Below are 62,889 nucleotides of genomic sequence, written 5' to 3'. Positions count from 1 at the left end.
TGTATTTGAAGGACATGCATCCCAAAGGATGTTAACAAGTGGTATAAAAAAATAGTTTTCCATGGACAAATAAATTTTGGACATGTTGGGTTCATAGTTAAATAGCTACCGTATTGTAGAAGCTTCTGAAAATCATTTACATGCTCAAGTGCATTGTGGATTTCCAAGAATGTGCAATATTTTCCAACTGTATTAAACTATAGAATTCTTTTGAAAAGGAGAATCCCTCCAGGCTGCTGTTCTTCAGAACCTACTTCGGGAAATAATTGTACTAAACCACGTGATCCGCCTGATCATCACGTGACTCTGAAGGAATTGAAAAACATCACCAGTGACAATTCCTTCCAAGAAGTACTCACTTTTGCTTTTCTGGCCTTATCAGTTACTAATAAATGTCTTACACATTCTGAACAATGAAACACAGTCTTCATGCTTTTATTCACGAGGATCCATAAGGATACCAAATTCCCCTTCACTCTCTAGCATAACTGGATATTTTTTTGTATCGTTTTTTGCCATAGACTCTTGGGAAGCAGTTTGCTTTAGAGATTGAGAATGTCAGCTCTGGAATCTGATAACCAATATGGATTTAGAACCCAGCTGTGGGACTTTGGGTAAATCTCTTGGAGAATATTTTGAGCCTCAGTTTTCTCATCAGTAAAATGGGCATAAAATGGTGATAGTCGAATTTGAATGTTTTATGTTGTTAGTTTTATACACATTTATACTTTAGTTTAACTGTCTAGTAAATTACACTGTACTAACACCCTCTTGTAGGCTCAGCTCTTTACAAGTAATACTTTTATTTCCTTTATAAAGTCTGTACAGGTTTTATTAAAGAGAAGATGAGAACCCTGAACTGAGAGGGGCCTCATCAGCCTACAGCGAAGAAAGATCCTGTTGCCAAGAGGAAGTGAGATGAATCTCTCTTTAATAAATGATTAGTTGGCCGGGCGCGGTGGCTCACACCTGTAATCCTAGCACTCTGGGAGGCCGAGGCGGGTGGATCGTTTGAGCTCAGGAGTTCGAGACCAGCCTGAGCAAGAGCGAGACCCTGTCTCTACTAAAAATAGAAAGAAATTAATTGGACAGCTAAAAATATATAGAAAAAATTAGCCGGGCATGGTGGCGCATGCCTGTAGTCCCAGCTCCTCGGGAGGCTGAGGCAGAAGGATCGCTTTAGCCCAGGAGTTTGAGGTTGCTGTGAGCTAGGCTGACGCCACGGCACTCACTCTAGCCCAGGCAAAAGAGTGAGACTCTGTCTCAAAAAATAAATAAATAAATAAATAAATGATTAGCATTCTAGGGGTGGGGCTAGAGATACAGAACTGTTTGGAGAAATGTCAAGAGTAGGTAAAGTGAGAGGACACACACCAAGTCACATGTATGGAAGACCACCGAAGGTTAGGCTAGAGTAATGTTTACCATGTGTCTGGGTACAGTGGCTTAGGCAAGTTGACACATAAAATTAACCACACACTATTCTTTCTTCTTCTTTCACCAAAAGCCTCCTCACACCTTCTACCAGTTGACATATTAAAAACAGAATGAGGTTGATTCTTGGAAACTTGAAACTCATCCTAGTGATGTGTATTAATTTTTATGCTCTCATTACTGGGCTCTCACATTAGCATGGCCTAATTTCCACTACCAGGAATAAGGTGTGTGCTGTGCTAATGGGAAATGATATATTTAGTGTTTTGTATGATCATTCTTTAGTGTCTGTGTCCCTTTTATTGGATGAGAGCCCACATGGAGTGGCTGGATAAAAGTGTCCTTTCTGCTTACCGCTGCATTAGGAATAAAAGAGAGAGAAAATATGTGTGTGCTCAGGAAAAAAAAAAAATCCATTATTTTACAGATATTTATGGCATCCTATTGAATATAATAACTTTCAAGTACCTTCTAGTTAGCAAGCTTTGCAGGGGCTAAAGTAATTCCATATCAGCTGAAACCAGTGACGTCTCCCGTGTTGGGTTCAATTCTAGTTATGCTTTAAATGACGCGCGCTTCTCCATAAAGTGTAACAACTAAGTGTTAATTTTGCTGTGCAATGTAATTAGCACAATAACAAAATATAATTAAGAGCAAGGGGGAGGTGATGAGGGAAAAAAAAGAATATAAGTGTATTCATTACCATTGAATTATACACTTAAAAATGGTAAAGATGGTAGATTAGATATGTATATTTTAACTCGATAAAAGAACAAGGGCAATTCTTTGCAGAGCTTATATCAATATATTATGCTTAGCAGATAGATAACGTTTTTTGAACTAGAGTAATTTTAGTCAATTCGATGTTTAAGTACCACAATCGATTTCCTTTTTACAGTGTTAAAGAAGCCATCTTCAATTTACAGGACAGCAGAAGGGTGTGAAACCAATCTTTTGAAGAATCATGACATTTCTCTCCGTTGACATATGAGAACAGATAACATTTTACAGTCAATCTACTTGTCTCTACCCAAGATTAAGAGAATAACAGATAATACAGACCGAAAAGTAGGGACCAAGTCTCCTGTGTCTCTGAACAAGGGACTCAGGATGTTCTGGTTCACCTGACGAAGGCAGGCTGGCCGAGGTCACGAAGGTGGACTAGGAGTAGCACGATCTACTCCCGTTGAGCAACTGCTACAAAGTCTCCCTGTGCTCTGTTGTTCCTTTAGCAACAACAAGGACAAGTGAGCCTGGAAATGGGTCACTTTGTTCTGTCTCCCGTAACCCTTTCAGTGGTTTATGGACTTAAGTGGAACAGCTTGTACTTGTGACAAAGGGAAGAATTAAAAGTTGTATAGTTAAAAGAAAAATAAATACAATTAGCCTTAAACATAGGAAGAGAATATGCACACTAGGGCCGTGCGATCAGAACCATACCGACCCGCTGTATTTCACCTGGACAGGCAAAAATCCAAAGGTGCAATAGTTCGTTCTGTGGGTGAGACTTTGGGATAACAGTCAACTATTGTTCTTTGCTGTTGGGACTGCAAAGTGGTATGACATGCATGGCAGGGACACTGGAAATATTTTTTAAAAAACAGTGAAATGCATTTATCTTTTGTGCCTATTATTTTTTTTTTGTCCCTTCCTCTACCACTGATCCATTTTTTTTGCCCCTCTCTGTACTGTTCCGGACCATGAGAACCTAATAACCCTGCTGGAATGCCTCACCCACGTTACCCTGTAGCTGTCTTAAACCGCCGCAGTAAATCAGTGGTTTGTTAACAGACTGATTGGGTCAGTGGTGCCACAGACATGCTGGGATTCCAGCCCATCTCTCCTATCTCCCTTAAATTTCCAAAGTTCTCACATGCTGAGGGAAAAAGTTTCTGAGAGTTTTGAAATACAGGTCTTAAGTAAAAAGTGTAGAGAGATGGCATTGAGAGGATTAGTGGATTCGCGGGATGAGTGGATCCCAAACCTGAGTGATCATCAGAATTATCTGAGGTGCTTTTGAAAACGCAAATTCCTGGTTTCCATCACAGACTCATTGCGTCAGAATCTCAGGTGGAAGAGATGAGAATCTGTTGTTTTAAGATCCACTGAGTTAGGTAAGCACTCACCTAGAGCAGAGTTTCTCGCGTTGCCACATCTGTTCCAGATCATGAGATGTGAATGTTCAAATAATGACGACTGGAATAAAAACAACACAAAAATAATACTACAGCAATAGCAAACACTGTTGGGGTGTTCACTATGGGGCAGGAACTGCTACAAACATCTCACCCGTGTTAACCCTTTGAATCTTCCTAACGACCTGATAAAGTCGGCACCTTTATTATCTCAACTTTTCAGATGCAGAAACTGAGGTATAAGATGATTAAGTAACTGGTCTAAGATGACACAGTTGCTAGAGACAGCCTCTGAACAAAGGCCATACGGCTGTGGGGTCTGTGTACTACAATTAGGGTTCTGTGATCAAATATTTTTGGGAAATTCTGCTCTCTCTCCTGGATTTATGATCTAATAGTATATCGGTGCAGAGCTTTGAGAAGTCTCTTTCTAAATAACTTTTGTGTACCTGCATGGTAGAACATTTCTAAGTAACTATCAAGTAATAAAATCAATAACCCTGAAGGGTGTTCAGAAAACAGTAGTGAGGATGTCCACTAGAGGGAGCTACTATAACAAATTATGGGCTCTCCTTTTAAACATACTGTGTTTACACAAACTTCATAGTTTATTGATAATGTACCTGTGTTGTGAAGTCAAGATTGATAAGTATTATGGTATACTTTCATGCAAACTATAAATATGACAGCTGTGTGTTTTAAAAGATACACATTCATACAATTCAGAGAGAACAAATATTTACTAAACTTTGAAAATTATACTAGGGTTTCATTCTGGCTTGGCCAAATGAATTTCATAGAAATTGTAAGAGCTATTAATAAATAATCAATAGGGGAATATAGTTAAATAAAGTTTTTTAAACACATTAAATCGCAAAATAAAAACAAGGCATTTAAAATAGCTGGCAATATTGTCCGAGGTAACAGGTAAAAAATGAAATAAAGACAAATGGAACTTTAGAAGGACAGGTGACCCTTGACAACATGGGTTTAAATTGCAAGGGTCCATTTATACATGGATTTTCTTCAACCAAACATGGATCTAAAATACAGTATTTGCTGGACTTGAAACCCAAGTGTTCGGAGGGCAGACTTAACCTACCCCTCGTGTGTACAGAGGGAGGACTGCAGGTTTCCCAAATCTTGCTTCACCTGGAGGAAGGGAGACAAGAGAAAAGCAGCAGCTTGGAGTCAGATACAATCTGGCAATTTGGGACTCAGTATGCCAGAGGAGTAGGGGAAAGGATCTAGGCTGGTAGTAGGGGGGTCGGGATTTGGGGACCCCTTTTCTTTCTGCTTGACCCCAGGCAAGTTATTCAGCCTCTGTTGCCTCACCTCTAACAGGAGGGGGTTAGAGCTCAAACGTTCGCAGTAAATTAGTGTAATTATCTTTAAGGTAGTTGTTTGCTTAACTTTTTTTTTTTGGTCCTTAATTTGTTTTTTCAGAATATTACAGGGGTACAAATGTTTAGGTTACATATATTGCCTTTGCCCTGCCCAAGTCAGAGCTACTGGCCAGCCAGCCTCTCCCGGAGACAGTGCACACCTCACCCATTAGGTGTGAATATACCCAACCCCTCCTCCCCTCACCTTGCTTAACTTTTAGTATCTTAAGCATCATAGTGAGATGTTCCTTGTTTTGCTCCAGTCAAATCTTTCCTAACACCCAGACTCAGAGTTATAGTTTATCTATGCAAAATTTTCTAATGTGTAATTCTTTTTATTTTGTTTTGTTTTTTGTTTTGGTTTGGTTCTTTTTGGGGGGTTAAGAGAATAATTTCTTAGCACTAGACTGAGCTGAAGAATATTTAAGCTGGCTATATTAATACACCTGGAAGAATGCATGGACTGTAGTTTATGATACAAAGCCAAGTCAACCAGTAGAAGAAATATATATTTTTAAGAGGATTTCATGTTTTCGACTAAAAACTCTCATGTCAGCTGTGAGTGCATTTATAATTGGCAGCCCCAAATCATATCCCCACTTTTTATTTTGTTTGAGAAAATGCTGTTTAGTATTTGGAAGATTCATTTGACCCTATTGAATTATATATAGAAATACAGTGTTCCCATTGCAATCAAAAATGATTTTTTACTATATACTGTAACAATAAAGAACTTCTGGTAGTTTGCTTGTAAAAGCACAACTGTGTTACATTTATTCATTTGTCCCTTTCAAAAATGATGTATCCATTTGTAGACCTTGTTAGTATCCGGATTCAAACAAAATTACAGTACATGTGAAAATACAGCACATTTAAGAAAATGTGAATGCAGAAGAATATTTGATAAAATCAGTGAACTCTAATTTTTAGATATGAAAATGATAATGTGGTTTTTTTGAATAGTCCTTTTTTAAAGACATGCACACTAAAATAATTGTAGATGAAATGAGATGATGTCTGGGATTTGCTTCGAAATAGTCTAGGGCTTGGGCAAGCAAAGTGGGTGGGATAAAGATGAGGTAAGCTTAGCCATGAGTTAGTAATTTTTGAAGCTGAGTCCTGAGTATATGAGAGTAGGGTCATTATCTATTCTTTCTGCTTTTGCATAGGTTGGAATTTTTTCATAATAAAAAGTTAAAAACCAATCACATGCCAAAAAAACTCCCAAGCCCAACCGTCATTATTTAATAACTTTGAACTTAGTGTGGACCCAAGAAGGCATCTTTTACAAGAGAAATTTGCAGTTCCAAGTCTTTTTCTTGATGATTGGGTCTGAATGTGTTAATCAATGCTGCCCTGTCATAGCCCCTGACATAAGGAAAATGCTGAAATGTGATTTTTAAATCATAAAAATGTGCCCATAGTAATAGCTCCATCTTTTGCATAATATTTAAATCAATTCATTGATTTCCAGTGGCTTGATACTCTTATTTCAGTAACAAAATAAACGATACATAGTTCAGTAAAGTTGAATCCATTTGGGTTCATTTGTGCTCAAAGTCTGAAGCCAATTAAGATAGCTTGCGTTGGGGGGGACAGGACATCCGTCTCTTTGTAAGGCTTGGTTTTTTTCTTTCTTTTATTGTATGGTTGCTAACCATGTCCATGAAAAGAGAAATTAAGGGCAAAACACATCTATATCTTGCCTTGTTTTTTTTGTACATTTGCATATGGATAAATATTAATAAAAAACCCAAAACATCCCCGAAAACAAGACTGCTTCACTCCATATTCCCCTTCTCTCTCTTCGTTTTTCTGTTTCTCTTTAACAGCAGAACTCCTCAAAAGAGTCATCTATATGTGCTCCCTCCAGTTCCTTTCCTCATATTCTTTCTTGAATTCACCTTGTTCGGGCTTTGGCGACCACCACCCTGTTCTTGTCAAGATCATTAGTGATGTTCCCTTTGCTAAATCCAAGTGTCAGTTCTCAGAGTTCACGTGACTCGACCGACCGTCAGCATTGACATGGCTGATCACGCCACGCTCGGATACGCTTCTCCACTCCACTCTCAGATCACGGCCGTCTCCTGGTTTTCCTTCTACTTCACCGGTCACTCTTTCTCAGTGTCTTTTGCTGACTTTTCCCCCTCATAGTCTTGATTTTAAAGGCTCGGGTTTCAGTCCTTGAAAGCCTTCTCTTCTCTATCCATGCTCATTATCTTGGTGATATCCTTTGGTCTCAACTCAGCTCTAAATATCATCTGCATTGTAAAATGCAGATGTTCCCAAATTTAAATTCAGCCCAGATCTCTCCCCGTGAATTTCAGACTCTTATATTCAACTATTCCCTTAACAATCTCGGATGTCAAAAATGCATCTCAAAATTAACATGTCCAAAATTGAACAGCTGACCTGATCACCCTGCCATGCAGATCACCCTGCCACGCAGATCACCCTGCCACGCAGAGCACCCTGCCACGCAGAGCACCCTGCCACGCAGATCACCCTGCCATGCAGAGCACCCTGCCATGCAGATGGTGCGTATTGCTGCGCCCAGATTTCTCCTATTTATAAGGACCACAGACATACTGGACAAGGACCCACCCTAACAACCTGATTTTGTCTTGATTACTTCTGTAAAAACACAATCTCCAAATAAGGTCACATTTGAAGGTTTGGGGGTTAAGATGTCAACATAGGAATTTTGGGCGGGGGACACAATTCAACCCATAGCATGTGACTTAACCAGAATTTTAACAGGATGAAATAGGAGAGAATACAATAGAAAACATTAAAGGACATCATCTCTACGTATATGTGTGTGTGCATACCGGGATGCAATGAAAATGTCATAAAGTTTCTAAAGCTGCGAGTTTGGAGTTTGAACAGAGGGAAAGTTCAAAGTAGGATTCAGAGCGGGTTTCCCTCCCACTCGAAATGGGAAAGATGCATCTGAGTGACTCTACCTGTTCCTTCTGCTCTGGAGCCCCCAGCCCTGTGGGCGTTGGGCGGCCCCAGTGATCCTGGCAGTTCACATCTGCATGCAGGTCAGTTTGGGTTGCGTTTGCCTCCCTGACCCACGCTATTTTGTGTTTGTACTGCTTACTTTTCCTTTCCTGTGTGTCGTGCACACTCGCCTTTATTAAATTTTATTCCGCTGTTTCAGGAACCTCATTGTGTTTTTTCTGCCCCCCCTCCCATAACGCTTTTACTCTTACTTAAAATTCCATTTGTGGAACTAATTTATTCTAAGCCTAACTTTATGACATTAAACTGAGTTCCATGATATGAACTATATCTTAGCTTTGTTATGGAGAAAATACTAGTTATAAAAATATAGCTCCGGGGAAGCATGCTGTATTTCAAGTAATTGTGGCATTCGTCAGGGCCAAAAATATAATCACGTCACTCTGCTTGGCAGCTCTCGTGAGTGCTCCAGGTGAAATTTCCAGTGATGGTTCTTTGGTATGGATAGAAGAGGTAGGACTGGTCTTGGCTGTGTATACTTTATGCCTGAATGATGCTTCCCTTCGCTTAGAATTTAATCAGATTTATGACTTGGCATCCATAGTCATTCGGGTGACTGTATTTTTTATGCATTTGGATCAATTGACAGGAAAATATGTCTTTTTATATAACTGGCAGTTTCTCCTAACTGTAGAAAGGAGTGCCCATTGGTGGGTGCTATTTTGCCAGTCAGACCTCTAAAGCCAGGGTCGGGACAAAGTGACGTAAATGACGGTTCAGAGTGGGCTGTTCCAGTCACACAGGATGGGTAAATCTGTTCCTTTCTAGTTAAAAAAAAAAAAAAAAAAAGAATTCTATGCATTGTGATCAGCGTAGTGTGTAAGCTTAGCACCCAGGTTCTCTCTTCTGCAGGTAAACTATTCAGGCTCTTCAAGATGGAAATTATGAAATGTGTCAATTAAATATGGAGATGAAAATCCCTGATAGAGTTGTTATTTTATGTTTCATCTTCTCTCCTGTTAATTGATTTTTAGTTAGGAGTCATAATTTGCCCCCAAGAGGATATTAAGAATTTCTATCTGAAGTCACCATTATACTAAGCTCTTCAGTTGAAACTATTAACAATAGGTATTTTCCCTGAGCTACAGGTTTAAACGTAACTCCTATGTCAGCAGTTCCGAATTTAGGACACAGCTTTGCGTTTTAAACTGTCCTGATATAATAAAAGTGAGAAACAGGCACTGTATTTTAACTTGCACAAGAGATGGTCATAGCCATGAGCTACTTCCAAAATACCTCCTATAAGAATTGCAGATAAAAATGATCACATTTTCTGCAAAGCCTGAGATACGGCAAGGCTGAAGTAGAGAAGGCTGTCTTTGTCCAGCAGGCCCACGTCGCCACCCTACAAGGATGGGAGCCAAGTAGTGGACCAATAAGAAAAAGAATGCAAAGATCAGCCTCTCTGCTCTCACAGCGTTGGCCGTATCCTTCACCCCCAGCCCAGGGAGGGTGACGCTGGGGAAACTGCTGGAGTCGTGGCCATCCAGTGCTGCGAAAGCTCATGCAGGCAATTGGGTAGCTCCACACTATGACTAAGTAATTCTTGTACTTACCTCTTCTTAATTTATTCACATATTCATCTCAACAACTTTCTTGAATTTTCTCCCTTTTCACGTTACCGACTCTTCCCTGAATCTTTCCATTGAATGTTTCCCATTGACCTGAGAGAAGTTTCCTTATTCCTTCTGCTCTCTCTAAATGTCTGTGCTTCTCTATACCTCATCTTGCCCCGTTCCTTCAGCACCCCAGACAGGCTTACCTGTCCACCTAATCTCATCCTCTTGTATATTTCTTGTCCAATCATCCCCTCTGTCTTTAGCACCTTCAGTCTCTGCCTCTTCATTTTCTTCCTTTTGGCTTTCCACAAAGATGTACAAGAATATCTGGTCTTGGGTTGACCAGACCACACGCAAACATTGAAAAGGTCCAGCTTCGATTAGATTCTGTCTCATGTGCAGCTTTCTCTCCGATCAGAAGTTCTCTTCCCACCCTTAGTTCTCATTGGCTGGGCCATTGGCACGGTGCTTGCTAGTGAATCACCGCCTTGTATTGCTAGTTATCTTCTTACATGTAAGAGTCAGGTTATTCGTAGGCTCCTTTAATAAGGGATCTAATAGTTTTTGTTATGCCTCTTGGTGCCTAGCCGATTTGAGACCATGTCTGTAATCTATATCCTTACAGCGAAAAGGAGAATTGATATTCTGGATTATGTGGACATAGCAAAGACAAAAACTAGTTGTACTGAAAATATTAGAATAATTCAAGCAGAAGTATATGTGTGAGGTAGCATCTAAACAGTAATGCCAGGGAACCCCATAAGAACTTTTCCACTAAAGAATCCCAGAGCCCCTTCTTAGACCAGGGCAGGTCTTTCTTCCTCCCTTTTCCACTACTGCAGGCCCCAGGAATTAAATTTACTTTCCTCTCTTCTTAGCAGCTGCTACCACTCACCTAATTTCCTAAAATCAGAGCCTCTCAAAGGTTGAAAGGGACCTAAGCTATTTCCATTTTTCTGAAGCTCCTGGTATATTAAAAAATAAATGAATTCCAAAATAGGATTATAAAAATTGTTTAACAATTTAGCGCTTTTAAGCTATGCATTGTTATTATTCATGGGATAATTATAGGATTTATTAAAAATATTAACGTAGATCCTATAAAGGTTATGTGGTTGGGTAACAGGACACAGGATTAAAACTGAACAGTGACTGCCTTTTTCTTTCCATTGGTCAGTGTAGGTGATGGGCTATGATAACGCGTATGTTCTTTCTTGGAGGCAACTTCCAAAGTCTAAATTTGAGGCCCTTTGTGTGTGAAAGCTCTAGGCCAAATAGTCTCCCTGCACCTGCCCTCTTGCGTCCTCCAGTGCACACAGACACGCATGCAGACACACGGACACACGGGCCAGGTGCTATGCCCTGCTTGGAAGACGAGCTTTCCCCAAGACCTGCTCAAGTGGTAGCAAGTCTGCCAGGTATCACCCCTTTTTACTGTCCCTAAACATAAGCACACAGAACCACTATGCACTGAGAGAAAACAAAAAACAAGCACATTTACGTTATTGACTTTGGGAAGCTTGACAAATGTTTTATATTCCTAGTTCTTTACATATACTTCCTGACTCTCTGGGCTGATGCAGCATCTGGAAATTGTGGGATCATATTCTCTAGCTTTATTATTCTGAAGTAAAAGCTTATTAAAGCCAGTCTGTTGCCTTATTCCATCGTTTGCGAAGACCCCTGCTGCAGCATGGTCTAAATACTGCAAAATAATTAGGACAGTAAATATTAAGCATTAGCTATTGTTGTTATAATTATGTCATAAAATTCTGAGAACTAATGGTAAAGGATCTGAGCATCGGGAAGGGCTAATGGTAAGTGGAAGAGTGAGGGCAGGAACTTGGGCAGTAGAGTAATCTCTGAGCAAGATATTAGTTTCTTAGAGTGAGCCAAGGTCTTCCCTGGCCCTTCAGTACAGAGCACTTTTTGCTTCATAGGAGGCTAAATCTAGGAGATTCCCAAGCCAAATCTGTGCTTGCTTCAATAAGTGAATAAAGCAGATTATATTATTAATAATAAAAATGGGCTTAAGGATACAATATTATATAATCCATATAATCTCAACCATTAAAACAAAGTATAGACTAAAGACTGGAGAAAAGATAGCAAGCAAATGTGCCGAAATATCAAAGAGTTTACCACTGAACATGGAATTGCAGGTGATTCTGTGCTTTTTAAAAATATAATAATTCTCTCTACTTTCCAAATGTTCTGTATTGAGCAAATGTTCTGTTTTGCTAATCAGAGAGAACAAGTAGAAAGCCAAAATAATTCCAACAAAAATTTTGATTTGCTTTATCACACTGGAGTCAAATAATGAAGCCCAAAGAGAGAGTAGGTGAGAAAGAAAGATTTAAAAGTTAAATGTTCATTTTAGAAGGGTTTGCTACCTGGCTTAAAGCAAGAACTGCCAGACCCGTTCTTCATTTTATGAATTTGGCATTTCAGATACAAATTAAGCCAATATTAATCAAACAGCACCGAAGTTGCACAAAGGCAGACCACCTCACTGAGGAAATAAATACAGTAGCAATATTCAACAGACCAGGGCAGCCCTGTCTTCCCTGCTGCCCTAGACAGAGTGAAGCATGAAGAAGTTTTTCCACAAGAGGGCGACAACTGTTCAGGGTTTCATTAAAAGGGACTATAACGGTGCTCTAAGCAAAGCAGCGTTGCAAATAAAACAACTTTTTCCTCACCCAAGCATAAGGAGATGCACACAAGAGGTGGCCAAAAGGGCCAACACCAACACACTCACCCGCGTTCAAGTCAGAAGCAACAACTTTTGGCAGAACATAAAGAGGAACTCGTTTACAGAGTCATTTAACTAAGTGTTCAATAAGCATTATTTGTACAGGTCTAAGTTTTCCATGGCTGCTCACGTCAGATACTTTTTAATCTGGTGCATCGTACTGGACAAGCACTTTGTTCTATAAGGAAACTCTGGAAACCAAAGACGTTCCTTCCAGCACTTTGATTCCACAATGGTTCCCGTATTTCAGAATGAACTTCAAAGTAAGTGGGTTCCCCAGAAGCAAATGGTTCTCTGCAAAAAACACTTTAGGGGAGGAGGAATTATTTTCATTTTCAAATGAAAAGAGATTTGCATTTGCATCTTTGTAAATATTTTTGGTGGTGTGTGTTTTGCTAAAGTTCAAGACCAGTTTTGTCTCTAGTAGGTTATTAGTGTTTTCTCGCATTTGCTCTCATTCCTGAACTCGGGTTTTGGTATTGCAGATATTTCTGGATTTTAGTATTTTCCATCTTCTTGGACCTTTCAGGATCCTGTCTTTCAGTGCACTTAACCCCCAGGGTCGCTCCGGTATGGGTTCTGGGACTGTTCTGCAGAGGTGCAATGCTCTCTCTAAAGATCGCTGAGGGAGGTTCTGGCCTGAGGTTCGAGATCTTTTCCATCCTAGAACAGGAGGGGAGGCTGTCTACAACCCTCTCTTCCCTACTTGTTCGGTGCTGGCCTCCATCGGGAGAGCGCCTAACGCAGGCTCCCACAGTGCTCTTTGCCAAAGGGCATTTGTTGTCCCCTCTCTACTTCAGTCCTTCCCAAACCATCTCCATTCTCAGTTAGCAGAAGTAGCTGTCAAGGTCCAGTCCGCACTCCACAGTGTCTACAGGAAGCCAAGAGAGACAGACACCATTCTCCCTCCGTCCTGACTGTCCTTCTCCAAGACTGAGTTGCTCCAAGCATGGGGACATTCTTCCTTCGTCCTTGTATTTCTACGCAGCAGCCAGCTCCATCCCTTTTACAACATTCACTTAAACCCAGCTGTCCTCCGGGTTCAGCCCAAACAGGCCCCAATCGTCCAGGGAAGTGGAGTTATTAATATTAAAGAAGTCATCTGGACAATTCAAGCAAGCACATTTTGGAGAAATTTTTGGCCTGAAATACACACCTAATTTCCTCCATTCCCTCTCCCCTCCCTCTCTTTTTGCGAGTATAAAAATTGACTTTCTGCAGCTACACTTGAGTATCCCGACATTTGACATTAATATATTTGGGGAAGAACCAATATCATCCCTTCCCGACCGCTGAATGTAAGTACATTTAGCTGAGGTTTCATTTGCATTCCTCCCGTGAGTTACCCTGAATTTCGTGGCTGTTCCTTTAACTTAAAACAGAAATATTCAAACGCCCTTGGCGTTTCTGAGTCAAGGGTTAAACTGAGGGTAGGAAGGTCAAGTGGGTGGCGCAGGTTCCGTGTAACAGTAGGATCAGGCTAAAAACAGCGACCAGAAAACAGACCGGGCTGTGGGTTGTCGAGCCTCAAAGTCCAGGGCGTGCGTTGCCTTCTTCGCCCCTACCCTTTCAGCCCTTTCTGCAACCTCAGAATTTGCCAAATCGCTTTCATTTATTTTTCAATTAAAATGCAAATCATTTGCTTTCCATCCCCCCATATATATAAATAAATATATATATATATATAGTGTGTAGAGATGTGCGGGGATCGCTGTGACCACGTGTTACACGTTCCACTCTTGGGGGGTGCTTGAAAAGGTCCGACTTTATTAAGTCGTGCGCAAGGAGCGTTGCCGGTGCGGGGCATCCCCGGGGGAAAGCAAGTCTCAAGGGCATTTGAACGCAGTGTCTAAGACTGCCCCGACCAGGAACAGGCCTCCCGCATCCGCATCAGCTCGTCCAGGACTTGGTCCCAAAAATGGTTTTAACCTCGCACTTAGAGCCCAGGGCAGAGCCATTTCTCTGGGCGGATGACAGGGGCGACCCCCTCTCTCCGAAGATGCTCCCTCGTTCCCCTCCTCCCAGCTGGAGACAGACCGAGCAGATCTGCACCTGGCAGGAGGCACCGGCCTCGCTCCCGGCGCAGCGCAGGGCGCATCTGGCACACACGCTGCCCGGTGCGGGATCCAGGCACCCAGGGTTCACCCCCAAGGGATTAAGGTACACAGACCCAGGATTTGTACTGTCATAATTAAAAACAATGCTGCTATTTTAATTTGGGAATGTGAATGATACATAAAAGCGAAGGATGGAGACTTCTTTATGCCCAGTTTTGCAACTGTTTACCTGTGGCAGTTAACCTGAGTTGAGCTGAAAGTCTCTCTCCTCTCTCTCATTTGTGTGTGTCTCTCTTTAACACTCCTGCCCCCGTATCGGGTACTAAGTTCACAATAGGAAAATGTTCAACTCTTTTCCCGGGTCCCAATATTTACACCAGATAGAGGCGGGGGTTGCTCTGCAAAACTGGAGTCTTTGGGGATTACTGGCCCCCTTTCCTCTCGATTCCTACCTAGTCCTTGAGAACGCACGTCCTGGAGGGTGTGAGCAGGTCGCTGGAGGGCCGGGCGCAGGGTCTAGAAGGAAAGTTGGGAGCCACGGCGGGGATGGAGTGTCCAGGCGAGAGAAAGTTTCGTTTGTAACGAAGCAAGAGGCGCAGGGGCCCCGGTTTCAGAGCCAGGGCCAGACCACACCCGTCACCATCCTCCCGAAACCTCCCGGCCGAGGCGGAAGGGCGCTGGGGTTTCCACGCCAGCACTGGATCCCCGCAAAAAAAAAAAAAAAAAAAAAATGCAGGCTGTCTCCACATTGGTTCTCTTCTGAGGCGACCGTCCTGGCCGACTCCTTAGCATAATTCAGGTTGACGGAGGACTTCACCTTCCCCCAGGTCAGATTCTAAAATCTATGAAACAATGGATTTAATCCAGTCTTAAAGTCAATGAAGAAGGTGGAGAAGGAAAAGGAGGAACAAATAACATTACTTTTATCTCAGAAGAGAATAAAAGTGCCAAAAGATAAACAACCCTCCTCCTGAATCTCAAACTCAGGCTCAAACTGACGCCCCTTAAAAACTAGTGCTTTGGAAAGGAAGATTATCCAAGTAGATTAAGCCCTCGGGTCTTTTTGTGCTTGGACCCAAATGAGCACTTTGGCACCAACAGACAAACTCCATCCATCGGTGGTGCCGCTCAAGTTTCCTTTTTGAGCCATTTATTGCATTTTTTTCCTGTTTTCTGCGCGTTAAATTTGGACTTAATGATCTCATCCAAATTGCCGTCGTGACCAAATTGTAATACCTCCCCAGGGTACATTACTTTAACATCTCGAATTCTCCCAGTTGTCTCAAGGTATTCCTCCTCTTGAGCACAGTTCGACCCTGCCAGGAACTTAAAGACCGGCCAGAGATGGAAGAGAGAGACAGGCAGAGAGAGAGAAAGAGAGAAAGGAACCCACCGTTCAACTTCTAAACCCTACACCCACTACCACAGCCCAGAAGCCAGGACATGTCCACCTCCGGCAACAACCCTGGCACTGAGAGCAGGGGCCAGAGCCCTGAAGACGGTTTTCAAAAGCTTATGTTCCCCAGAGGGTACCCAGATACTTCTGTGTCTGAAGTCTCTGCCTGAATTTTGGTGACTCTTCCGCCAAGTAAACTCAAAACAAATAAGCAACAATAATCAGAGAGGAGAAAAGTTAAAAAAGAAAAAATCTCACTGCTCTCATAGCTAAGCAATCAGATGACAGATAAATATTCCCATTAAGCTGATTCCGTTCCCAGCCATTGAGTCGACCCATCAATGATAACGATCCCGGCAGGGGTTGGGGGGGTACCAAGGCATGCAAAGAAGAGTGAAGGAGAAAGAACAGAGAAGGAAGGTGGGAGGCGGAGAGAAGGAAGGGATGACCATCCTTCGGCCTACAAGGGGATTAAGGACATCTATAGGCTTAAGGAGCAACAAATTAATTTACACAATTCTGGGAGAGCCCAGATGGCCTTTCATTAATCCCTTCAAAAGGAGCCAGGTCCGGGCTGCACCGCCGCCTGCTCCGTCAGCTCCACTGTACCCGGGACCAGGCTCGGCTCGAGGTGAGGCGCCGAGCTGGTTGGTGGGGGAGGGGCAGGATGACGCGAACGGCCGAGGGGGACAGCAAGGGAAGAACATGAACTGCTTTTCCATAAAAGGGCTGGGTTTTCATTCTTCTTCTCTTTAAAAAGTAATACCCTCTTCGTCTCTGCTTCCCCCTCCCATTTCTCATTTTATTTAACACAATTAATTGTGGCCGCCACTGGCCCCACAGGGGAACCGTGCCGCTCGCCAGGCCCCGCCCCTTCTGGGCCCCGCCCACGGGAGGAAGGAGGTGGGAGGAGGCGGGGACTAGGCGGGCGCGCACTCACGGCTCGCCCGCCTCAGCCAACCAGAGGACGCGGAGCTTCCCGAGTGGGCGTGCCCCAGAAGCGACGCGAGGCTCGAGGCTGCGCGCTATTGGAGGCGGTGGTCACGCCCCCGGCCTGCGCCCCACGCCTTGGCTCCGCCCCTCCCGGCCGCCCTGGAGTGACGTCCCTCAAAGTTCTCATTTTGGCCCCCACGTCCCCCTCCCTCCGGCCCCCGCAGAAGAGGGGCAGGGAGGATGCGAATGTTTTATTACCTGTGAGAGCTGCGTCCGACTGTCAGGCCCGCGAGGAGCGAGGAGAGGAGAGAAAGTGGAGGAGCCGCGGAAGGGTCAGTTCGGCCCGAGGACGGCACTCCGTTGAGCGCTGCCTGCTGAGCTGCGGCGAGGATGGGGGCGAGCGGACCCGAAGGCGGACAGTGAGCGGCAGCGGAGGGCGCGGGGGTAGGCGGGTCGCAGAAGTGGACGCACGAGCGGAGCCGGAACTGAGCCGTCAGACTTTCCACTCTCAGCCTTCGCTTTCCGTGTTTTCCTCCCCTCTTCCTTTCCCATACTGCAACTCCGGCGCCCCGCGGCCGGAGGGGGGCAGGTCGCGCGCCAAGCCCGGGGCCCGCGGGGACCCGCGGCGCTGCCCTGTCCCGGCGCAGAGGCGGACGCGCCCGCGGCGGCAAGAGCGGCGCATCCGGGTGGGGAGAGCCGACCCCGCGTGCTTTGACCCTCCCCGAGGACGGCGAGGCGGCCCCACCCTCCGACAGCCAAGCGGACACTCGGTGACTCTCAACTTCCCTGCAGAAACTCACGGGCCGGCTCGGGGTTGTTTTGCTTATTTCCCGGGGGCGAGGATGAGAAGTGGCGCGCTCTGAGCAGCGAGGAAGAGTAAGCACGAGGGAAGAGCCGGGATCCCACCCAGGACTCGGAGCGGGAGACCAGCTGGACCCCCGCGGACGCTCCTCTGCTCTGCGGGCCGCCGTCTCCCGCGTGCAGGTTTGGACATTCCTGCTGCGCGGCTCTGAGCGCCACTCTCGGCGGCTGCGGTCCCGGCTCAGGTGGCAGGTCGCCTCCTAGTGCGCCGGTGACTCCTCGCTCGCGCCCTCGGCGCTGCCGGCTGCTCCGGGCCCGCCGGGGCTCCAGCCCGCGCCCTCCTGCGCGGCTGCGGGCGCCCGCCCGGCCGTGGGATGCTAGCGGTGGGGGCGATGGAGGGCACCCGGCAGAGCGCGTTCCTGCTCAGCAGCCCGCCCCTGGCCGCCCTGCACAGCATGGCCGAGATGAAGACCCCGCTGTACCCCGCCGCCTACCCCCCTCTACCTGCCGGGCCCCCCTCCTCCTCGTCCTCGTCGTCGTCCTCGTCGTCGCCCTCCCCGCCTCTGGGTGCGCACAACCCGGGCGGCCTGAAGCCCCCGGCCGCGGGGGGTCTCTCGTCCCTGGGCAGCCCCCCGCAACAGCTCTCGGCCGCCACCCCGCACGGCATCAACGACATCCTGAGCCGGCCCTCCATGCCCGTGGCCGCAGGGGCCGCCCTGCCCTCCGCCTCGCCCTCCGGTTCCTCCTCCTCCTCTTCCTCGTCCGCCTCTGCCTCCTCCGCCTCTGCCGCCGCCGCCGCTGCTGCAGCGGCCGCGGCCGCCGCCTCGTCCCCGGCGGGGCTGCTGGCCGGCCTGCCCCGCTTCAGCAGCCTGAGCCCGCCGCCGCCGCCGCCCGGGCTCTACTTCAGCCCCAGCGCCGCGGCCGTGGCCGCCGTGGGCCGGTACCCCAAGCCGCTGGCCGAGCTGCCCGGCCGGACGCCCATCTTCTGGCCCGGAGTGATGCAGAGCCCGCCCTGGAGGGACGCGCGCCTGGCCTGCGCCCCCCGTGAGTACGCTCACCCGCGAGCCGGGCGCCTGCCCGTTGCGCCTGCTCTTCCCGCTCTCGGGTCGCGGCCCCCGGTGTGCGTGCCTGGCGGGGGGGCCCACCCTCTAGCCCGCCCCAGTGGTCTGGCAGCGCGGGCGGGAATCGCTCGATTTAGGTCGGGCCGGGCCGTCCATCGAGGGATTCTAGCGTTCCGGAGCTCGCGTGGCTGCATCCAAGCACCTCCCTCTCCCTAAGTCTTGGGCACGCCTCGGCTGAGCCGGTGTGCGTGTGTCCGTGCGGACCACACTGCCATGGGGACCTACGTCTCCTCTGAGGCCCGGCTGCACCCGAACCGTCCCCGCCGGACCGCAGGCCCGGCCTGGGTTAGAGAAATGAGGAGGGGAGGAAAGGCCACTGCACCCCCGCTTTTCCGGCGGCTGCCTGCCGTCCAGGGCTCCACGGTGCCGGCCCGACCCGCTGCCTGTCTTCCGCGAGCCCTCCGCCGCCGGGAGCGAAGTGCGTGTATTTGCATGCAGGTCTCCGCCCGAGGCGTCCCCACCTCACCTCTTGGTCCTTGTCGCCCACTGAAGACAGGCCTGCGGCCCCTAGAGGAGGGCGAGCGCCCAGGCGCTTCGGGCTGCGCTGCACCGCCCGAGCCCGCGCTTTCCCACCCGCCTGGAACCGGGGGCCGGGACACATTGGGTCCAGGAACATTTAGCGGCTTCTTGGAGTCCGACATCCTAACACGAGAAGGAGCCTGGGGGTGGAGGACGGGATGGGTGCGAAGCGAAGTGCAGGGACGCGGACCGGTAAAACGCAGCATCCTGAAAAGGCCTTGCTGGAGGCACACTGGTAGCCCCAAGATCGCTCTGGTCTGGGTAGCGGGCCACCGCGCCGCGGGGGCTCCCAGCCTTCCAGGTGGGGTTCAGGGCCCAGCCCGGGGTCTTTTTCTCGCCCAGTTCTTTGCTTTTGACTAAGTCCCCGAAGTTTTTCCAAGTCTCCGAATCTCCTTTCTTGCGGCTAAGCCGCAGTAACTGCGGGAAGTTGCGGGAGCCTAGAGGAGGCTCCCTTGGGAAGCGTAGGGCGGCGGGGCCGGTGGGGTGTCCGGGAGACGCTATTGTATCGGTTCTGGTGGCTGCGTAGGGGCGGCCAACAAAGGCTGCGCCCCCTTCCCCTCCCCCCTCGGCCGCGGCGGAGTTAGACTTGGGGCGATTTAGCTCCCTTGTGTGCAAAAACAAGGAGCCCTTTGTTGCGGGGACACAGGTTAGAGAAGGGGGCTGCGGAGGTGGGGGACCTAGCTATCCTCCTGCAACGGCGCTGGGGCCGAGGGAGCACCGCCTGGATTAGGACGCGAGAGTGGCCTTTTCCCGCACTCCTTGGTTGAATGGGGCCTCGCCATTCAGCCCCGGTCAACTTCCGCAGTCGCCTCCCCAGCTGTTCACCGTTGGTGCCGAGCAGAAGGTGTTGACTCCTGCTCCGAACACACCGGCTTTTGAAAACACAGGTGGACGCGAAAAGGCTCAGGGACACGCTTGCCGCGGAGCTGGAAGCGCCACTGCGCTTCTGGTGTCTGCCGCAGACCCAGCTTTCTTTTCCCGCAAATCGTTGCTTCTCGAGTTCTGTGTTTGTCCCCCCAGTGGAGCTGGCTGCTTGTAACCGACTGTTTCCCCCCTTCCCGCACTGTTCGTTGGTTCTCGCAGATCAAGGGTCCATTCTGTTGGACAAAGACGGGAAGAGAAAACACACGAGACCCACGTTCTCCGGCCAGCAGATCTTCGCTCTGGAGAAGACTTTCGAGCAAACGAAATACTTGGCGGGGCCCGAGAGGGCTCGCTTGGCCTATTCGCTGGGGATGACGGAGAGTCAGGTCAAGGTGAGTGGAACTCACAAGCCTCGAGGGATGAGCCTGGAGCTTTGCGGGGCGTGTGCACACAAATAGATGCGGGGGTGCCGGTCCCAGGAGCCTGGGGAGAAGTTGAGAGCAGTGAAGGGGCGTGGGGGTTACAAAGGCGCTGGGGTCTTGCAGGCGGACAAACTGTTGATGAACAAAAGGGATCAAGCCCCCGCCTTTGAAATTAGGTTAATCTAGATAGCAGCATGTGCTAGAGGAACTCGCCATTATTAGAGAATAAAAGCATTGCCGAAATATCAGCCCGGAGAATAGATCACGCTAGTTAGAGAGCTTCTGTATATTCTATTTGTAGAGATAGTCAGTATTTTGTTTATCAATTCAGGCTCCACTAGTTACATAATTTACTAATGCAGATCATCATTATAGAGCTACTGTATTATAACTTGCAAGTTTTGGTTTTTTTTAAAATAAATCCACAGGATCTAACCACTTACCAAAGATGAACCTGCTTTTAGTTTGGCTGAACGCAATCACTTTGGGATAGTAATTTTCCAAATGAATTGACAAGATTATTACCGTTTTAGGATTGAATTCTGTTTAAAATAAATTTATCAGCAGATTTAAGATACTGTCCTGTTCATGACAAGAATTTATAATTAAAACGTCACTTTACTTATAATTGAGTTGTACAGTAAATTTCCAGGGGATCAAATTTTAGAAATCTTCCTCTGCAAAATAAAGAGATTTGAGTCAGCTGGGAAAATTCAACCTGATGGTTTCCTGTATTTCCAGTATTCTCTTTTGTCCCTCGTTTTCAGTTTGTTATATTTGTTTCTTTTTGTTATATTTGTTTCTTTGGGGTATAAGTCTGTTTTCCTTAGTTATATTGTTGCTCTTTAAATTAACTAGGAATAACATTAACCCTGTCTGCTGGTGAGAGGCTATTTCCCCCTGGACAAGCATCATAAAATACATTTCAGGAGTGATTTTGTACGTGGCCATTAGAATACCATCACCGTTAAAATTATTTTTGCAGTGGGTTGGTACAGAGCCTACCACGGTAATCTGGAGGTCTTCATTTGTCACTGTAAATATGCCTGTATGGCTAGCAGTGAATTATTATAGCTATATAAAGAAAATCAAAATCACTTTCTTAACAATTGGGATTCTGTAGATAAAATACATAATGGATGAGAAGCATAAAGAGAAGATAATTCAGTATCTTTGGGAAATTGGTTGCTTATTGCTGATGGTTTAGGTTAAAATATGTGTATCAAACAGTGTCAAACAATGTGAATAGGCATAAAAATATTTGTATATAAAGCAAATGTCTTCGGCAGGAACATTATTAAAATAATAGGCATGCTAGTATGGGAAAATAATGTAATTGGCAATTTTTCACTTTTAAAAAATAAGCAATGATAATTCTAACCTTCACTTTACTTTGGTTTTATGAAAAACATTAAAGGGAGGAAGAGAGAGAGAGAGAGAGCGCGAAAGAGCTCGCTCAAGCCAAACTACTGTGATGATTTTGACTGAGATATTGTCACTCATTTATGTTGGTTATTATGGTTGATTTGGTGTTTGTATCGTAGCAGATTTAAAAAAAAAACCTACATCATACATTGTAATTATAAATGGGAAGGAGACTGTTCACCTACCATGTTTGTGTCTATCCAGATCTGAGATAAGTGATACAAATGTCCAAAAGGGAAAAGAATGGAATAATAGGGGCGAATACTGTCTGTGCCTTTTCCCACAAATCACCCTGAAAAGCAAGTACACTTCAGGTTGTTTAAAATTCCTCACTGTAAGAAAGTACATAAGGCATAAAATCACAGCCACTATAGGGTGACTTTCTGAAGGGGGGAAAAGTTTTCCACCTCCAACTAGAAAGCAGGAAAGCGGGCTCAGTTTTTAGGGCAGCTCATTTTAAGTTTCCAAGTTTTGTTTTTCCTCTTCTGAGAAATTCCTCACGGACAACCTCAATACTCTTGTGCTACTTGCTATTGCCATGGCAACGGCAGGCAGTTTGCTGGTGTCTGTCACTCGAGGAACCTGGGGCGATGGAGGCTGACATTGGCGACCCAGACCAGGGCCGTCTCCGAGGGAGGGTGGCGGGCCGTCGGGGGCCCACAGGCGCCCCCCCGAGACGTGCACGTGGCCTCGGTGTGCCCGCGATCAATCCCTCCCGCCCTCGTCTCCCCCCTTGTCCCCCCTCTCTGGCCCTCAGGTCTGGTTCCAGAACCGCCGGACCAAGTGGAGGAAGAAGCACGCGGCCGAGATGGCCACGGCCAAGAAGAAGCAGGACTCCGAGACCGAGCGGCTCAAGGGGGCCTCGGAGAACGAGGAGGAGGACGACGACTACAACAAGCCTCTGGACCCCAACTCGGACGACGAGAAAATCACGCAGCTGCTGAAGAAGCACAAGTCCGGCGGCGGCGGCGGCGGCGGCCTCCTGCTGCACGCGGCGGAGGCCGAGAGCTCGTCCTGAGCGCCCCGTGCGGGACCCTTTGCTATTTTCTGAGATGTACATATCTATTTTTTTAACCTTGGGGTTGTGGGGAGGAGGCGAGGGAGAGCGACTCGGGGGCGGATAAGAAGGCAAAAACGGACCACGCGATGCACCGCGTAAATGACGCAACTGCAGCCCGCAGCCCGGCGACCGTCCCCGCCCCAAGCGGGGTCCCCAGACCCGGTGCCCGTCGGCGGGCGGGCAGTGGCCTCGAGCCGGGGCCTCTTCGCCCCCACCTCCCGCCTCGCCCCGCTTTTGGCCCGCAGGCGGCCGGGGAGGGGGCGCACCCAGGGCGCGGGGACCTCGGAGCAGACGGGAAGAGGGACGTTTCTCCCCCCGCACAACTGCTGTGCCGACTAAAGTAACCTGTTGAAGGCTCTTTGTAAATAAATCGTGAGTTACACTGACTAGAAGTTACTTTATTGTGAATATTTAAAATGTAAAATGCTTTTTTGAATTTCGTATAAAAAGATGGACCTTCTTCTTCCTTCTGCCCCTCCCCTCTGCAGAGCTGTTCAAACTACACCTTCCCCTCGCATTTTCAACTGAATTCGGGAAGCATAGAATAGGACGTTATCACCGTCCCCCCACCCCCCCACTCCGTCCCTGCTGGGATTTGGTGACGCTCACTGTCCCCTTTCTCCTTGATGCCCGGCCCTATGCCCCCCTGCGCTGGGCTCCCGCCCCCAGGACTCCAAGCAGAAGACCTGGGAACCAGGGAGGGCCTCACACCCGCCTCTCCGTTCCCTTCTGAAATTGCACAGTCGTTTGTTGCTATTTATTAGTGATTTAAAGAAAGTATTGGGGAGGGAGGGGCTGCAATAGCTTGTATTTAATTTAACTCCTTTCTGATAAAAATGCGTGTTAAAGTAGATGGTGGGAATTGTTACAACCGCTCTGGGTCAGAAACATAAAAATCCGTTTAGTTGCTGTAATCGAATTTGAAGTGTTTTGTATCATAAGAATACTATAGAATATGTAAATGGTTTTTCTTTTTAAAGCTAAAATGGTGATATATTAGCATCTTTAACCGTTATTAATTTATATAAGGAATTCGGTTTGTAAAGAGAAGAAAACCCCCTTTGCAAGACCAGTTAAATGTAATGCACTTTCTGTTTCAAAGGATAAATCCAATTAAAAAACAGTTCGAAGACGTCTGTTGCCTTGAATGAGAGGGTACAGATCATCTGATCTCATCAGAGATCTCAAATAATAAAAGTCAAGACCACACACAAAAAATGTTATATCGGTTTCTTGGGTGAAATAGCTGTTACTTAATTTTTTTTTTTAAGAGTAGGGTGACATTTCTCATTCTCCTGAATTGAGAAGATGAAAGAAACGCAGCCCCACTCAGAGCGATTCTTGGAGAGACTTGTCTAGTGAACTGCTTCTGATGTCTGTGTTGTCTAATTTCTTCCCGATTGCTTTTTCCTTTTCGGACAAAGTCCCTGGGGGGCGGGGGTTGGAGGAAGACTTCATTTCCATATATCCAAGATAGCTCCTCAGTCAGCTGTTAGCTGACTGCACAAGGCGGTGGAAAGACAGGAGCCTGATTTTGCTAAGCATCACTGTAGAAAGATGAAGTTAAAGAATTCTTTCACTGATGTGAAAATCTTCAGGGTTAAGAAAGCGATGTCATAGTTTCTCCAGCTAAATTTGAAAAAAAGAAAAGAAAAGAAAAATTGGGAAGCCCGGGGAGAGGGCTGTGTCTTGGGATCTTTTTGTTTTCAGACACTTGGTTATAGCTTCAGTGAAATATCTTTATCTCCGCACTGTTTCAGGTTAATGAGCTTGTGCTCAGAGAGAGAAAAATCAATAGCATTCAGTAGATTCTTCAGGCTAGTGTTAGGTAAAGAAAGTGTGGGTCTGTTTTGTTCTCTTGAAAATAAACTGGGTGAAAACTGACATTTGCAAAAATTCAACAAAATGAAGTTGCCTGAAGGAAAACACCGTAGAATGTATTCCTGATGGCATGGTTTTAATAGAAAGAAAGGATGAAAATCTGTCCTCTTTCTTTTCTCTAGTTTGGGAAGTTCTAAAAAAGTTTCAAACTCTTCTGAATTTCTGTCTTCTTAGCAAGACTCAGGTATGTGTCCTATAAAAAGGCAGCTGTTTCAAAGTAGGCTTTGCTGTGCTGGGGTGATGTGATTTTAATTCTAGCTGTAAACAATAGGAACTTTCTTTCCTTTTCTCTTTCTTTCCTTTCTTCCTTCCTTCCTTTCCTTCCTCCCTTCTTTCCTTCCCTTCCTTTTTTCCTTTCTATTTCTTCTCCTTTTTATGGGGAACTTGCAGTGGAGGTTGGACAAGTTTATTATCCCACAACTGCAGTTTATTACTTGTTAATTTGCAACAAATAAAAATCTCTTTTCTACTTTATTTATTTAACCTCATCCCATCCCTTCTAACTTGAAAAGCCAAGCAACTTTTTCTTTATTCCTTCTTCCTAAGAAAACAAAAATTCACAATATAATTAGAAGTGTTTTTCATGAAATATAATAATGATATTAGCATAAGTGGTAGGAGGAGTAGTATTAGTCACAGAAAACTTGGAACTAAGATTGAAGCTTTTTCTCAAGAAGTCAATAGGTTGATAGTATTTATTCCAAGTTAGGAGTGTGGGAAGACACCTCTCACAAATCCTTCAGGAAGCATTCCCTCTGAGCTCTTCACTGTTACATTTCGAGCATCTGAGAAGTGTGAAAGCCGGTGGCCAGGACTCTACACCACAGGCAGCTCTGCAGAGGGCGGATGTGTCTATATGCCTGCCAGCCTGAGTACTGATGTGCTCTGAGTTGTGTGGGTAGCAGCCAGAGTTAGGCTCTGGGGCCAGGCTGCACTGGCATTTGCTCCTTTTTCCAGTTGACTGCAGCAGTGACTTGAGGTTTCCAGCTTATTTGCTTCCACCCTGGACTCCAGCTGGCCCCCAGTTGCAACTGGCCCCATAAAACTGGGAGTGAGGGAGAAGTGGGTGGGGGCACCTTCCTAATTCCCTTTCATCATGGTTGGTTTGGTTTACTCCTATTTATATGCAATAAGAACACTTTTTCATAACAGCATGGCGGCGAGGCTGAGGAAATACTCTACAGCTCAAGCAATGCAGAGTCAGAATCACTTTTTATTTGGGTTCAAAAATTTTATGGCATCATCCACCATAAGCATCTGATTAAAACTGCCAATCAGCCGTGACAGCTAAAGGGGTCATGATATAAAAATAAAAAGTCACAGCAAGTAGCCTGGTGGACCACTGCATTTAAAAATGTTTACAGGCAACAGAATGCCAACACTGGAAAACAAAAAGAGAAAGACAAGGTTCTCTGTGTGTGTTTGTGTGTGGTGAAAGAGAATGTAAAACTGCTTTTTCATTTGCGTATGTGTATGAGTGTGAGTGTGTGAGCGTGTGTGTCTTTTCCTAAACAAGAAGTCAGTGAGGCTGTGTAAGGGACATGGAGTGGAAGGGAGGCCACCCCCTCCAACGTGTCCCAGCAGCAATCACTGCTCCTACTCAGTTCCCTTCACGGTCCCCAAAGTCCAAGCTCACTTCTCCCAGCTGGTGATTCACTTTCTCTTTGATTCCCATTCAGGATTCTGTGACTTAAAGCTCTGCCTTGCTTCCCAGAAGCAGCTTTCCAAGCTTGTGAGCATTTTAAGCCACTTGCCCCCACTCCTGGGAGATAGTGGGAAGAGGGAGAATTGAAAATCATTCATTCTCCTCTGGAAATTTCCTCCTTGCTCAGTGGGCAGGCAGTCTGGACTGGAGGCCCGCTATTCTTGGAAATAGTTTACTAAGGAACAGAGACGGAAGGTGCGTTTGAAAGCTTTTGGAGCCTAAAATCATGTAGATGTGTTAGAGAGTGTTATTACAGCAGCATCAACTTGGGGAGAGCCACACTGCCCTTGTGCTTTAAGCTGATGATCGACGCACACACACACACTAGGGGAAATTCCACTTGGGAACTCCTAGCGCTGAATAGTTTAAAGAGACAGTGGCTTCTTTGTTAATCATTGACAATAGGCTCATGTAATAACAACGGAGGTAAGTGGTAGATTTCATCTGTAAACTCTATTTTAGGCTAATTTGAACAGCTTTCTCCGCACTAAATTTTTTTCTTTTTACCATACACACAGATACATGCAAAAAGTACTCCTCCTCCCTCAGTGGTATGACTTAAAGAAAAGCCAGTTTTTATTACACTTCCTTTTCTGGCAGGAAAGTGTGTATTTTGTTCTATAGCACTTAGGACTTTAAGCTGAGAGATTCTCCCTAATGTAGTCCTTTTTAAGATCTGTAGAAAACACAGTAATTTAATCTCCCCGCCCCTAATTTATTAATGGAAAGTTTGACTGGGCAGTAGTGATGGTGAGAGCAGGATTACTAAAGGGATGGGGCATTTTTTTGAAATTTAGCCTTCAGTGTTCCAGAGATTGGCTTGGAGTTGTTCCACAAACTGGAAAGTTACTATGACAGCCTGGGTTCATTCTCCAGTCTTTCTCTTTGATCCAACATTAGCTGCCCCAAGATGAAATGTTTGGATCTGCATCATTTGTTCTGATGCTCCAAACCAGCCCTTTTCATTTAATACCACACTCAAAGACTAAAAAAATGGAGCATAATGGCGGTGTGGTGTTTGAGATCTATGGTGCCTGGACAGAATTCTGAAGTAGACGCTTCATCCGGAGCTTCTATTTTAGTATTCTTTGAACAAGGGCTAGTTTGGATAAAGATACATTCAAAGATGGATCCCTTCCTCACTCTAAGGAAGGAAAGAGTTTTTACTATGCAATTTTAATAGAAGCATATTATTTTTCAGAAGAACCCTACCATCTCTATAATATAACATTATGCCTATGTCTACCTTAGAAAAGCCGAAAGAGATGTTGAGGCATAATTGTTCTATGTATTTGGCTATTACAAGGAAAGACATATCAAATTCAGGAAAGAAATCAGTATATAAGTTTCTTTTATCTCTGTAATGTAGAGTTATTTTGGGGATGCATTAATTATGAAACAACTATCAATCATCAGTAAGTTGCTTGGGACAAATCTGCTTGTAAAGACAACAGAAAGTTAAGATTGCTGAACATTCATCAGTAGTTATTCCTGTATGGTCTAATCATCTTTAAACAAAGGCATTCAACAAGTTTTCATGCCTTTAATCTGAGCCCTGTACATCGGTCCAGGGTTTGTCATAATTTCTCTAGTTGTCATTTGCCAGCTTTGGCCCTGGTTTCAGCTCTTGAAAAGATTTGTAAACCTTTTTTTTTTTTTTTGCCCCTGGATTTTCCTTCTTCCTTCCCTGTGCTCTTTACTTCTTCTGTAAGTATTTGTCAATTTTTCTACTAAAGTCAAATGATCCCAGGTGACTGAGACGATCTGAGAAATTTTCTATTTTTGCCACCAGCAGGAGATCAGATAGTGATTCAGAGCAGGGCTTTAGAGCCAGATTACCTGGTGCAAATAGCAGCTCTATCCCTGACTGGTTGTGTGATCTTGGTCAAATGACTCTACCTCTCCATGCCTCAGTATTCTCACTGTAAAACAGGGAAGACAATTGCACCTACTACATAGGATTGTTGGGCGAATGAAATGAATTAATATATAGGAACAGTGCCCTGCACATAGTAAGCTATGGAGGTCTTAGCCATTGGCAGCAGCAGTAGCTTCAAAGAAGGCCCTGTCTCTGGTTGCTTTTAGCCCTGGCCCTGCTGCCTTGTGCAGAATAGTTACTGACTCAACGAAAGGTTATGAAAAGTGAAAGTGGAAAAAAGTTGTGAGAGCAAGACATTTTATTTATTTTATTTTTTAGAGACAGGGTCTTGCTCTGTCACCCAGGCTGGAGTGCAGTGGCATGATCATAGCTTACTGCAGCCTCCAACTTCTGGGCTCAAGCAATCCTCCTGCCTTAGCCTCCTGAACAGCTAGGGCTACAGGTACATGCCATCATGCCTGGCTAATTTTTAAATTTTTTGGTAGAGATGGGGTCTTGCTGTATTGCCCAGATGATGTTGAACTCCTAACCATCAGTGATCCTCCTGCCTTGGCCTCCCAAAGTGCTGGGATTATAGGCATGGGGCACCATGCCTGGCCAGTATTTTCTTTTATGTGAATCTTAAAGCTTAACTACCTCAGCTGGTTTCTGAATATTTCCAAAATTTCTTTGATAAGGTGGAGCCTTTAAAAGGTGGAGCCTAATACCCATTTTCTTGAGCATGGGCTACATGTAGTGTCTTCCTTCTCATGAATGGAGTGTGACTTGCTCTCCTTGTTCTTTCTCTTGGATGACTTGCTCTGGGAGAAGCCAGCTGCGGTTTTGTCCTCACTTTGCAGAGGTCCACATGGGGAGGAACTAAGGTCTCTGGGGTCCTAATTTGCAAGGAGTGTAGGCGCAATCTGGAAGCAGATCCTCCAGCTCCAGGCAGGATGTCACTCCCAGGCCACCATCTTGGCTAAAACCTTAGGTGAGGCCCTCAGGCAGAATCACCCAGCTGCCTTCTCCAGGATCCCTGACCCACAGAAACTGTGTGAGACATTAAATGTTTATGGTTTTAAGCCATTAAATTTTGGGGCATTAGTTACATAGCATAGATAATGAACACAGCATCTAATAGACCTACCGTAGTTCTCTGGATAAAGAGTGGTGTATTGAAAGGAAAGATTCTTGCGGAAGGCATCTTTCATCATGACTTAAAGTCATTTGAAAATGCCACCAGAATGGCACTATGTGGAGAGAAAGGAAGCATCAGTTAACTTCACTGGAGTGAGAAGACGAGCCCTACTGCTTGTTTCTACTTCTTGTTAGTAACTTGACCCAAGGCAAGTCATTGAACTTTGACAAGTTTCTGTTCCTCTCTCTACACAATTATCTTAAAAAGAAGTTCTGTCTCACAAAGTTATTGTGTAACTCAAAAGCAAAGGGGCTTTATAAAATATACAGTGGCACACAAATGTAAGAGGTGAGGATTATATCCTGTAATGTGGGTGCGTAGTTTGGCTAGACATGTCATCACTGATGTTTCCCATAAAGAAATCTCAGACATAGGAGGAATCTGGATCTGGCTTCACAGGCCGGTTCTATTTATTTTCTCTCCACCAGACATGGCCAGAGACACAACTTACTCTGCCTGGTCAGGTGATGGGAAATCTAAAAACAAAAGCAACAAAAACTCAGGGAGTGAAAAATAATGCACAAAGGAGAGAAGGGAACTTGGATTCCAAGTTAGGACTGAGCATTTGGAATTTGCTCCTTTTACCTTACTTTTGAGATCTAGTGATATGACTCTGTTTTGAGAGAGTCTCCAGGTTGCAAGAAAACAGGAGAGAGAAGGAGCATGTGATAGGTGCTGAAGCTGCTGTTGACTTGTTGGGGTAAAGAAAGGAAGGGAGGCAGCAAGCCCTCAGAAGAACAAAGGAAGACCCCTAGAAGTCAGGAGGGCAGGCTCTTGAATAAGAGGGAAAGTTCCTGTAGACCATGTATCTTTCAACGTGGGCATGACTTGCCAATTGAAATCGATGGGTAGAAGGTTCTTCCTCTTTGCCCGTTTACTCTACTCTTGCACACCCCTCCCAACATAGCTGAAGCAGAGTGAAGCCAGGGGACCAGGGAAACAGTAAAAACAGCAAATACAGTTGGAAAATTGGGCTTCATTACCTCTAGTGCATAAGAGGCAATCCCAGTGCCTAGCTAGCTACTCTGATAAACACAATTACAAAGAGAAAAGGGACTGTAGAGGCAAATATGAAATCAGCACATTGTCGTTAACTTCCATTAGATAGAAAGTAAGGCAGAAAGAAGTAGATGACTTCAAGGGTCCTTGCTGTCAGCACTCTTAAGGTGACCGTGTCACCTAGGAACCCATACTCTACCTGGAAGGCCCATTATAATTTCCAGGTGGACAGTCTTTTTTTCTTTTTTCTTTCCCTCCCTCCCTCCCTCTCTTCCCTTCTTATTTTACAATACAGTGTTGTGTTTTTCACCCAGAAGAATGTGCCTCAGAGAAACTTGAAAGGCCAGAGCGGGCAGCAGTTTGGACAGAGCTGTAGCAGTATTTAGACCTGGTGGAAAACTGAACCTTGGAATGGTCAGACTTCACGGGCATAGGACCACACCCTGCTCATTTACCATTGCATCCCAGGACACTGCACAATGCCTGGGACACAGTGGTACTCAAGGCACATCTTTTTGTATGCATATTCTCTCTCTCTCTCACATGCACACACACAGAAAGAAGCTGTGTGTGTGTGTGTGTGTGTGTGTGTGTGTGTGAACTTTACATTCTCTGGAAGTTTTTAAAGAAAATGATAGACCTTTAATGCAGCCCTCTCCCATCTCCCAGCTTGGAAAGAGAGAAATGACCTTTAGGCTATCAGAAGTCTCTTCTACATCCCACTATATATGTAAACATTTAACGAATTGCTGTAAGATAAGCAAGAACAGCCTCCATAGCAAATAGTTGTGTTCCATGTCAACATTTTCTCTAGGTAAAATGGAAGAACAAGTAAGGGTATTATAATACACTTCTTTATCAGCTCACAACACAGTTTAAAATAAAATCCTCAGCATAATTATTATGTAATGTATGACACTCCAAGGCACATGGGTGCTAATTATACATAAAACAACAAAGCAGAAAGAGGAGGACTTATTGGCAGTTTAAAATACTCATTATAGGTGGAGATTCATGTTCTTCATTGACTCCATCAGAAGATCTGCAATGTCAAACTTAGATTTCCAGCAATATTTTCTTTGAGACAAAAATTTGGGATGATATAAACTACTACAACTTACTCCTGCATGTTTTAACTGGGATTTCCTACCTAGCTGGGGTTACAGGTTTCTTTTTCTAATTAAGATTTGGCAGCATTTCTCTGGGCCACCTTCCACGTGTGCCTCACGCTATTCTCAGTGCCTGGAAAGTCTGGATGCAGTGCGGACACGCTTGCACCTTCAGACACCTTTGTGATGAGCCGATTCGCGGAGGAGGTGTAAGGCCTGGGAGGCCCGCAGCACGAGCTGCTGCAGGTGGCAGCAGCTGCGGGTGGCGGCGGCGGCGGGGTGGGGTGGAAGTTGAAGTCCACTATCTCCTGCCCTGTTGGCCAAGGTTACAATGAAGCTGTTTCTTTTAGTCCACTCTCTTTCCTTTCCCCCAGAACAACAGGGAACCCCTGTGCCCCCAAAGGGGTGCGTGTTCTTTCCCTTGTAATGGCTTCATCACCCAAGTTCTCTTCTTCACGGCAACAACCACCCCACCTGCCACCCCACCGTCTATGGCAGCCTGGGCAAAGCACTGCGTAGAGCCTGCGCGCCCTCGAATCCGGGCTTCCTTTACTCCTATGCCGGGGACCGGACGAGGGAACAGTGTGGCGGCCCTGGGGCTCAGTGACACAGCCGGGCTGTCTTACTTTACCCGGCCTATTCTGCTGGACAGAACACTCGCTGTGTCCCATACCCCGCCTCTCTCGCTTGACTTTGGCACAAACGAGCTGTCTTCCAAGAGCCGGGCGCTGTAAGAGCAGAGAACGAGGCAACCCGGCTTCTCCGGGGCCAAAAGGTCCGTATCTGGGGAAGAAAGACTTCCCTTCCCGGACTGGGGCCACTGTTCCCAAGGGGAAAGTTTGGGATGCGCTCTGAGGTCCCACCTTCGGGCAGGGGCTGATAGAACGTCTCCAAAAGCCCAAGGAGGCTGTGCGGGGCCTGGACCTCCCAGAACCTTCCACTCCAGTGAGCAGAAACCCGACAGACTGAAGGCTGGGAGCTCTCCAGGTTTCAAGAGGTCCTGGAAAGAAAGGATGCGGACGGGTGACGTTCCCTTTCAACCACAGGCAAAGGCGGTAAAGAGACAAATCGGAATTTGTCTTGATTAAATGAGGAGTCAGAAAACGCCGTCTGCGTCTGCGTCATCCTCACCTGCTGGGAAGGAGACCCCCCTCCACCCCGAGAAGGCCACACACAGGCTGGGGCTGGTTCTCTCCTCTCTCGGGTTTGCACACTGGGGCGCGGGCAGGAGCGCGTCCGCAGGCGGGTTTAAAGGTCGGGCTCGCTGCGCGCGTGAGCCCCGGACGCAGGCGATCGGAGCCCGCGGGACTGGTTTGCTTCTCCGCTTCGCTTATCGCTGGCTTTCAGCCCAGGGTACCACGTCTGCGGGCACCTTCGCGGCACAGCCTGTCTGCCCACGAAGCGGCTGCGCCCACCGCAGAGGAACAGGCGCCGCGGGTCCCGATCTTTCCAGAAGGTCGCCCCAGAGCGGGCGTGGGCCGCTGCCCCTTACTTTACAGGCCCCCCTCTTGCGCGCTCTCCCTGCGCCGCCTCCCTGTCCAGTTTGGGCTGCGCTAGAATGCAGTTGCCGCCGTCACCGGCTGGCAGCTCTCAGGGAACCGGTCTCTGCGCATCACCAGACTCCCGCCACCACGTTCTCTGCTTTCGCGGGCCACAGGCCCAGGCGACGCAGGCGAGCTCGGCGGCGGCAGGCACCGAGTTTCCGTCTCTGGTCTCGGTTCTGCCTTTGGGAGATTCCTCACTGAGCCCGGCCCCACGAAGCCTGTTTGGCATTGAGGACTTCGGTCGCCGCCAGGGCCCAGTCCCTCACGCTGGGGTCAGGCTCCATCCCCGGCCCCCGGCCCTCGGGCCTCCGCGGGGGGCCTGCGCGCTCCACCCACCGCGGCCACCAGCGCCCCGGCCCGTCGGGCCCCCTCCCCCAGGACACGTTCCCGGAGAAACCAGAGCGCCCCAGAAGCCTCCCCGGGAGGCCCCAGCGACGGCACTGTCGTCCCTGGGTGTCGCTGTCCCCAGAGCCCGCCCGGAGGCTTCGCGGGGAAATGGATCGGGGGTGTCCGGGGCCGGTTCGCTCCCCCTCTTCCCCCGCCCCTGGCGAGTTTTAACCCGAGCCTCCGAGACTTGGGCCTGCGTGTCCCATGCCGCCGCGCCCCCGCAGGCCTGCGACGCCCACACGCGCCCGCATCACGCCCGGCTGCATCCCCCCCCCCCCGCCCGGGGCTACGTGGCAGGTGGCACAGGGCCCGCCCTGCGCCGCCGCCCGCCCGGGAAGGGTGCTCCGGGCGCGGGGACCCCGCAGTCCGTAGACCCCGCGTGCCCTCTGCTCTGAGCTCCTCGGACACAGACCTCTGGGGGTAGCGTGCGGTCTCCCCATCTCTTGCTTTGTGGCTGCGTTTAAACCGCAAAGGCAGCCACAGCCGCACCGGACCGTTTTTAAACCGTTAACAAATGATGCATTTCGGGAAACGTGTCCAGACGCGTGCACATCTATTCACACACACACCTTGATTTGTCCCCTCCCTATTCTCCCTCCGTTCCTAGCCCTCCGCCCTCCCTCGCAGCTCCCACTAGGAATGTTCTAGAACAGACGCAGGTTGCTAGCGCCGTCCTCCAGCTGTCCCGAACATCAGTTACAAATCTCCGCGAGGGACAGAAGCATCTGTTCAGGCAGGGGCTGGGAAGCCAAGACGCCGGCGCGGCGCCAGGGGACAGGGCTCCCGTCGGTCGCAGACGGTTTCCGAGCTCGCGCGGCGAGAGCCTGCGGGTCCCCACGCCCTGCTCGGCCCAGCCCGGACCTTTGTTCTCTCCCGCTGCGCTCCCTCCAGCCCCCGGCGCAGGGTGGGGACTGTTTCTCCTCCTCGCTCAGTGACATCTCGCATCGCGCCGCGGTCCCGGGGCGCGCCTGCCGGGCGTTGCGGGAAGGGCGCGGTGCCCGCCAGCGAGGGCGTTGGAACAGTGTCCCAAAGACAGAGGAAGGGGAGGCAGGGCCGCCTTCGGTGACAAATACCTTTTATATTGTTTGTTTATATTTCACGAGGTAGTACCTGCACATGGTGAAATGAAATTCAAGCAGGACAAAAGGACGCACATGCAATCAGCTATTTGCGTGCATCCTCTTGGGTCCTTTATCTAAACAGAGTCTGAGCTCTTGGGTCTCTGGGTGCAGAGGCTCTGCGCACCCGCCGATCCGGGCGGACAGTTTCCCGAGTCATCCGCACCTGCTGACAATTTCTAACGTGGTTCCTCGTCGCCGCTGCTGAGCACTTCGCCGTGCGGTTCCCCGAGAGAGGGAGAGCGAGCCCAGGCCTTTGCAGCAGGGTTCTAGGCGAGCGGAGCCAGCCCTCTGCGACTTCCCAAGTGAGGGCTCCTGGTATCAAACGCTCATTACTGACTACCCTCAGATCTAATGGGGGTGCGGGGGATGGAGGGGAGGCTCATTTTTCTTTTTATTTCCCGATTCGATCCACAGTTAACGTTACTGATGGTTAATAAAACGCAGCTTGCTACCGTAATATGGAGACGGCGAGGTCCCAATAAATGTCACAAGATATAAGACAAAAAAGTATCCTGCGACTGTACGCGGGACTGTATTGCTCCCAGTTTTGGCCACGGATGCACTAAAATAACCTGTTAACACACACCAAAGTGCATCCTTATAATAACCTCCTCAATCATTTATTAAAAGTCGTGTCAAGCAGGCCCGTATAATTCATTTCTATGCAAATACATCAATGTCAGGCCATTAGTGTATTGCTCAGGTTTTTATTAAAGTGCATTCTTTTTAATTCAGCCCCGTAAAATACGAGCCCCATTGCTCAAGAATTATAGCAACTATTAGAGTAACATATGGGCAACATGCACTCAGAAAATAAAAACCAACAGATAAAGTGGCAGGGTCACATCGCAGGAGCAAACACTTAACAAAATGGCAGTGGGGTAATAGATTTTTCTCCCAGGGCCTTTGGCGAGAGGGTGTCATGGGCATCAACAGCTCGGGGTGGGGGGAAAGCAGGCCTCGAAGTTATTCTGGCCTGTCCCAACACCAGCACCAGCCCCCTGCGGCATCTCTGGGGTTAAGAGAGGGGAAGCTTCGTGAGCTCCTGGGCATTGGCTTCCCGTGGGAGGATTTCAACATTTCACCAGAGAAGAGGGTTCTGCTTTTCTTACAGCAAAAATAGCTTGAGAGTTTTCCCTGTAAAGTTATGGCCTAAACACTCCCCTCTGTCGCCTCTCCACTCCCCCCCTTCCTCCTTATGGCCACCTGTCATCCACACCAACCACGCAGGGAGTCCCACTCCACCTCGAGTACCTTCTGGGGTGGCCCTTCCCTCCCTGCCTCCGTAGGAAGGTGGAAGGAGTGAACAGGCCCAGGAAGGCACTTGCTAGCAAATTTCCCTCTCATGTGTAGGAGCCTGGGGAAAATCTTGACACTGCAATCAGAAGAAAAGTAGGTGCCCTCTGCCTGCGCCCCTGACCCCGCGTTCCAGCTGCCCAAGTTTCCCTGGTTAGAGCGCTTTGCTGCAGATTTTGCCAAATCAGAGAGAGCTGTAGCCTGATCAGAGAGAGACTTTGGTATTTTCGTATTGAGGACTGAGTGGGGGCGATGGGTGGTGTCCCACATCCCTTCTGCCTACGCTTGGTGGAGAGAGAGAGGGAGAGAGAGAGAGAGAGAGAGAGAGAACTGGGCTGAAACAGCAGCTGACGAATACACTAGAGAAGTCAGCAGCGTCAAATTCGGTTTTTGTATTTTTAATTGCCATTAGAACGATCAATTTTCAGAGGCCGGAAAATAAATCTCAAATCCAACACACAACACAGCCTACACTGAAAAATAGAGAGAAAAGTGGAAAAAACTCCTAAGAACAATCTCCCAGATTTAATGAGAGAGTCGCCCACATCCTCATCACCCCAGCATGGTAATTGAGCAGATCTATTAACTTGTTACACTAGATTTGTTTAAAGAGACTATTACACAGTCATTTAATCAATTTGTTACACTGGAGGTCCTGACTTATGAGACACTTGCCTTATGATTCCTTAATGACTGAATTAATTTGTTTTAATAAAACCAACATTGTGTACAAGTACATTTCTAGAAATGTAATTTTGGAGACAGAACAGTCCAATGCTTCATCTGATTAGGTCCTTTCTATGGTTTATCAAAGTCTGTAGTTTCTGACATAGCTGGTTGTATGGAGTATTTTTCTTTTTTATAGTGCCATTAATTTAATATGGATCATTAGTTCTTTATACACATGCATGTTCTGACAAATGTACCCAATGAATAATGCAGCTAATGTGCTTAGGCCCAAATGCATCACATCATAAACAGAGAACTCTGCAAAAATAACAACAATGAAATAAAACGCCACCTCCAGTCGCCATGGTCATCATCGGGGTAGCATTCTGAGTTACATTTAAGTCCTGTTTTGCAGTGCAAGCCATGTTTGGCCCCAGGATTATATCAACATAACCAACTGGGTCTAACTATGTAGTGAACACAAATAGATTTATGGTGAATTAAGGTTGTCTTGAGAGCAGATGGAGGACAAGAAAATCGGTTTTGCTCTTGATGGAAACTGACGTGTGTGGAATAAAATGTAAATAAACAGAAAGTCCCCAAGAAAAGCGACTTGATGTTATTGATTGTGTAAAATAATTAGGACATTACAAATGACAATGCACTACAAATAGTTGGCATTTTATGGCTTGATTTTTCTTGCAGGAAGAAATGGTTTAGGCTCTCAAACACCACTTGAAGAATGGGGCATGATCTGGGGCAATAAAAAATTAATAATGGAGTGATTGGAATGATCAGCTTGTAACCGATAACTGATATAAATGATAACTGAATGAGCACACTGCAGAGGTAAACATCTGAACTTAGAGCAATATAAAGAGGAGTGATGGCTCTACATGATCACGAGAGGCATAAAGCAGCTCTGCATAATGTGGGTAACTATGACAGAAGCCAAATATTGACTAAATAGCTTAACAATTATTACAGAGAAGAGGGAGATGCTGGATATATTTTCAATAAGGAGATGCCTTATAAATCTTTCCTAACAATGCTGGACAGGCAGGCATTTGAACTTGATTCATTTTGAATAAAGACTCCAGAATGCACACATATTAACAGTATATTGGAATGCATGCATTCATGCTCTCCTTTTGCCGTGCCTTTCAAATGGAGATGGACATGTGTGTTGATGAATGGAATTTGTAAATAAAAAGATACGGCTACTTCTGCTGTATTAGAAGTAATTATGATTCTTACATACCAATGAAACTCAGTTTAGAGTTGTATGAATAGAAAGAAACATGCTATACTAACAGTCTGAAAAAAACCCTTCACCAGTATTTCAATAAGAGGCATAAAAATCAGATGTAGTTGTATTTTTTGGTTAGGGTTAAGACAATATAATATTATTCATGGTTGGGATTCTCTTTTGAAACTTATCTTCCAAAGGTGATTCTGTTGACCAAGTAGGCTAAGTCACTCACCCTAAAGTTTGAGGATGATGTGAAAGATGCCACTAGAGTTTTGGTTTTTGAAGCATAAACATTTGTAAGACAAGAAAGAGTTTTAGAAATCATACAGTTCTTCAGTTCTGACATTTTCACTGGCTACATTTATCTTTTCCATTTCACTATAGCTCAGTGATTTCTCCGCCTGAGACAGGAATGTTTATGATGATAAATCAGTGTTGTTTAATTAGATCCATCTTTACTTCGTTTTAATGTTTGTCAGAAATGTATTTCTTTAGTTTATAAAAATGAATAATTTAATCATTTCCTGGTATAAAACAAGTGGTGTGAGACCAAAAATCAATGCTGGATCCTTTTTGGAATTTTTTGATTTATTCTAAGTTCCTTATGTAAAATCTTATGTTCTTGCTTTGACAAATGAATTTTATGTGCTGCTTCCTATTTGTAAGCAGCTAAAGCAAAATGTATTTGCTCTTTATTACAAAGTAAATGATTTTGACCTTTTGCCCATTTCACCAGAGGTTATTTCTGACCGTCCCAAAAAGCCCGTTTAGAGTCAACAACATTAAGCATTTGAGGTCATAAGACCAATTCAAGGTCATTTTAATCCTGGCAAAAGGTTAATTAGATCACTGCATTAAAACAGGAATAGACTTTTACTCAACTTCATCTAAATAAGCGTAGACAAGCTTACCTTACTTTTCAAAGTTTCCTTACTGAGTCTAGCTAATTTCTTAGAATGGTAAAAATAACTTTTTGTAAACATAATTTTTGTTTCCCTTTACCAATTTTAGTAATATTTATTATTTGTTGGAGCTTACTATGCACCAGGCCCTATGTAACATTCTTTACATCATTGCATGTAATCCTCTCAATAACTTCATGAAGTAGGCGTTATTATTGTTATGATCCCGAGGTATTAATCGGGATGCAAATTCAGGCTCTAAACTGTTGCACCATGCTTTCTCCATGAAACATATTGCACACTATTTTAGAAGCACAAACTCTGTTTTATCTTAATTTCCAGCTGTTGTCTCTTATATAGTTTAACATGATAGTAACTAGAAGCAGAGGGTCTAAGAAATGTCTACACCTACTTTGGTTTTAAGAAGCAATGAAGTTTTGTATTTACTTTACATTATAGTTTAATAAATAAGTATGGAGAATGTTGAGAAATGGGTGTTATTTCATTCAAACTGTCCCATAGTGCATATGCCAGTAACCACAACTGAATGTAAATGGCCTTCCTGATCTCCACCATTAGGAAGTTCTTTGGGTAACAAAGTGAGATGTAAGAGTAGATCACGGGATGCCTAGCTGTGCTTGGGAAAAGTAATTTACTAAACAATTTCTTAAGGCTCCTGAAGAAAACAATTTGTACTCTCTAAGGAACAGTTTCTTGGGGAACTCTGTTATTCCTAGAGAGAAACTTCTCCCTTTTAGTAAACTGACTGGTAGACTGTTAACAGCATCATATTAGCTCATGTGCGTGCCTGCAAACAAAATCCAGATAAGGTAACTTTCAGTGTAATTTTGGAATTGTTAGAAATTGTCAAGTAACATCCTACTTTACAGTTGTTTTTCCCGGTGACTGGGAGGATTTGTTATCCAGACTCCATACCTCAACACCGTGTTGTTTGCTATTTGTTTCATCCGGCTGTTAACCTGCTTTCTCTGTGTAGGCTGAACTAAATCTTTGGAAGTGAAAAATGCACATTCTGTTCTAGTCTTTCTTTATCTAGAATTATTTTTCTGGTTGGCTTCTGAAATGCAACTTTCTGGGACACTTGCAGGGACAGTCTTCTCATAAACCTATTTCTGCTTTCAAGATGCTCAATATTCATTCTCTATTGTGGGAGATTTTTCAGTGGAATAAATCTGGGCTTAGAGGGCAATGGAAGTTTCGCCTTTTAAATAGGCTTGGCCTCCTTTGAGTGCCTGTGAAGCTGGACACCTTTTGGGACAGGATTAAAAAACAGAACATTTAAGAGGAGGCATGCAAGGACAGTTGGCAAGTAACTTAATGTCAGAGCTCAGTATGGAATTTTCTTTTTTCCTTTTTGAATGACAAAATTAGTGTAATAAATATATCTATCACTCAGATTCTGGAATTAACACAGTTTCCAACATAGAATTTAATTATTACACACTGAATGTAAAACCTAAAATCTGCTCTAGGGGTGCCATATAAAATTTATAGTCTTCCAATCACTGCTGACAACTAGAGATTCAATTCCAACCTGACTAACCACGGAGGTAGCAAATCCTATTTCCTAGTTCCATGTGTTCAGGCTCTATGTGAGTGATCATTGGCCATTACTTTTCAGCTCTTGGCCCTTATTGGCAGGCTGGATGCTCCTAGTTTAGGTAAGCTTTAAGGCAAGATGCTCTGTGACATCTGATTGTAAAATTACAACGCAGAACTTGCCCTGAGAGAGGATCTGGACTCCCTTCTTAGGTTTCCTTCTGGTTGTACTTTGGGACTTTGGGGTCTAGGCCTACTCCTTTGCTTTTCCTATAGGGCTCTTACGAGGCACCTTATCCGACCTTACAGTCTTTTAGACTGACCAGAGGCTCCAGATTACACATGAAAATGTAGCATCTTCTGGCTTTATGTGTTATAGCATAACTACATTAAATGAGATAATATGCAATGTGCTAATATCTGGCACGTAGTAAGCATACAATAATCAGATGCTGTTATTATTGATATTATTATTACTATGACTGTTGCTCTTACTGTGACTAATGCCATGTTGAAGCAATAGTAACAACAATGGTGAATATGATCCTAATCAACTTTGACTCTTGGGAATGACTTCTGGATTCTGAAGTGCCTTACCGTGAGTACGGTGAGAGGGCTGACGTTTTATTTTTGGTACTCCACGGAAGCAAGAGTCAGTTTGAAGATGGGTCTCCCCCCCACTCCTTTTATAGGATGGCAATAAACGTGGCTGTATCTCATTAAATTTAATGAGCCTTCATAAAATAACCATTACATTCCGAAGGTAATGAAAGAATAGCTTTGATGGTTAGTAAATAAACTACCAAAGGCAGTTTCATCATATGCTAGGGCTACACGGGGTACAGGGGGTATCAGGAAAGGGCTGTGACAATTTTTGTGCTAAGACTAAGCCAGAGCGTGCCCAGCTTCACTGTACGAATGCCCATGGGGCAACAATCTTCATTTTGGCCAGGGTGTTCCTAGCTATGCCTTCATTGTGAGATGTGATTAAATTGATTGGCTTAAAAACCCGCTAAAGGATTTTACGTATATCATGTCACTGATATTGAATTTGAATACTATTGTAGTAGGTTAGACTAAATAATTTATCTTATAAACATAGAGGTAGAGCAGATTGAATAGAGTATGTAAATTTATGTAAATGACCCCACAAATTCAGACTCTTCTGATCCAAGAGCTCTGGTACTTTATAAACAGGGCAGTAACACTGTAAATCAGGAATTATTAACCTATGGTCCGTGGCCCAGTAGGGTTCTGAATTTATGTGCAAAATTGCATGCATGTATATTTTTCTGGAGAGAGTGTACATAGCTTTCATTAGATTCTCAAAGGGTTCACTACCAGAAAAGTCTAAGAACCACAGCATAGTATAAATAGTCTAAACAGTCATATTACATTCAATAGAATTTACATTCTCTGTTTTTCAGAAAATGTTACTTCATTAGAATAAAAATATGCAAGTTGTTTTATCATCTGGCTAGACCTAAAAGTTCTTGACTTTTTAAATAAAATCCTTTAGGTTCTTTTGTAGATGAACAAATTTTAAAAATTCTACTTTTATAGATTTGAATTTTCTATATTGCTTTTTCTTCCCATACTAGTCTTTAATCTTTAGTAGTTTCTGTAGTTTTAATTTTCAATCTTTATTTCTTGGTATTTTTGATACCAAGCCACTGAAGGCTTTGGTCAAATAAAGTGGGTCTGAAAAGAGACTAAAAAGGAACAAAGAAAAATGAATCCATATATAAATGATTTTTTTGGTGCTATTTTTTTCTTCCTCATGTCTTTTATCTAGATTATAGGTTCCTTGAATTAATCTAATAACAACCCAAATATTTCATATTGACAAATTCAGCAGCAACACTCACACCCCTAGATTACCCCTGTGAGTTAGGTAGAGCACGTATAAGATAATTTTACAGCTTTGCAAAATGAGATGCAAAGAAATATAGAGATGTGTTCATGATCTCAGAGGCCTTGTCTCCGTAGGCAGAGCAAAGGCAGAGACTCATAGAAGTTTAGGGTAACCAAAATGTTTGTACCCCATAATATCCTGAGGAAAAGAAGAAGTTTAGGGCTGGAAGGGACCTTTGACATTACTGCATCATACTTTACTAAATTAAAAAAAAAGAAAAGACTTTGAGCTAGAACTCAAGTCTCCTAAATACCAATCTAGAGTTTATAACACTATATCACCCGAGGCAATTGGTTGTGTGATCGCAATAAAATTAAGCTCAGAACTCACAATGCATCCCAACTCAAAGATAATATCCACTTTGGCTGTTTCTTTTCTCTCCTATGATGTGTCTGTCTGTCTGTCTATCTATCTATCATCTATTATTTACGTAGCTCTCCATCCATCTACCACACATACATATGTGCACTCACAAATATAAATATGTAGAAGTACAAACATGTAAAGTATGATTTATGAACAGAATGAATTATTGCCTTTTCTAGATCTCGATTATCTTCTTTATAAGCAAAATCTTCTTAATTTAACAGTACCTAATCACCATCACAATGAAGGCATTCTGGGTCAGGGATACTCTGAAAATGTCACTGGAGTTGGTCAAAATATTTTTTGCAGTTGTCAATTACAAACTGACCGAACATACCAGAAGCATGAAAGATTTATACAAGTAGCCTTATCATTTCATCATTTTAGGATATTTAATATCCTAAATTAGTGGGTACCTAGCCCCATACTGATGGATGGATGGTATTATTTGAGATAATGTATATAAGACTATTTAGGGGCTACACATCTCCTAACAAACATAAGGTTATAATTACTCATTGATCTGGAGAAACATTTGTTTTCTCTTGATTAAACAAATTTAAAAGAAACAAACCCTAATATCTTTTCTCGTATGTCTGTGAAACATGGTGAGAAAATCGGCAGCATCCTCTCAGTTTCTGCAACCAGCAGCATCCTCATCCCTTAGGGACCAGAGAAAATTCTAAACCCTTGAACCTATGAATTACCATTCCCCGTATGTTCCTTTACCTCTTGTAACTCCTAAAGAGAAGTTCCACTTGGAAGGAGGAGGCAGAGCATAGTTTCTGATATTACAGAGGGATTAGCCCGTGAGGAATCAAATTAGGCACTCCAGACCCCATTTGGAAAGAATGCTCAGACTTCTCATCATGGCTTGGGGCTGCTTAATGAAGCTGTTGAAGACTTTTTAATCTTCAATCTTTTGGCGTCTATACAGTTCTTTCTCTGTTGAAGAGGGTTTCCTTTAAAACAATGCATGCCTGCTCTCTTAAACAGGCCTGGGTCATGGGACAGATCCACAGTGCAGGGACATAGCTTGGCTATTACAGTAGTAATTGGATAATAAAGGTAAGAATAGATTTTTCTGAGTCCTTCTCTTCTCAGAACCCTAAGGTGGTATCTTAATGATCAAAGAAACATGCTAAATCCTTCTAAAGGAGATTTCTGCCTTGCCAATAAAATATATTTTCCTCCCATATTTACATTTTTTATCTGTTTTCTATCTTTGAAAGTAGGCACAGAGATGCAAGCCCATTCACAAATATAGACTCACATTAACACCACCCCCCCCGAAACATGGAAAGCAGTGAAAGACCTTAATAGTGAACTATTGCATGTATGTGTGTGCTGCAAACTATTACATACATATAAAATAATTATCATTATTTTATTGTAGCATGGTTGTAATTTTTGTTGCATTATAAATATCGCAGATCCATTTTTTTTCTACTACCACAGCAGTTTCTGAAAATGTGTAAACTCATAGTGTTATTACTCTCTAATCTAGTTGAGGTGATGAAATAGTGCCAAAACTCTCATTGCAATTTCATTAGCATATTCATGAGTCGCACTTTTGCAGTGTTGCAGAAACAACACAAATTGGTTTGTGGATTGTGAACTCCCCCTTCTTCTCCTCTCCAGAAGCACAGACTGCAGATTAGCAAATCAAGTTGGCCCACAAACTTCTGAGCACTAAATTGCATAAGTTTCTGCTCTGCCCTATATTTCCATAGTTTATAATTCTTCTTTTATCGAATGCCATGTGAATGGACATACCGTGCAATATCAGAGTAAGAACACGGGCTTGAATGGCTTGGAGAAATGGAAGTTCTAGAAAAGTCAGACTAAATTGTTCTGGTAGAAGAAAACATTTCTTTTTTTGTTGCTGTCCATGTTTCTTTTTTTTTTTTTTTCTTTTTGAATGGGGGTGGGGGTAAGAGTGCATTTGTACTTTGGCTGAAACTGGCTAGCAGTTCACCAAGCCAGGTTCATTTCCTTTTTGGCACATGGCTAGACCACATCTTCCAGCCTCCCTTGCATTTAGATGTGGCTGTGGTCCTGAGTTCAAGCCAATGGAATGTGGATAGAAGCACTGCACATCACTCTAGAAGGCCTGTGTCCTGACCTGTGAACACTTTGTGATGTACCACTCTCCCTCTCTTGCTCCATCTACTGGCTGGATGTTGACGCTCAGAGTGGCTTTGGCAGCTCGCAGCTGAAGATGACAGAGCTTTCATTAGGCTGGGGTCCCTGGATGACTGTGTGGGTTCCCACTCTTCCCTTCCCCCTGAACTCTAAATGAGAAATAAACATCCCTTGTGGTAACCCACTGAGGTTTCAGAGTTTATCTGGGAAAGTAGCTGGCGTTATCTTAACTAACTCAATGATATCTTTATTATCCAGATCTTGTCCTGTCTGAAAAACTCGATAGCAATTATTTAAAGCGTTATTTGACATGAGAAATGGAAGATTAAAACATATTATTTCTTTCTGTTGTTTTATGTATTCTTTTGCTTTGGTTCTATCTTTAGCTTCTTTTTGTCTTATTTTTACTGGTTATATTGCCCTTAAAGGGACATTATACAGTTAGATAAACCAGTTTTTCAATCCCTCAGAGTAAATCAAACATTCAGGGACATGTTTGTGAACATGTTCAAGCTGGTAATACTAGGTAGAACACTAGAGCCCACCTTTTAGTTAAGCAGAAAACTGGAAATGTCAACTTTGGTTAACACCTAACATATTTTAGATGTTAAACACTGAAAATATTGAAAATTTTTAAAGCTTATATAATACTTTTGGCTTTTCAAATTCCACATAATAATGTACTGTCTAATGCATGCTTGATCAGTGCTTTGAAAGATTTAGATAGATTTTTGTAAAGATGAAACATGCCTTTTTAAATGAAAAATCTGTATCACAGTAACAACAACAAAAAAACCCCCCACACTGCTAACACATTGAAAAATCTATCTTACTTGTAACCTTAGTAGGCAGTTAAGGAAAGTTACTCAAGGTGACCACCTCTTCTTTGCTAGGACTGCTTTTGATTTATATGTTATATTGTTATGGCATTTTCAAAAAATGTGAAGCCATCAAACTTTGCATGGGCAGTTAAAGATGGGATACTGAGGCACAATGAGAAAATTATTATTGAAACTACGAGAATAGATAGTGTAAGGGTTGGTATTGAAGCACAAAAGACAGCTAATTCTGGACTTTTTCTAACTTGTGTGAGAGGCTTACTGTGTAGAAATCAGGATGAAGTTTAAACATGTTATAAAATCTCTTTGGTACCCCTCACCTGAACCAAGAATCCATTATATTTAGAGTTCAGAGTTGTTTTGAACAGACAACAGGCAATGTATGAGGTAGCCCATGTTTATATACATTTGAATTATAAATATATTTCATTTAATTTTTCTTTGGAAAGATTGCCACGGACATGCATTGTTCACATGATATAATGCAACATAACTGATTTAATTAGAGCCTGTTTTCTTGGCTTGCAATCTCTTTAGGTTGGAAGGATTGCTTTTTCCACGGTAGAAAGCTATCAGTAGGTAACACAATTTAAGAGACAACTGCACAATATATTCTCTTTGCTTTTTTTTCAGGCTTCAATCCATTGCTCAATTTAAGTATGGAAATACTGCTTGTCAAAGACTTCTTGACACATGAATTTTACAACAAAATATCAGCACACCTACTGCTTGGATTTCTAACTCATTTATTGTACAATATACAGCTAATTCAATCTACTGCTGCAAATATGGTTTGTGCAGTTATGCTGGGCTACAGCACAGTGGTTTTCTTTAAACTGGAGAGTTTTCTGAGCTTTCATTTTCCTTCCTTTGGCAGAAAAAAGTAGACGAGACCTATATTACTTGATAAAAATAATGGTGTTGAGTCCATAGTATGGAAGAGTGGGATTTGCAGAACCAAAAAGCTCTTGTTGCCTTTGAGACCCAGCAAGACAGTGCCTTCTGAACCTTAAGGGAAGCATGGTATGAGAACTTCGGTTGATTAATAAGGAAATATCCATAAAATTATGGGACCAGCCTGAGCAAGAGCGAGACCCCGTCTCTACTAAAAAAAATAGATAGAAATTATCTGGACAACTAAAAATATATAGAAAAAATTAGCCGGGCATGGTGGCGCGTGCCTGTAGTCCCAGCTACTCGGGAGGCTGAGGCAGGAGGATCGCTTGAGCCCAGGAGTGTGAGGTTGCTGTGAGCTAGGCTGACGCCACGGCTCTCTAGCCCGGGCAACACAGTGAGACTCTGTTTCAAAAAAAAAAAAAAAAAACAAAAACAACTCTAGAGCCCTACAAAGGGCAGTTTGAAAACCACTGGCCATAACCCCTAAGTAGGTCTGATAGGCTTTCCTTTGTAGTTTATTTGTTTCTTTTGCCTCATTGCTCTGCTTCTTTCATGTTTACTTTGGTCAGCCTAATAACTATGTGATGTGGTGATTGCCTTTTCACATTGAGTCTCTCAGGAGTTCTGTGTGCTTCTTGTATCTGGATGTCTAGATTTCTGTCCAGGCCAGGCACATTTTCCTCCAGTATTCCATGAAATAAGTTTTCCAGCCCTTGTGTATTTTCTTCTTCTCCCTCTGGGATGCCAATGATTCTTATATTTACATAATCCCACATTTCTTGTATGTTTTGGTCTTGTCTCTTGTTTCTGTGTTCTTTTTCTTCATTCGATTTGTTTAGCAAATAGGCATTATCTTCAAGCTCTGAGATTCTTTCCTCTACGTGGTCCATTCTGTTCTTGAGGCTTTCCACTGTGTTTTGAAATTCCTTGAATGCCTCCTTCATTTCCAAGATTTCTGTTTGGTTTTTCTGTACTATTTCAATTTCTTTAGAGAATTTTTCATTCATTTCCTATATTGTTCTTGTGGCTTCTTTGTGTTAGGTTTCTATTTTCTCTTCAATTCCATTGAGTTTTCTTACAATCCATATTCAGAATTCTTCCTCTGTCATTTTATTCATTTCATTTAAGTTGGTATCCGTTGTTGAGGATCTAATGATTTCTTTTGGTGGTAACTTTTCTTTCTGATCTTTCATGTTTCCTGTGTTCTTTCACTGATTCTTTCTCATCAGGCTTCTTGGTTGTGAACTGGGGGTGCTAGGACTGGTTTATGGACTTAACTCTAAGTCCCGAAGGGACGTTCCTTGACAGTGCTGGGGAGATGCACTGTGGTCCTGTATTGCCTTAGAGGTGTTTTAGCCTGTTGGGTTGTCTCTGACCTGCTGTCTTCACCTCTTGCCAAAGGATATTAGTAGGTTTGGATCCCTTGTTTAGAGTCCCAGGTGTTGGATCACTCTTGCGTGAGTGACTCCACTGCCATCCACTAGTTTGAGATGGAAGGCATTGTGTTGGGCTATCGGGTTACCCTCTCTTTTGTCACTTGTAGTTTACGTGGAGGAGTCGATTATCAAGGTATTCCAATACCTTTGTATTGGGTTCTAAACCCCCAAATGGGGTTTATAAGCACCCCAGTCTTTGGGGAATGTCTTGCAATTGCTAAGGATTCTGGCCAAGACTTTCGTTCCTGGACCACAAGCCCCAAAGCTGGCAGTGGCCTGGGCGCCAAGGGCAAGCCCTTGTGTTATGATCTTATCAGATGATCAAAACCAACCTGCTGGACCGAGTCAACAATCTGTCCCCTTTTGCTTAGTTCCAAGGTCCCACAGATTCAAGCCAGTCACACAGGAGTCTACCCTGCCTGGCTGGGGGCATTGGCTGAGACCCCCGCATGTCCCAGCCCAGAAAATGTCTTGTCTCATTTCTTCAGATCCTCCAGTCCTCCGAAGGGGAGGGGGGGTCTGCCTGCTGGAAGGAAGGTCGAGCCGCCCGGCTGGGGGATGGACACTGCCTGAGGCCTCCCGGCGTCTCAGCCCAGGAAGCCGCTGCTCTCGTTACTCCGCCCTTCCAGGGGCGGGGTCTGTCCCTTTGGCGGGAAACACAGGCAGCCGGGCGGGGGCGCCTGAGGCCACCTGGCGACTCAGCCAAGAAAGCGGCTTCTCTCCTTCCGCCCCTCCAAGGGCGGGGTTTGACCCGCAGGCGCGAAAAGGCAAGCGCTGGGAGGAGCCTGGTCAGCGTGAGGTAGAAGCCGCCGGGCGGGGAACAAGCTCCTCCAAGCCGTGGAGCAACTGAGGCGGGAAAGCGGCCGCTCTCGTTACTCCTCCCCCTCGAGGGCCGGCTTTGAGCAGCCGGCTGGAAAGGGCAAGCGCCGGGGGCGGAATGTTCAGAAGCCGCTTCTCTCCTCACTCCCCTCCTCCAAGGCCGGGGCCTGCTCTGCCGCGCAGGGGCAGCGGAGCCGCCTGAGTCCGTTGCCGGGGCTGCCCTGCTGGGCTGGAGAAGGGGCGGCGCCCAGGTCAGCAATATGCCACGGAGTTTCTAGGCTATGGACCCCAAAATGGCGGCCGGCCCCTCACAGAGCCGGCACCGGAGGCGGCTGCTCGGGAGGGCAGCGGGGGCTGGACCTGGCAGGCTGTCTCGAAGAGCCGCCGGCCGTCCCCACTGCTTCCCTGACGCACTGACTCACGACTGTTCAGTAGGCGGGATCTGTACTCTGTCCCACCCCGCGCCAGCCGCCTCTTCGGCCGTTTCCGGGGGCAGAACCTCTCCCTCGACGCTCACCTCCCTTGGTCTGGATCCCGCGGGCGCCAGAGGCGAGGAGCCTGTCCCCAAACTCCCTCCCGCGGTCCGGGACGTGTCGCCTCAGACCTGCCCCTCCCCCGCCCAGTGCGGACCCAGCACCCGCACTGGAGAGTCCGAAATGTCCCCCGACTTCGTCTCTTCTCCGCACGGCCTGACGGCCCCTGCCACAACTTCGCACTCACTTCAGGCGCTTCCCTACCTGAGAGGATGTGGCGGTCGGTGGAGGTAGCGTCGTCCTCCTGTGGGTCAGACCACACTGCCCAGCCGGCCGGCGGGCGCGGCCATGCCCGCTCTGATCCTTGTGTGTCCCGCGCTCTCCAGGCTTTGCCGACGATTCTCCGATTCACCTTTTTTTCCCCAGCGCTGCTTGTCCCGCGCTGCTTCTCTGCAGATTCCCGACGCTGTTCCTGTGGGAGAGCCATCCGCGCGTGCGTAGCTGTCCGCGTTCTTCGCCGCCCACTCTGGGAGCAGAGAGCCAGGAGGCCGCCACCAGTCCGCCATCTTCTGAGCTCCCGGAGTGAGTACAATACAGTGTCTGTGGTCGGCAGAATTCTAGGAATGACCTCGACGACCCGGGCTCTTGTACAGCCCCCTTCCCTGTGTGGGTAGAACCTCTGCCTATGATATCACTGCCTCGATTATACGGCAAAAGCGAGATTATCAGATTTTTTTTTTTTTTTTTTTTTTTGAGACAGAGTCTCACTGTGTTGCCCGGGCTAGAGTGCTGTGGTGTCAGCCTAGCTCACAGCAACCTCAATCTCCTGGACTCAAGCGATCCTCCTGCCTCAGCCTCCCCAGTAGCTGGGACTACAGGCATGTGCCACCATGCCCGGGTAATTTTTTCTATATATTTTTAGTTGTCCAGATAATTTCTATCTATTTTTTTTAGTAGAGACGGGGTCTCGCTCTTGCTCAGGCTGGTCTCGAACTCCTGAGCTCAAACAATCCGCCCGTCTCGGCCTCCCAGAGAGCTAGGATTACAGGCGTGAGCCACCGCGCCCGGCCTCAGATTGTTTTTTAAAAGTAGAGAGTTTTTCTCTAGCTGATAAGCAGAAGTCAGAGAGACTGGAAGCATGAGGGGGATTTGATGTGAGGGAGATTCTGGTGACTCTCTGTTGCGAGCTGCTATGGGGGGGCCGTGAGAAGAACGTGGACAGCCTATAGGAGATGAGAGCAGTATGGTGAACAGCTAGCAGGGACACGGGGACCTTAGTCGTGCAGTGGGGAAGAACTAAAATCTGCCAACAACCTGAGGGAACTTGGAAGTAGATCCTTCCCTAGTCAGGCCTCCAGAGGAGGATGCAGCCCAGGCGACACCTTGATTTCATTGTGTGAGACTCTGAGCAAAGGTGCCAGACTTCAGACCTAACAGAACCGGGAACTCATAAACGGGTGTCGTTATAAGCCACTAAGTCTGTGGTCATTTGTTACATAGCAATAGTGTAAGAGTGCAGTATAGGTGGCCATTCTTTTATCTTCAGATTCCTTATCTACACTAACTTCGGGAAGATAAAAGGCATAAGAAAATAAACTTCAGCATTATAGAAATGCGATATTCACTTATTCATCCAACAATATTTATTGAGCACTACATCTGTGAACACAGCAGATGCAAATATAGGGAGTGGCACCTCTTAAAGAGGGGAGGGGATCGTTACGTGTAATAATGACCCATATGTGTTTAGTACTTTATATATTACAAAGTGGTTTTTTTTGCATACTTGTTCTTACTCTGTTTCCCACTGAAATTTTCACTATAAGGCAAATATTATTATTATTGTATTTTTTAAAGGTATGCAAACAAATGCTCCTATCCTAGAGATTAGGGGACTCCACAAGCTCACCCAGCTAGTAATGGAAAAGCTGGGATTCTTTGCTCTTTTTATAACACCACTTATCCCTAGGGAGCTGTTATACTAGCAATAGCTAATATTTTAAGGAGTGTTTGCCACGTGCCTGGCACTGTGTGAAGTGCTTTACATGGATTATCTGATTTAATCTTCACAACCACTCTGTAAGTTTGATACTGTATCTGTCCTCATTTTACAGATGATGAACCTGAGAGATAACAAAGCTAAGCAGCTTTTCCACACTGAAGCCAAGATCCAAACCTGGTAGCCTGACTCCACGATCCATATTCTTCATCACTGAGCTAATTGCCTTTTCATGCTGGCCTTCCAAGAAGACTGGCTGTAAGTACATCCTTCTGCCCTGCTGCATGTCTCTTTAGAGCTGTGTATATCTTCAGTATATGATATTAAGTTGTATTTTTGCTAATGTTTCTCATTTTCCTATGTAGATTACTTTTTTCATTAATGAAATGTAGAATCAATCATAGATAAACAAGATTATGAGAGTTTGTATGCTTTATATCTTTTATTGAGAATATGGTAACATAGGGAACAGGAACATAGGGCCAACACAGTCTACACGTTATACTTTCATCTCTAACAATGCCACCAAAAAAGTTTAGAAGGTTAGAGTTATGCCTCCAACACAACTCTGTTCTCTTAGCAACTTATTATACTTTGAATAATTATCCATGAATGGGCACTCTCTCAGATTATAAATCTTGATGAGGAGGTCCATATTTTAAACATTTCTCTCATATCTAGTACTGTTCTGAACACAAGAACAGGTACATTTTCTTTAAATTAAATCTCAGATTATTTCAAACTGTATTGAAATTACATCCCCCCCCAACAAACATTTTTTTCCCCCCAGCTTATCTTATTTTTTGAAGGTAAGAATTTCCATGATAGCTATCTTCCTTCCTTCGCTCTATAAAAAACTTTCCAATTTCAATTGGTACTCTGGTATTCTAGGGTTTGATTAATGAGTCCGTGTTCAAACTGTCCATTCCGTTTAAAATGATAATAACTTTGATTGTGTTCCCTTCACCCTTTGTCACTAAAACCAGACAGTCTCACTTTAAAAAGTTTAACCTCAAAAGGCTACAACCTCAACAATCCCGTTTATTATAATTGAAATAATATTTCTCTAGGGTTCCCTTTTTTGTGCTGTGGGGACCAGTATTTTGTGCATAATTTATGATTTGGTATAAAAGTAACATCTTACTTCTTAATTTTATTTACCATGCCCCTTGGGTTGATGTTTAACATCTTTATACTCCTGACTGAAGCAGGACCCTCAGAAAGGTTCGCAATGACTTGTAGATTCTTTGCTGGGCAGTGACTCTACGCTTTCTGATGAACTATTTTATCATTGTTAAGTAATTCTTTATATCTCTGTTGATACTTTTTGTTTTGAGGTCTACTTAAGCTAACATTATTATTGCACCTCCAGATTTCTTATGCTTACCCTTTCAAGATAGCTTTCAAGCTATCTGTGTCTTTGTATTTAACTTGAGTTTCTCATAGACAGCTTATAACTAGGCCTTGCTTTTCAAAATCCATTCTGAAAATACTAGTTTTTTAACTGTAATATTTAGTGCATTAACTTTTCATGTCATTATTGGTATGGCTGGATTTATGTTCACCATTTTATTTGACTTCTTTTTTATCTTCTTTTTTTGTTTCTCTGTTCCATCTTTTCTGTCTCCTTTTGAACTAATTAAATATTTGTTAGAATTTCATTTAAATTTACCTATTGGCTTTTTAGCGATACATATTTTAATTAATTATTTATTTATTTATTTATTTATTTTTGAGACAGAGTCTCACTCTTTTGCCCAGGCTAGAGTAGTGCCGTGGCATCAGCCTAGCTCCTTCTGCCTCAGCCTCCCGAGTAGCTGGGACTACAGGCATGTGCCACCATGCCCGGCTAATTTTTTCTATATATTTTTAGTTGTCCGATTAATTTCTTTCTATTTTTAGTAGAGACGGGTCTCGCTCTTGCTCAGGCTGGGCTCGAACTCCTGAGCTCAAACAATCCGCCGGCCTCGGCCTCCCAGAGAGCTAGGATTACAGGCGTGAGCCACCGCGCCCGGCCCATATTTTAATTATTTTTTGTGGTTTCTCTAGGAATTATATGATATATCCTTAGTCTTTCTTCTACTTAGAGTTGTTATTGTACTATTTTTCATAGAATATAAAAATCTTGCATTAGAGGTCCATATACCCCTCCTTCATTTTTACACTATAGTTGTAGTATGTCTTGCATATTATGTTATAAAACCCATGATACAATGTTATAATTTTTGCATTAAACCATAGTATGTAGTATAAAGATATTAAGAAGAAAAATATGTCTCAGTGAGGTTTTCTTTGTATTAATGCTGCTTAGGTTTTAGTGAGCTTTTTCAGGCATTATTTATTTACATATTTTTTCATCCCGTTCTTTCTCTTCTCTTTCTCTGAGACTCAAAATAAATATACAACAGACTTATTGAATACCACAGATCTCTGAAACTAAGTTAAAACTTTTTCAATCTTCGTTTTCTCTGTTATTCAGATTGTATGATTTCTATTGATCTATCTTCAAGTATACTACTTCTCCTGTTATCTCTATTGTAGTACTAATATGCACCAGTTTATTTCTTATTTCAGATATTATATTTTTCAATAGCAGACTTTTCATCTGTTTTTAATAGTTTCTGTTTTTCTGCTGAGATAGTCTCTGTTTTAATTCAGTATGAACATATTTTCCTTTATGTCTTTGCACATGGTTATAAAATTGCTTTAAAATCTCTGCTAATTCTAACATTTGAGACATCTTATAATTAGTCTTCTTTAATTGTTTTTCTTTAGAATTCATCATATTTTCTTATCTTTTTTTTTGTATGTTGAGTAATTTTAGATTGTATTCTGAACATCGTAAATGATATATTGTAGAAACTCTGGATTCTGTTATGTTCTTCTGGAGAGTGTTTACTTTTTCTCAGGCAGTTTACTTTGGCTAAACTTAGACTTCAATATCTGTTTCCTCTGTGGTGGGTGGCAGCTTAAATTTCCATTTAAGCCATGTTAGTCATGGGTTTGTAATAGATGGCATTTATTATTTGGAGGTAGGTTTCTTCTATACCCATTTTGATGAAGGTTTTTATTTATAAAGGGATGTTGAATTTTATCCAATGCCTTTTCAGCATCTATTGAAATAATCATATGGTTTTTGTTCTTGGTTCTGTTAATGTGATGTATCATGTTTAATGATTTGTGTATGTTGAACCATCCTTGCATCCCTGGGATGAATACCACTTATTCATGGTGGATGATCTTTTTCATGGATTGTTGAATTCAATTTGATAATATTTTGTTGAGGATTTTTGCTGTGTGTATCAGTGATATTGGCTTATGGTTTTCTTTTTTTGTTTTGGCCTTTTCTGATTTTTGTATTAGTGTAATACTGGCCTCATAGGATGAGTTTGGAAGTATTCCCTCCTTCAGTTTTTTTGAAGAATTTGAGTAGAATTGGTATCCATTCTTCTTTAAATGTTTGGTAGAATTCAGAAGTGAATTCATCAGGTCCTGGGCTTTTCTTTAATGGGAGACTTTTCATTATGGCTTTGATCTCATTACTCATTATTAGTTTGTTGAAGTTTTCTGTTTCTTTGTGGTTCAATATTGATAGGTTGTACATGTCCAAGAATTTATCCACTTTTCTAGGTTTTCTAATTCGTTGGCATATAGTTGGTTGAGAAAGTTTTTATGCCGGATAAGTGCTGACATGTTTGTTGATACAGGAAAGAAACCAAGAAAAGAGGAGTTTCAAATGCAAGGAATGAGAGTGGTTGCTGGAGGTTTCTGTAGATAGTGTAAAGGGATAGAGTCTTGAGATGTGAAGAGAGGTAGCCTTACCAGGATGCATTCCCACCATTTCCTCAGCTCAGGGGAGAAGAGGAAAAGAAATGGAAGAGAAAAAGGAGGGAAGGTGAATAGTTCACATGAAAAGATCTCCAGCTTCCATGTAAATTAAGTCATTTGCTACATTAAGTCATTTGAAATGAGTTAATATAGTATTTCCCCAACTCGTTTCATAGAGTACTAGAATTGTGGTTGTTCTCTGTATAAGTGGTTCATTAGGTACAGATTTTTGAGAAATGGTACATATGTAATCTTCCCTTGGAAACCTACAATACACACCAGGTTCCACTAAATTCTGCAGAAAAGAACTCGTTCAACTTAATTTAAACCAGTGTTTTCCAAACTAACATAACCATGGAATCCTCCACTCACAGCAAACACTGGTCAATATATTCTGCACTTAAATATTGCTAGGTTGTATAGAGGGCCCATCAAAGTTAGACGAGGTAGATTTGTAATGGATTCTTATTTACATACATTCCCTAGCAACACCCTGCCACCGAGGACTTAAAGAAGGGATAAAGTGAGGTAGTCCAGGTTACGAAATTTCCAAGGTGGAAATGCTTAGCTGTAAAATGAGAGTGTCATTAACACTTAGTGTCTGTGGGATAGAGAGATGAGAGAAGCCACAATAGAAATGGGAACTAGGAAAACAGGGAGGCTGATGGCCTTTATGAAGACGTAGAACAAATCTAGTAGAAAGGAGGGAGTGGGAGAGGCAGACAGAGAAGGAATTTTGAGAGTTTGAGATCATAAAGTAGTGACTCCCTCAGTCCTAGTTTTCAAATTTCATTGGGATTTATAAAAATGTAGAAGTTGTTTATTTGGAATACACAATCAAAAACCATTTCTATTGTCATTTTCATAGAGAGGACTAGAAGTTTTCCACAGAGGCAGTAGATCAGGTGGTTTTGAATGTGTGTTCATTTTTACCATATCTTTAGAAAAGAGGAGACCAAATGACATCTAGTCTGAGAAGGCTGACAGCCAACCTTAAATTATTTTGCAATGTAAGATCTTTGTATCTATAGACTGAGGACAATTGCTCGTTACTCATATTGATTTATATCAGGCAGTGCAGTGAACATACAATTAATAGTTGACTTCATTGGCAGCCAGCTGTTAGTGCCATAATTTAGTATGAGAATGGTTTGGTCCAGGGATGAACAAGAATTACACTGGGAACTGTATTTTTTAGCATTTTAAAGGTCAAACTTAACTCTTATTAATTTAGTCAGAGGTTTAGGTTGATTAAAAAAAAGATTTTTGCTGATGCAGAGCCTCTCACATGCTAATGTGAGGCTAAGCTTAGGAAAAGTCTCTTTTATGCCCTGATTTAAAGTTGCCTTTGATTTTAATGGCTAATGAAGGCCAAACTTGGACTGGGAGCAAAATATCTTAAGGTACTCTTGGAGAAGCTTTCAGGGTCTCAGAGAGTCAGAAGTCAGAAGATAGCAGTAGTTTGGCAGCAATAAATATTTTTTTTGCTACTTGGAAGAAATACTTCAAGCTATATCAAAGAGATGATCATAGCACAAGTGTGGCTCAACTTAAAATTCATTAGCAGAGATTTTTCTGTGGCCATCTTAGTATTTTTTCAGAAAGTATTTATTATGTGCCCACTGTGTGCCTAGTCACCATGCCAAGTGCTCTATCCACGTGAACTCTTTCAATTCTTAATTCTGTGAAGTGTTCTATTCCCACCTCTGTTTTGGATGGCAGGAAACTGAAACTCATGCAAGGCAATGTTGTACAGTTCATGGATGGAAGAGCACAAATTAGAATCTAGGCAGCCTCATTCTAGTATCTCTGCTCTGACATACCACATGAGGCTGATCTTCTGAATGCAGAGCCCCGTGTCTGAGGAAGTAGGGATTGAGTGTCTACCAAGTATGGTCTTTCTCTACCCTTTAGGAATCGTAAGATCTAAGCATAGCTCAGAGGATAAAATCTCCAGAGCTATCAAGATGACATTACAGAATGAGGAGCTGGGGAGAGATTTGCCCCATTGCCTTTTGCAAGCTGGTAGGAACTGGACTCAGCTTACTGCTGTGACTGAGGAATCAATGATGGCATCTAGGTTTCTGGTTTGAACAAATGAATAGATGGTAATGCCATTCACTGAGAGGATGACACTGTTTAGAACAGCAAATTTTAAATTTAACTTAAATTTAGATCAAATTGACTGGGTTGATGATAAGTTAGGTTTGAGACATGTTATGTCTAAGTTACAGTGTTCCACAGGAATTGCGTAAATCTTGAGCTTAGGAGGAAGTTCCAATACAGAATTTGGAGTCGTCAGGCTATAGGAAGTATTTTAAACCATGGAAGTGGATGACACTTCCTGAGTAGCAAGAATAGTGTGTTAAGATCATAAAATTGAGGATTTCACTGCCCTAAAGAGCTGTTAACTAGATACATTTCCTGGTTCTAATTTTCCTTTTCTCTATTTTAGGCTTTGAGGATTATTTACAAGAAAACTGGTCATGGGATGAAAGTCTAGACTCTCAGACTAGAGTTGTGCCTCTGCTCTGATTTTGGTTTTAGAAAACATAGTAGTTATTGTGAAGACAACTGGAATGGTATTCTGTTTCTTGTTTTCAGATTGGAGGGGGCCAAGATAAGATCAGACCTTCTTAAATTTTACTACATTATAAAGAGAAAAATTATTTTTATTGAGCAGGTAGAAAAAAATCATATAAGAAAATGGAGTAATCCAGACAGCAGTGTAAAAATAGCTGTAACTAAGAGCATAACAACAGCCTGGTTCAGCAAGATCAGAAGGGACCAAGACAACTACCACCTTTCTCTTGCCTTCTCTTCCAAGTATAGGAGGAAAGAAGGTGAAAGAAAGTGGATGTATGTAAAAAGGAAAATTCTGTCTTTACTCTCCAGAAATAATTATGATAGGCAGAAGTAAGATACTTTAACCTCTATCTGTTTTAAGTTTCAAATCTCTCTTCTCATTCCACTTTGACTTCCTTGCCCTTACACTTGTTCTCGGGCATTTGTGATACCTGGCTAAGTTGACTTGGGGAATCATTTAGTCTGAGTTCAGTGGGATATATGTTGAGGTTCAGAATAAATTCCATGTATAGCTGAGTTATTCCTAGCAGTCTTGATGTAGGAAAGTCTTCCAGGAATACTCCTGCTGCCTATTGCAGTCATGTACTTTGTGATGGGAAAGTGCAAGGCCAGAGATCATATCTCAGTATAAACAGCTCCTGCCTCTGGAAATATGTGGGTAACAGAGGAGAAAGAAAGGTTGAAATGCAAAGAGCTAGAAGCTAGTTTGTGGAAAATTCTTCCAAATCATCAGACATGTAAAAATTCTAAGTAGGGAATTTGGTTTTTATCAATGCCTAATCAAAGTGGGAGTTCTCTCTTACCAGAAATATATTCCATAATGCAGTGCTTACACTTATAAAATCCCCATATCTTTTTTTCTTTTTTGGTGGAAATTTTGCAAAATAGTATTTCTCAGAATTCCTGAGTTATGCAGACATGAACTGCAGCAGAACCACAAACAGCAGGTACCTCTGTGTTTAAAGTCTCATGTTTCACACATCCCTATTGATTGGATCATGACTTAGCATATGTCACGCATCTTGTTCTGACAAAGTCTGTTGGTTCCAGATTAAATGGCATACAAAATAGCCACCAGTAAAATAGCTCAATACTGTCTAAATATTGTCTCCATAAATGTATGTGGGTTTTTACCAGAGGTCCAACACATTTTGTTAATGTTATTTCTAGATATTTTATACTTCAGATTGCTGTGTGTTATCTTTTTTTCTATTGTATTTTTCAGCTATTTGTTGTTAGTATATAGGCAATACTAATTTGTGTGTGTGTGTCTTTATATCCAGCTACTTTACTGAACTCTCATACTGATATATCATTTTTTTCAGTTGATTTTCTTAGGCTTTGTCAGTGTTAACACTATTGTTATTTGTAAATAGCAATAATTTTGTTTCCTCCCTTCCCAAATAGTTCAATAGTTATGGCACTTATTTCTCTTTCACAAACAACTCAATTATTTATGGTGACAAGGGATAGAATTTATATGGCTAAATGAAACAGATTTTAAAACTCACTTTACCCTAGTATTTTAAACTCTTCTTCTACAATTTTTGGAACAAATAGATAAGCAATTCATTTTGTTTATGTTTCACCTAAATTCTTTTTCTCAGCCTAGGATAGGATTTTTTTTCTTTAGAGTTTTGAACAGGAGAGATGAGAATTGTGATCAAATTCATTTGGAGAGACATAGACTCACTAGTGCAATGAAACTCTGCTTTTACCTTTCCTGTAGAACATATGTTTTTTTCACTGTGTTGGAGTCATTCATGAATGTCTTCGCCTCCATACTGGACTGGATCTATATCATGTTCATCTTGTATTTCCCACTATGCCTAGTAAAGTGCTTTGCATGAATAATGCTTAGTGAATGAGCTCTGGTTTCCTCCAACTACTGCTATTCACCATGTTTTTCCTTCTCTGCCACTTCCCATCTTGGATAGATTTCATATATATATGTACACACACATATATACACACACATGTACATACATATGTACACACACACATATATAATAACTTTCAATTATAAGAATACTTTCATTTTTTTGTAATCCAGTCTGGTAAACACTAAAACTTCCATCTCACTTCTATTCAAACTTGTCCACTTCCTCTAGCTCAGCTACGACTTGATGTTTGCCAAAATTAACCTAAACTCCTCCTCAAATAATACTGTTTTACTTAACATGAGTAGCAAATCGGTAAAAATTTAATATGTAAGGAAAACAAAGATGATTCTGAAAGGCTGTAAGCAATTCATCCAAAGAAATGTTAGATAGGTTAGTCTTATGAAAGACATATTCACATTTAGCATTTTAACATTCTCCAAATCATATTAACTTTCCATGGGCTCTATGGTGTTTGAAACTCCTTGAGGGTTTGAGGCCACAGACGAGATAGTGTTTAATACCATTGTTTTTTAAAGTAGCTCAACATTCACTTGTTTTCTCCATGAGTATGTTGCCCATGGATAACTCCCAACAGTCAATAAGCCAAGAGAGCTCTAAATGAAATAGAAAGTAAATAAAGATCTTATGAATCAGCTCTAATAGCTGAGGGGGCTCTGATTCTCTAGGCTCATTATTGAATAAATTCAACAAATCGTATATTTATTAAGTGACTATAATTGTTAGTATTTTTCTCAATTCCTGAGAAAAACATGGATATAATCTTTACTCACTGCTCGTATGATCACATTTTATCGTTTGGAAAGAAGCCTTTCAGCTCTACATACCGAGTTTTCAGAATTCTCCATTTGTCACATAGTTTTCATTGGCTTGATTTTCCCAGTTCTTACTACAAAACTAGAGAACAACCATTACCTCTGAGTCATTCTTTCATTTCCTTTTTGATATAGCTTTCTTAGCCCTCAATTTTATTGCTTTTCAAATATTTCTAAATTAACAGGTGAAAACAGCAAACTTGAGACTTTAGTGTTGAACCTGATGGCCATGCACTCTAACCACTAGGAGGCGCTCCACATTCCCAACATCTTGAACACACATACTCCCAGGTCAAAAGAAACACGCAATTAATTGTAATATTTATTTATTTATTTATATTTTCAAACTCACGACATACAACAACATTGTAAGTTTTAGTAGGAAGGGTAAAGGTATTATAAATAAAATAGAATACAGGATGTGTATTCTCTTTGGATCTTTCTTTGAGCTCTATTTTCTCTAAGACCCATGGAACTGGTGGGTTAAGATAGTTTCTGAGTATCTTCCACTTGAGGAATGCCTCCACTTTTGGAAAGCTAAGCTTGGGCAGGCTGGAGGGCACAGAGAGGGAAACATTGAGAAGACACTTAGGTATTCTCCACTCTAGGCCTCAGGAAGGGGGATGGCACTCTGCTTTGTTTACTTACCTTCTCACAGTGCTATGTTTGGATGGCCAAGATTAGATATGTGGGTATGGGCAAAATGGGGCAAGAAGATAGTTTTTTGTTCTGCTTCTAGTCCAGGTCTTAAGCTGAAATAGTAGAATGAATTCTCATAGTAGTATCATAGTAAGGGGCCAAAAGGCTCTTGTCCAAGGTTCTTGATAGTACTATCATCCAAGTATTTAGCATGTGAACATTTCCCCACACTCTTGGACATTTTAAAACTTTAACATCTTTTTAGTATTTACAATAAAAGTTTCCTTGTTTGTTTTAATTTGTATTTTAGGTAAAGTTGAGCCATGTTAATTGACTATTTGTGGTTCTGTGAGTTTCCTGGTCATGTCATTTGCCCATGTCCCCATCTTGTTTGCATCATTTTTGTTGCTTTGTAATAATTCTTTGTGTATTAAGAAGTTTACCTATTGTCTGACCTATGTTTTAAATATACATGTTTCCTTTTTTTTTATCTTTTACTTTATTTTGTTATTGTCATTGTTATTTTGCTGTCAATTTTTAAATTTTACTCTGTTCTTAAATCTCTCAGTCTCTTCTTATTTTTATGATAAACATGTGTCTTATATTTTTAGCTTTAATAAAAAAGGCTATCCTTACCCTGAGATTATAAAAAAGTTCACTCATATTTTACTTGAGTGTTTTTCTTCGACTCAGTCTCGACAGTAAGTTCCAGAAGGGCAACTCTTTGTCTCTGCATCTCCAGGGTCTGGCTGTCAAGTGATGCATGACTTAGTTTAATGAACAAACAAATTAATTCGACTTATGGAAAGTAGACTTTATGGAAATATGAAAACTTTAGAGAAGTTCTACCTTTATATTTCTGCCAAAAAAATCTACATGACAAAAATTGTAGGCTCTGAGAGTACGGAAGATGGGATGAACTATTGGTAGTTTGGGGAGGAGGAACCTCATCATCACAAACACTTTGTGCTTCACCGATCAAGGACTGTGTACAGGTTCTCAACTCTATGGCTGCTCAATCACAATGCCATAGACTCCTTCTGGGGCGTCCTCACCTGTTGTATAAATGGTGTGGATAACACCACCAGTTTCAAACTAGGCTGCCATTCTTACTTTCAAAGTTTATGGTTCTATCTTGGGATGTGCACTGATATAAAACATTTTTATAGAGAAATATGAGTCAAAAGTTGAATTTTACCACTCACCCTTTATTCCTTTATCTGGGAGCTTGGGTCACTTTTATGGTGGAGGTAAGGCTGTTTCCCTCTTTGGTAGCTTCCTTTCAGTAATTTAGGCATATTTGTGTGTGTTAAGGGGAAAAGGCAGGCCACTCAGTTTCCTAGTGAGAGTTGAAGATTGGTATTCTGCTAGACAAACTGGTTTTAGAACCTGGGATACAACTGAGGAATAGAAATCAAGGTTAGTTGTTAATTATGTTTTCTATTCCATCTGTACTGAAATCGTAGAAGGACCCTAGTCCTGACAAGAGACTCCATGTGGCAAAAGCTGGCCTGAACAAAGAGGACTGCTTTCCTTTCCTTCCTGTTTTTTCTAGTTTGAGTAGTATTCCAGGAGTTGCATAATAATCTTCTTTTTCAACATTTTCTCTCTTTTTCTGTTGTTATAGATTCCATGGTTTTTATTTCTCCCAATTTTTCACAAAAGTAAATGTCTTTTCAATGTTTCTTGTGTTCAAGTCTGTGTTACTCTTAGAAGTCCCATAGACTATTTTTTGGAGGCTAGGCATATCTGGATTATGTGGAAGACAAGACCAAATTTTCACTTAGGTATGCAACTGTGAAATAGACATAGAATATGGATATTTGGTTCAGAGTGTTAAAATATTGACAGTGTGTT

At 43.6% G+C, this 62,889-nt stretch overlaps 1 protein-coding gene across 1 annotated transcript; it reads left to right on the top strand.

Moving 5' to 3' along the window:
- The first annotated feature begins 17,647 nt into the window (after positions 1-17,647).
- NKX6-1 (NK6 homeobox 1) lies at positions 17,648-22,856 on the top strand. The gene is made up of 3 exons (XM_012647189.1): positions 17,648-18,526; positions 20,206-20,378; positions 22,591-22,856. The coding sequence occupies exons 1-3, from the start codon at positions 17,857-17,859 to the stop codon at positions 22,849-22,851; spliced, it is 1,104 nt and encodes a 367-aa protein (XP_012502643.1). The 5' UTR covers positions 17,648-17,856; the 3' UTR covers positions 22,852-22,856.
- The last annotated feature ends 40,033 nt before the right edge of the window (positions 22,857-62,889 follow it).

The sequence above is a fragment of the Propithecus coquereli genome, unplaced genomic scaffold (genome assembly GCF_000956105.1).
Source record: "Propithecus coquereli isolate 6110/MARCELLA unplaced genomic scaffold, Pcoq_1.0 Scaffold26, whole genome shotgun sequence".
Classification (NCBI taxonomy): domain Eukaryota; kingdom Metazoa; phylum Chordata; class Mammalia; order Primates; family Indriidae; genus Propithecus; species Propithecus coquereli.
Note: the sequence above shows the minus strand (reverse complement) of the source record. Positions and strands in the feature narration are given on the sequence as shown.

What these genes read in the sequence shown, in the direction of transcription:
- NKX6-1 (XM_012647189.1), top strand. Translation starts at nt 17,857, where the DNA reads ATGCTAGCGGTGGGGGCGATGGAGGGCACCCGGCAGAGCGCGTTCCTG. An exon ending in GCGCCTGGCCTGCGCCCCCC is followed by an intron (nt 18,527 to 20,205) that starts GTGAGTACGCTC and finishes TGGTTCTCGCAG; the next exon opens with ATCAAGGGTCCATTCTGTTG. An exon ending in TGACGGAGAGTCAGGTCAAG is followed by an intron (nt 20,379 to 22,590) that starts GTGAGTGGAACT and finishes TCTGGCCCTCAG; the next exon opens with GTCTGGTTCCAGAACCGCCG.